The 56,719-nt window shown below is 47.2% G+C and overlaps 2 protein-coding genes across 2 annotated transcripts in view; both read left to right on the top strand.

The window, feature by feature from the left end:
* The first annotated feature begins 21,871 nt into the window (after nucleotides 1-21,871).
* LOC146356469 (vomeronasal type-2 receptor 26-like) lies at nucleotides 21,872-37,722 on the top strand. Its single transcript, XM_084830134.1, has 7 exons — nucleotides 21,872-21,946; nucleotides 22,413-22,467; nucleotides 28,014-28,185; nucleotides 28,513-28,813; nucleotides 30,720-31,532; nucleotides 35,931-36,057; nucleotides 36,695-37,722. Exons 1-7 carry the CDS (start codon nucleotides 21,872-21,874, stop codon nucleotides 37,603-37,605), a joined length of 2,454 nt encoding a protein of 817 aa, XP_084686260.1. The 3' UTR covers nucleotides 37,606-37,722.
* Nucleotides 37,723-55,550: 17,828 nt separating this feature from the next.
* Nucleotides 55,551-56,719, top strand: part of LOC146356468 (vomeronasal type-2 receptor 26-like) — a 4,952-nt gene continuing 3,783 nt past the window's right edge. The window contains exon 1 of the mRNA XM_084841203.1: nucleotides 55,551-56,618. Within this exon, the coding sequence (XP_084697329.1) occupies nucleotides 56,433-56,618 (186 nt within the window). The 5' untranslated portion in view covers nucleotides 55,551-56,432. The remainder of the gene's footprint in view (nucleotides 56,619-56,719) is intronic.

The following is a 56,719-nucleotide window of genomic DNA, read 5'->3' as shown; positions in this document are numbered from 1 at the left end:
GTCCTGTGCTTTGATGGGGGGAGGAGTTGCGCGGGGGGGACCTGATGTAAAAATTCAGAGGATCCATTTGAATTGGGTGCCTTATCCATGGCTTCATAACATGAAGCCCCAATCTATGTTTCTGTCACTCAGTCCATGGGCATAGATGTGTCCTGAGATATGACGGTGATTTGGGGAATCTTTCTTGTAAAAATCATGAGGATCCCTAAGGATCCCTGCCTCAAGTCCACGTTTTTTCACCATGGCCGCACCCACGAGGGCAGATCCATGGTTTTCCTGGTTCAGTCCATGGAGGAAGATGTGTTCTGTGATATGATGGTGCTTGGGGGTATGTTTGTTGTAAACATCATTTGGATCCCTGCCTCGGATCTCTATTTTTGTGCAATGGCTGCACCCATGAGTTGCGGATCCATGATTTTTCTTCCTCAGTCCATGGAGGCAGATGTGCTCTGTGAGTGTGACTGGATGGAAGCTTTGGGGGTCTCCTCTTTCAAAAGCATATGAAAGCATGAGGCTCCCTTTTTGATTTCATGGATCCTTGTTTTACTTTCTTCCTGTGCAATGACACCTATGTTAGTATCCCCACCCGTCTGTAATAGGTTTACCAATCATTCTTGTGTTTGCTCATTTAAAAATCCAGGGAATTTCAATGTACTTGCTAATCTCCCCCCGCCCCACCCACACCTTTTCGATTCTTTCTCAACTATTACTTTGCCCTTACTTTCTGTGTGTGTATATACACATACATATATGTACATATACATATATGTAAGATCAATGAATCAAGGTAAGCTGGAGGTGGTCAAATATGAGATGGCAAGATTGAACATTGACATCTTGTGAATCAGTGAACTAAAATGGACAAGCATGGGCGAATTTAATTCAGGTGACCATCATATCTACTACTGTGGGCAAGAATCCCTTAGAAGAAATGGAGTAGCACTCATAGTCAACAAAAGGGTGGGAAAAGCAGTACTGGGGTACAATCTCAAAAACGATAGAATGATCTCAGTACAAATCCAAGGCAAACCATTCAACATGACAGTAATTCAGGTCTATGCCCCAACCACTGAAGCCGAAGAAGCTGAGGCTGATCGGTTCTATGAAGACCTACAACACCTTCGAGAACTAACACCAAAAAAAGATGTCCTCTTCATCATAGGAGATTGGAATGCTAAAGTAGGAAGTCAAGAAATCACTGGGATAACAGGCAAGCATGGCCTTGGTGTACAAAATGAAGCAGGACAAAGACTAATAGAGTTTTGCCAAGAGAACATGCTGATCATAGCAGACACTCTTTTCCAACAGCACAAGAGGCGACTCTACACATGGATATCAGCAGATGGTCAATATCGAAACCAGATTGATTATGTCCTTTGCAGCCAAAGATGGAGAAGCTCTATACAGTCAGTAAAAACAAGGCCTGGAGCTGACTGTGGCTCAGATCATGAGCTTCTTGTTGCAACATATTGGCTTAAATTGAAGAACAGAGGGAAAACCACTAAACCATTCAGGTATGACCTAAATCATATCCCTTATGAATATACAGTGGAGGTGAGGAATAGATTTCAGGGATTAGACCTGATAGACAGAGTCCCTGAGCAACTATGGATGGAGGTCCGTAACATTGTTCAGGAGGCAGGAACCCAATCCATCCCAAAGAAAAGGAAATGCAAGAAAGCAAAGTGGCTGTCCGATGAGGCTCTACAAGTAGCTGAAGAAAGAAGGGAAGCAAAAAGCAAGGGAGAAAGGGGAAGATGTATCCAACTGAATGCAGAGTTCCAGATAATAGCAAGGAGAGACAAGAAGGCCTTCTTAAATGAACAATGCAAAGAAATCGAGGAAAACAACAGAATGGGAAAGACTAGAGATCTCTTCAAGAAAATCGGAGATCTCAAGGGAAAGTTTTGTGCAGATGGGCATGATAAAGGACAAAGAAGGCAGGGACCTAACAGAAGCAGATGAGATTAAGAAGAGGTGGCAAGAATGCACAGAAGAACTATACAGGAAAGGTCTGAATGTCCCTGATAGCCATGACAGTGCGGTCACTGAACTTGAGCTGGACGTCCTAGAGAGTGAAGTCAAGTGGGCCTTAGGAAGCATTAGTAAGAACAAAGCTAGCGGAGATGACAGTATTCCAGCTGAGCTATTTAAGATCCTAAAAGGTGATGCTGTTAAAGTGCTGCACTCAATATGCCAACAAATTTGGAACACTCAACAGTGGCCACAAGACTGGAAAGGGTCAGTTTGCAGTCCAGTTCCAAAGAAGGGCAATGCCAAAGAGTGTTCAAACTACCGCACAATTGCGTTCATTTCACATGCCAGCAAGGTGATGCTCAAAATCCTACAAGCTAGGCTTCAGCAGTATGCGAACCGAGAACTCCCGGAAGTACAAGCGGGGTTTTGAAGAGGCAGAGGAACTAGAGATCAAATTGCCAACTTTCGCTGGATCATGGAGAAAGCAAGGTAATTCCAGAAAAAATGTCTATTTCTGCTTCATTGACTATGCTAAAGCCTTTGATTGTGTGGATGACAACAAACTGTGGCAAATTCTGAAAGAGATGGGAGTACCAGACCAGCTTATCTGTCTCCTGAGAAACCTGTACGAGGGTCAGGAAGCAACAGTAAGAACCGGACATGGACCAACCGATCGGTTCAAAATTGAGAAAGGAGTACGACAAGGCTGCATATTGTCGCCCTGCTTATTTAATGTATATGCAGAGTACATCATGAGAAACGCCAGGTTGGATGAATCAAAGGTTGGAATTAAGATTGCTGGGAGAATTATCAACAACCTCCGATATGTAGATGATACCACCCTAATGGCAGAAAGCGAAGAGGATCTCAAGAGCCTCTTGTTGAGGGTGAAAGAGGAGAGTGGAAAAGCTGGTTTGAAGCTCAACATTAAGAAAACTAAGATCATGGCATCTGGCCCCATCACCTCCTGGCATATAGAAGAGGAAGAAATGGAAGCAGTGACTGATTTTATTTTCTTGGGCTCCGAGATCACGGAGACTGTGGCTGTAGCCATGAAATTAAAAGACGCTTGCTCCTTGGGAGGAAAGCTATGGCCAACCTAGACAGCATAGTAAGAAGCAGAGACATCACCTTGCTGAAAAAGGTCCGTCTAATCAAAGCTATGGTTTTCCCAGTAGTAATGTATAGCTGTGAGAGTTGGACTATAAGGAAGGCTGAGCACTGAAGAATCGATGCTTTCAAACTGTGGTTCTGGAGAAGACTCTTATGAGTCCCCTGGACTGCAAGGAGATCAAATCAGTCCATCCTAAAGGAAATCAACCCTGACTGCTCATTGGAAGGACTGATATTGAAGCTGAAGCTCAAATATTTTGTCCACCTAATGCGAAGAGAAAACTCTCTGGAAAAGACCCTGATGCTGGGAAAGATTGAAGGCAAAAGGAGAAGGGGACAGCAGAGGATGAGATGGCTAGATAGCATCATGGATGCAATGAATATGAACTTGAGCACACTCCGGGAGAGAGCGCAGCACAGGAAGGCCTGGCGTGCTATGGTCCATGGGATCGTTAAGAGTCGGACACGACTGAATGACTGAACAATACCTATACCTATACCTATACCTATACCTATACCTATACCTATACCTATACATATACATATACATACATAAAAAGGTAAAGGTGTCCCCAACCAGTCGTGTCCGAGTGCAGGACAGGAAGGCCTGGCATGCTAAGGCCCATGGGATCGCGAAGAGTCGGACACGACTGAATGACTGAACAATACATATACATATACATACATAAAAAGTTAAAGGTGTCCCCAACCAGTCGTGTCCGACTCTAGGGTGTGATGCTCATCTCCATTTCTAAGCTGAAGAGCCATTGCTGTCCGAAGATGCTTCCGTGGTCATATAGCCGGCATGACTGAACACCGAGGTGCACGGAACGCTGTTACCTTCCCCGCCGAGGTGGTACCTATTTATCTACTTGCAATTTTCTTGCTTTCGAACTGCTAGGTTGGCAGAAATACATACATACATATGTATTACATATATGCATATGTATTACATGTATACATACACACACACACACACACGTACTTTATTTTGTTCTTGACTTCCCTCCACCTCCCCTTCTCAATTCCTGTTTCCTTTGCTTCCCATTTTTGATCTCTTTTCTCTAAAACAAACAATAAAAGCAACAAAACACTAAGTCCTTTCTCTTCTGTTAGGATTATATGCCAGAGACGAGTGTTCTGGATGTCCGAATCTTGCTTTGTATTTGGATCTGAGTCAAAGCAGAGGGGGTCCGAATTGGTCCGAAACAGAGCAAGGCCACTTTGGAAGATCCAAAGTGGCATCCAAAGTAGAGCAGAGGGTCCGTGCACAGTCCTGCTACAAAGTATCTGAAGGGCTAAGTTACCTAAGGGGGTTGGACTTGATGGTCTTATAGGTCCCTTCCACCCCTACTATTCTATGATTCTATGAACATGGATCTGACCACCTGCAGAATGCACATCCCCTCTGAGCAGAAGCAGGAAAAAGGACATCACCGGTCTCTTCATGTTGGGAGATTATTACTGCACCAAAATCCTTGTTAAGTTGTTCTTCCTCTCTTTTAATTGCACTGACACTTCCAAACCTTTTAATCAGAAATCAAGAATCATAAATATTAACATACAAATCCACCCCCACCTCCAACAGCAAGTAAAGAAACAGGATTTGAAATAAAAATAAGACTTCCAAGCTGAAATAAAAATAAAACAAATACAATTCTTTTATCTAACAACATAGTAATTAAACAAATGACAGGATTGATGCAGGTTCATTAGAATTCAAAAATAATAGAAAGCAAAATAGAGTTAGAAGAAACATCTGTCTCAAAACCCGGGATCCTTGCCAGGGGTATGAGAAAGCAAACCAAAGTTAGAGTAGATATTCTTTGCTCATGCTGCATGGAAATATCCCTGATAGGAGTGCACAAAAGCCACTTATCTGGTCTCGCAGCTTGCTTCGCGGTGGGTGGGAGGCGCTTCGCTGCTCCCCCCGAAGTTCAGGCTGGGGGGGAGGCTTCCCGCCTCGCCCGGCCGAAATTCAGGCCGGGGGGGAGGCTTCCTGCCTCGCCCGGCCGAAATTCAGGCCGGGGGGGAGGCTTCCCGCCTCGCCCGGCCGAAATTCAGGCCGGGGAGGAGGCGCCTCGCCTCGCCCAGCCGTGAAATTAAAAGGTTTTTTTTTTTAAAAAAATGCCCCTTGATAGGCTATGTGACGATTAATGGAGCCTATCATGGCTAGATCTGCAAAGTCAGCCGTGATAGGCTATGTTAATCGTCACGTAGCCTATCACGGGTGACTTAAAAAAAAAAAAAAAGCACGTGCGCAAATGGCGGCCCCCATAGGGAGCCGCCATTCGCGTTCCTTATTTGGTCGCTGTAGTCTACGTAAATGTTTACGTAGACTACGGCGAAAATAAGGGCAACGCAAATAGCGTTGCCCTTATTTTCGCCATAGTCTACGTAATCTTTAATCGTCACGTAGTCTAATCGTAGTGTATGTAATCTTTAATCGTCACGTTAATCATCACGTAGCCTATCACGGGGGATTTTTTTTTTTTTTACTTTCATTGGAATGGCGGCGGCGGCAGCCGGTCAAAAGACCGGCTGCCACCTCTGCCCCTGTCGAAGACCTGACGAACCGGGAGGGACAACCGGGACCCGCCGCCGGGAGGGACATTCGGGAAAGGTAAGTCCCGTCCCGGGGGGGGTGGGGGGCGGGAGGGGTGCGGAGAATTTCTCCCCGAAACTACTTTGGGGGGCCGAACACGTTGGGACTCGCCCCCCCAAAGTTTCGGGGAGAAATTCTCCCCCATCCCTAATCCCTGACAGCTTTTTCCTTTGGATCATGGCTGTGATCATTTGGCAAGGAAGATTGTGCTCTGAGGAAGTTTGCTGCATATGGTGCATATCTCTGAGGGCCTCCTCACATGGAGCTTTTAACTTGTGATCGAGATTGCTCACGCATGGAAGTCTGAAGGCCCTTTAGATGACGTTGTGTACCTCCAAGGCATCTCCTGCATTAAACAACCTTTATTGCATTTAGGAAGAGGGGAAAGAAGAATCAAGAATGTGTTGATTGTAACTTTGAGACCAGTAGATTAACTGAGCAGAAAAAAATAGGACAAGAGGAGAGAATTGAGAAAGGCTGTTGTAGAGGAAATGCAGTGGAAGACCACTGTATCCTGAGGACATGGGACAAACTGTTTCTTCCATGCCTGAATCTCCCAGAGAACCTAAAGTACCAGCCCCCCTTAAGGGTCCTCAAGCCTCTTGGCTTGACTCTTTGTTTGTCAAGCTGATTTGTCCATTAGGGATGGTACTGTTGCTGAAAGCAGAGTCAGAAAGACCACGGAGTGAAGGAAAAAGAGTTCTTCTTTATTAACCCACGGGCTTTATGGCAGGAATCACTTCCAAAGAGCCAAAAGCCTCGAATTACATCAGCGAATTGTTTTTATACATATTGTGACACATAGGAAATGACTCCTCCTCCCCCTCCCAGATGTGATTGCAGTCCTCAACATTTCTTCTCCATTGTGACACATAGGAAATGACTCCCCCTCCCCCTCCCAGATGTGGTTGCAGCCCTCAACATTTCTTCTCCTAGCACAATTTGTTTATAATACAGGAAGTGGGTTATAGGGCATGATAAGCAAAGAACATGATATCCTGTTCTGACCTCAGTCGTATTGACAAGATATGAAATTCCTGCGTCTGCATCTAGTCAGCCGTAGTCTATGTAAATCTTTACGTAGACTACAGGGACCAAATAAGGAATGTGAATGGTGGCTCCCTATGGGGGCCGCCATTTGCGTACGCGCTTTTTTTTTTTAGTCACCCGTGATAGGCTACGTGATGATTAACGTAGCCTATCACGGCTGACTTTGCAGATCTAGCCATGATAAGCTACGTAAATTGTTACGTAGCCTATCACGGGGCTTTTTTTTTTTTTCTTTTGAACTTCGCGGCCGGGGAGATGGGGTGCTTCTCCCCGGCCTGAATTTCGGCCGGGCGAGGCGGGAAGCCTCCCCCCCGGCCTGAATTTCGGCCGGGCGAGGCAGGAAGCCTCCCCCCCTAGCCTGAACTTCGGGGGGAGAAGCGAAGTGCCTCCCCCCCACCGCGAAGCAAGCTGCGAGACCAGGTAAGTGACTTTTGTACATCCCTAATTGTTACTGTTGCTTGGTTGACCAGCCTCAGGTCTTGCACCGGACGATATTCATCAGTGCCAGGTTTTTTAACGGTAGGAGGGGGGTGTTCCATGGTGACTGGCATTCTCGGAGAATACCATATTTTAGCAGATGGTCTAGGTGCTTCTGAATTCCTAGTATCGCTCGTCGCGGCAGTGGATACTGTCGTATGTGCACTGGCACCGCCCCTGGTTTTAATTCAACTACAACAGGTGGCACACATCTTGCCATTCCTGGTGGGTTATCTTCTGCTTACACCCCAGGCACATCAAATGCCTGCCATGGCTCTTCATCTAATACTGGCATAGTCCAATGTAATCTCACTCCTCTTCTTGTGGATAGGTGAGAGATGAAAGCTTTATGCCTCTCCTGGTTCTTCGGAAAGTAATGGCGGCTGTTCCATCTTCTTCAAAAGATATTTGGGCCCTCAGTTTTGACAACAAATCGCGCCCCAATAATGGCACCGGACACTCGGTTAGGTATAAGAACTGATGTTCCACCATATGGGATCCAAGCTGACAGGTCCTTTGTTCTAACAAGGGCCTTTCCTCTACTACTCCGGTCGCCCCTACCAGCCGTACTTTTTGATGGGTGAGGGGAGCAACCGGGTAGGTTATTACAGATGAAGCTGCTCTAGTGTCAATCATAAAGTCAATGTCACGGCCCCCACGAGATTGAGGGGGCCTGGTCTGTCCTATTCAAGACTTTCCATCGCAGCCATTCCCATAAAGGGGGCTACGTCAGACATTCCTGCAGATCCCTGCATTTGCCAGTTCGGTTGCCAGCTAAGCTGTCCCCTCCCTTGCCCATTATGGCCTCCTCGATTTTCTTCTCTGTGTGTCTGATTTATTCCATTTGGGCACTCATGCCACCAATGTCCATCTTGTCCACACTGGGCACACTGATTCTTCCCTAAGCCTCTTCTTCCTCTGCCAGATCCTCTCTCATTCCCTCGTCCACGTCCTCTTTGCCCTCTGCCCCTTCCTCATCCTCCGCCTCACTGCTCCACCAACGCTGCAGCGAGCAATTCTGCCTTTTTAACTATCCTCTTCTCTTTTTTCTTTTCTTCTTCTTGATCCCTATTCTAGGGATGGACGAAAGTCACTTACTTGTCCTCGAAGCTTGTTTGCGGTGGGGGGGGAGGCGCTTCGCTGCTCCACCCGCGAAGTTCAGGCCGCGGAGGAGGCTTCCCGCCTCGCCCGGCCAAAATTCAGGCCGGGGAGGAGGCACCTCGCCTCTCCCGGCCGCGAACTAAAAAGTTAAAAAACAAACAAACACGCCCCCGTGATAGGCTACATGACGATTAACGTAGCCTATCATGGCTAGATCTGCAAAGTCAGCCATGATAGGCTACGTTAATCGTCACGTAGCCTATCACGGGTGACTTTAAAAAAAAAGCGCGTACGCTAATGGCGGCCCCCATGGGGAGCCGCCATTCGCGTTCCTTATTTGGTCGCTGTAGTCTACGTAAATGTTTACGTAGACTACAGGGACCAAATAAGGAACGTGAATGGCGGCTCCCTATGGGGGCCGCCATTATCCGTACGCGCTTTTTTTTTTTTTAAATCACCCGTGATAGGCTACGTGACCACTTATGTAGCCTATCATGGCTGACTTTGCAAATCTAGCCGTGATAGGCTACGTTAATCGTCACGTAGCCTATCACGGGGGCATTTTTTTTCCTTTTATTGCAATGGCGGCGGCGGCAGCCGGTCGAAAGACCGGCTGCCGCTCCCGCCCCGGGCGAACACCCGCCGAACCGCCGGCCGGACCCGCCGGCGGGAGGGACATTAGCCAAAGGTAAGTCCCGTCCTGGGGGGGATGCGGGGTGCAGGGGGGTGCGGAGAATTTCTCCCTGAAACTTGTTCAGGGGGCCAAACATGTTGGCACTCGGCCCCCCGAAGTTTCAGGGAGAAATTCTCCGCCAACCCTACCCTATTCACATATACCTTCTGAGCTACTTCCAATAGTTCCGTTAAATTCTTTCCTGCAAAATCATCTAACTTCTGTAGCTTCTTCTGGATGTATGAGTAACTTTGAGCTACAAAGGTCATGTTGACCATCTTCATATTATCTGGGGCCTCTGGGTTGAGGGGGGTATACTGGCGATAGGCATTTAAAAGATGCTCCAAGTACTCTCCAGGGGTCTCGGTGGCACCTTGCAGCACTTCAGACACTTTGGTCATGTTAATTGACTTCATCATACCTGCCCTCATGGCTTCTAACAGCAGGGTTTGATACTGGGTGAGGCGCTCCAATCCTGCTGGTGTATTTGGATCCCAATGTGGATTTTCTAGGGGCGCTCTCTCTCTCATCCATCCTTGTGCATTCACATGATTCTCAGGAGGTCTTCCCAAGGCAATTCGCTCTGCCTGCTGACGGATCCAGTGCCTCTCTTCAGTGGTGAACAATGTTAATAACAACTGTTGGCAGTCTTGCCAATTGGGCATATGCGAAGCCATAATACTGGAGCACAGCTCTACTAACTCATGAGGCTTTTCAGTGTATGAGGCATAATGGGTTTTCCAATTTAATAAATCAGAGGTGGTAAAGGGGGCATATGTATATGCCTGTACAGGTACATAGTGTTCCTCTGTAGTTAAATCTGGATTGGCTACCATCTGGGTTACTTGTCTCAAAGGAAACAAAGGTTGAACTCCGCTATCCGGACTTCTTAACTGGTGGGCAGTAGATGGGCCTGCATCCTTCTCTCTTTGAGAAGGATGTGTCTTAAGGAGGGCCGGTGTTTTTGCCAGTCTCTCAGCCCAGTGTCGTAATTCTTCTATATCTTTTTCAAGCACCGATTCAGGCATTGGGGGGAACCCGTTGAGGTAGAAGTCTCAGCAGGTAAGATCTGGGAATTGAGGACTGTAGCCGAAATTGGCGAGGCACTATCGGTGGGAGTTGAAACGGGCAGTGACGGCGGAGTCTTAGCCATATCGGACCGATTGGTGATGCCTGCAGAGGGTGATATAAGTTCAGAGGCCGCCGGGGCCGATGGGGCTGATTCATGATGATGCGGCTGCCGAACAGTAACGTGAAGGTCACGTGGCACATAAGGGGGCGGAATTGTCGTTAGCTCTGTCAGATCTTCACTCGGGGATTCTAACGCTGGCTGCAATTACTTAGTTAACTTTTCTTTTCTAAGCACCAGAACTTTAGCCTGGGTCTCTAGGCATTTCAACCATGGGGGAGAAGTTCGGACTACAGAATCCCATGAGTCTATATAGGGAAATTGATCAGGATGTCCAGGCTCCCCAACCACAAATGCATATACACGGCTGATTTTGCTGGGCTCCAAAGAGCCCTCACTGGGCCATCCTACACCAAAAGAAGGCCACTCTACTTCACACAATGTTCGCAGCCGTTGGGGATTCATGGGGGGGTCACCATAATCTCCGCTGAAGCCTTTTTTGAAATTGTTTAACATACATCCCAAAGGGGTGCAAGTCTTGCTTCCCCCACCTCCCATAGCCTCCCTCCTAAGATAAAGACGGACACAATGAGGGAAAGGGGATTGGTCAGTGAGTAAGGGGTCTCACTGGCCGACACAAAAGGAATTTCACACCATGCACTTTGCTACTGGCCTGGGCACCCGGACGGTTGACGGTATGCAACAGAAACCGCAGTAGCCACTCACACAATCATCAATTTCACCACTTCATTCATATGTCCCTGCCACCCAGTTTCCCACTTTTCCACTAGAGCGAAGCAGTTTCCTCAGCGCCTTGCTGAGTATTAGTGCCTGCTCGGGGGAGTGATCAAGTCCCCCCTCCACCCCCAATCGGGTGGGTCACCTTTTGTATACGTATACTAACACTGACCTTCTTCATAAGGCGGGACCCTCTTTTTTTCTGCCCAGTGGCCTTTCTCCTAAAGGCGGGGCCCTCTTTTTACTCCATATACTTGCCTTTCTCCTGAAGACTTCCAATGTGGGTTTCAACTCAATTGCAGCTGCAGTACGGGCAGGGCTCAAGTTCCTTCCTCTGCTTCCCGAGGTTCTCTTGACGCACAGAGCCGTTCGGGTGGTCCTGGCGCAGGCTGTCTCCCATTCACCCAACAAAAGGGTCTGTGGCGCCAAGAAAGGGAGGCATGCGCTGAGCTCTCCCTCCCGGTGAGGCAATTAAGAGCAGGCAACTGCCACCTCTCTGTCTCAGTGCCTGCCAGGATCCGAGTCACGGCACCATTTATGTTGCAGAAAGCAGAGTCAGAGAGACCACAGAGTGAAGGAAAAAGAGTTTTTCTTTATTAACGCGTGGGCTTTATGGCTGGAATCACTTCCAAAGAGCCAAAAGCCCCGAATTACATCAGCAAATTGTTTTTATAGATATTGTGACACATAGGAAATGACTCCTCCTCCCCCTCCCAGATGTGGTTGCAGCCCTCAACATTTCTTCTCCTAGCACAATTTGTTTAAAATACAGGAAGTGGGTTATAAGGCATGATAAGCAAAGAACATGATATCCCATTCTGACCTCAGTCGTATTGACAAGATATGAAATTCCTGCATCTGCGGCTGGTCAGCTTACAAACATATATTCAAGAGAGAAAAGGCTCAGCAAGGACATGAAGCACGAGGCTATTTAGTCTGACCCCCGATATGGCTGCTACAGTACAACCTTGGAATGCAGGAGGATCTCTAAATGTATTACGTTGGTTACTGTCCACTTGCTTTTAGCTTATCTTGTGAGTGGTACAGGACTGTAGAAACATCACGAGACCTGAGACCATCACAACAGGTGTGATTAATGAGGGTGCTGTCCCAAACTGCATGTAGCCGAAGGAGATTTTAGGTATAAATTTCCCAAAGGGGTTGTCCCCCAGGGTGAACGTTGATGCAGACCTGGACTGTGGAGATGTTACCTGCCCGCCATTTGCCTGTGGTCTCCCTGTTGCTGTTCACCTGGGGGCAAACAAGCAAGAAGTAAGCTTTCTTGCTCAGTATCGGTCTTGTATGTTTCTCTGTATCATTTTGCCTGCTCTTTAATAGGAGCCTTGACTTCGATCAACTTGTGTATTCATTGCTTCTGAATCCTAAAAGAACCTTTGCCCCTTGGCAAACAGCTGCATTGAGAATAATAGGATAACAATAGCATAAGAACATGAAAGCCATCCTGCTGGATCAGACCTAAAGTTGGGAGTCTTGGTGGGAGACAAGAGGAGGCTGGGGGATGTTGACCTGGTGTTGAATGGGGTACAGCTACCCTTGAAAGACCAGGTCCACAGCCTGGGGGTCATTTTGGACTCCCAGCTGTCCATGGAGGCTCAGGTGGCAGCTGTGAGCCGGACAGCGCTGTATCAACTCCATCTGATATGGAGGCTGCGCCCCTTCCTTCCCGACCATCTGCTCCCATCGGTAGTACATGCCCTGGTCTCCTCTCGTTTAGACTACTGTAATGCGCTCTACGTGGGGTTACCCTTGAAGACGGTTCGGAAGCTGCAGCTGGTACAGAATGCGGCGGCTCGCCTGATTAAAGGCAGCCGCCGGCGAGATCACATCACTCCAGTGCTGAAGGAGTTGCGCTGGTTACCAGTTGTTTTCCAGGCCAAATTCAAGGTGTTGGTTTTGACCTTTAAAACCCTATATGGTTCCGGCCCAGCCTATCTTAAGGAGCGCCTCCAGCAGCACCAGACAGGCCGCTTAACAAGATCAGCCTCGGATGGCCTTCTATCTGTCCCATCAGCCAGGACAGCTAGACTGGTGGGGACGAGGGAGAGGGCCTTTTCTGTGGTGGCCCCCACTCTGTGAAACTCCCTCCCTAGGGAACTCCATCATGCCCCCTCTTTAATGAGCTTCCGTCGTGCATTAAAAACGTGGCTGTTCAGGCAGGCATTTGGGGTGGGTTAGGGTATTTTAGAAAATGTTTTTATTGGAGAATTTTATTGTTTTATTGTATGTTGTACATCGCCCAGAGTGGCTGGGTGACCAGCCAGATGGGCGATTAATAAATTAAATAATAATAAATAAATAAAGTCTAGTACAGCACCCTCTTTCTCACCATGGACAACCAGGTGCCCACAAGCAGGGCATGAGGGAAATAACCCTCTCCCATAGTGAAAATTTCAAGAAAACATGACTATTCAAGTAACTCTGGGCACATTCGATTTGGTGAGCAGCAGGATTTAGGATTCGGGAAGAGATCTGAGAAATGGGGCAGCGAGACTGTGTACTAGTATGAGGGAGAGAATTCAAAGCTCATAGCTGCTATAATATGGCAGATCCAGGCAACCAAGATCTGTATTACAAGTTGTGGATGTATTCTTCAAAGTGGTTTTCAATCATTCCTGACTTTCTGATACCTTATGCCAGATTTCTGATATGGAGTCCTATGCATACTTAGCTCGGTGTCAAACCGAACTGAAAAGAAGTGAGATTTGATTGCTAATATAAATGCCTAATTGTGTCTTCCAGTGTTTTGCATTTACTGTTTATGCAGCAGTTAAGTTCTAGAGGAGAGGTTCTTACATAAGTGTAGTAGGGACATATTTAACAAAACTATTAAGGCATAATAAAGGACCTGGATTCAGCTGCAGCAGAATATTTCATTAACAACTTCTATCACTTTCCCATCTTTTTAATTATTAATGTGTCTAATCTGTCATTCTTCATGTATTCACGTGATGAATTCTATTCAGATTTAAACCATGTGTCAACAAGAGTCTTGTGCTGTCTGGAAGACTAACACATTTGAAAGGGTATACATTTCTCTGACCTGGAAACATAAAATAGTAGGGTTGGAAGGGGCCTATAAGACCATCGAATCCAACCCCCTGCTCAGTGCAGGAATCCAAGTCAGAGCATCTCTGACAAATGGCTGTCCAGCCTTGTCTTGAAAGCCTCCAGTGTGGGAGAACCCACCACCTCCCTGGGTCACTGGTTCCATTGTCATATTGCTCTAACAGTCAGGAGGTTTCTCCTGACGTTCAGCCAGAATCTGGCTTCCTGTCACCTGAGCCCATTATTCTGTGTCCTTCACTCTGGGATGATTGAGAAGAGATCGTGGCCTTCCTCTCTGTGACAACCCTTCAAGTACTTGAATAGTGCTAGCATATCACCCCTCAGTTTTCTCTTCTCAAGGCTAAACATGCCCAGTTCTTTCAGTCTCCCTTCATAGGGTTTTCTATCCAGTCCCCTGATCATCTTCATTGCCCTCCTCTGAACCCTCTCCAGTTTGTCTGCATCCTTCTTAAAATGTGGCACCAAGAACTGGACACAGTACTCCAGATGAGGCCTAACCAGTGCTGAGTAGAGGGGAACTAGTACTTCCCGGGATGTGGAAGCTACGCTTCTATTAATCCACTTCACCTGATGCGTGATGTGCTATCCTCAATAGGCAGGTATCTACATACATGTGAGTGTAGTGCAGCCTTGGGGAAACTCCGGCCTGAAGTTCAATCTGGGCTGACACGTCCTTCAGTTCAGCCAAGCAGCTCAATTGTCATAACATGACCTCTTCCACCCCTAAACACATTGGTGATCTTCAGAATTGGCGTACTAAGGCATGGGCCCCGAATCTTCTGACCTGTGCCTTGGATCTTGAGAACTGTGCCAATTGCCATCATCTGCCTGAATTAGAGATGTCTGGCAGGCAGAAATCAAGCCCTTTGGGGGCTCCCCAGATTTTCCTTGAGCCCCTCGCTCAGCTTTGTTTGCAGGGAGAAGGAGAAACTTGCATACAGCTGTCAGCGATAGGCAATTGTTCCACCAGTCACTCTGAGCAAGTCTCTCCTTCTCCCTGCTGGAGCCTGGCAGGGAGCAGGTTATGCACAGTGCTCAGTGGTGGCAGAAAGGACAGCGCCATGGCTCCTTCCCTCCCTGCCACTGCCACGATCCCCATTGCCAGCTGCTCTGCACACCTCTTTCGAGTGAGAGAGTCGTGCAGATCAGCCGGCAATGGCAACGGTGGCGGCGGAAGTGTGCCAGCTGGTCCGAGTCGACACAGGTCGAGTCAGGCCAGCTTGCAGACTAGTGAGACAAAATCTGGTTGGACAAGCTGCCAAACTCTCAGCAGACTTGACCACCCGGATGGAATCTTCTGACATCCCTAGACGGAAAGCAAACCTGCTTCTTCCCTCTGAACTGGCCATGAATACAGCTACTCCAATGACTAGAAATGTCTAAAGATGGAACTTAAAAAGTTGCAGTTTCCAAAACAAGATTAGGCACAGTTTAGCAAGCCCACTGGTAGAACCAGTAGGACAGAAACACCCTCTGTCAACAGCCCACATTTATACTTGGCTGGAAAAACTGACCTATCCTGCCACAGAAATGCAATTGCAAGGGTAGGCAACCCCTTTGGACTGCTGGCAAATTTGGCAATTTGAGGAACTGTATTGGGTGTAATCGCAAAATGGCTGCCATTGGAGGCACTGGACAAGTGACCTACAGAAAACACTGAGTACCCGGCAGAGGAAGGATCTCAGCTGCTGGTAAGAAACTCATGACCACTCAACGTTGTGCATAAATTGAAATACATGCTAAAAGATTATCTTAATCCTGGCTCTTCTGAAGGTCATTTGTCAGTCAATGGCAGGCCAAGCTCACCTTCACCCTTCACTGAACCCGTAATAGACATGACACTAACTTAGATGAGTTGTTGCGAAGATGTTTTTCTCCTGCTCTCCACCTGTGCCTCCAGTCATGCAGAGAGTCCACAAAGGTGCAGAGTTGATGCTCCTTATAATTGTCTATAACATAGTGATTTTTTTTTCATTCTTGCCAAATCTCAAAAGATTATTACTACAACTACGATTTTACTGGAGATTGCCTTTGAGACCAATGCACTGAACAGCAGAATGAAGGGCAAGATGTGGTAACGTCTTCTATGGTGCCTGAAAGGTCTGGTGCATAAAATAGCTCCTGGGCTAAGATTTAAGGCAGGGAGGGAGGCAGTTGGCCAGGCAGGCAGGGAGGGAGTGGGACTATCCCTGTGTGACATTCAACAGGACCCGTATTGGGCTCTGAGCTCATTGCATTTGCAAAGGCACAGCAGCCTGTCTTGCAAGAGTTGTCCGGCTTCTTCGGATTAGATGGGAGAGCAGGAGTCACAAGGGAGGTGTAGCAAGCAGGAAGGCCCAGAATGACATTGCCGCTGCTTGTTATGCTTATAGCCACCACGATGTGTGTACACTATTTTTTGTTGTTGTTGTTGCCGTGATAGGCTACGGAGGTATTTACGTAGCCTATCACGGCAAAGGCAGCTACGCAAATGGCATGGCGGCTGCCATTTCCATGGCTGCCCCACTAAAGGAATGCCCCCCCCCCCTGCTGTGGCTGTGATGTTATTCCGTTCCCAGGTGAAGATGTCTTTTCTTTGCCCAGTCATTCCAGCACATCCGAGTGAATCTGGTTTCAATCCTGGTGTTATCCATTCTGCTGAATCTTGATGCTCTTGTGTTTTAATTCTGGTTTTCATATGGATATGTTATTATTCCAGTTTTCATGTCACCCCAGTGTCTTTAATGAAGGGCAGGCTAAACATCCTATCAACAAATTAATGAAATATTCAGTCAAACATTTTCTGTGAAGATTTGGAAGAGATTTTTGAACTCCGATCTTTTCTTGGCATCGGTACTCTGAATCTCAGTCATTAATTCCATAAAGTGGGTTGAAAGAAATGACCTTGGAAGGCAATTTCTGGGATTCAGAGCAGGGTGGGGGGACTCAATGCATCCTTCTCTGGCTATTGGGATGGACCTCTTAGCTCCCATCACAAGGACTCCTCCTCTTCAGCCCAGCACACAGCTTTCGGTGTATTGAAACACCAAGGATGTTTCAGGTTACTTCTCTATATAAGGGTAACAGTGCATGTCAGCCCCCCTTTTGCTGTGGCTTGAATATTCAGAGCGGGCGGCTGACATCCACTTCAGCGCACCATGGCATCAATACAGACGTAAACTGAAGCATCCTTACTGTGACAATACACATGGAGCTGTGAGCAGGGCTTAAGAGGAAGGCCCTTGTGAGTGATCATGCAAGCCCGGTCAGTGAGTCAGGAGACCCTGCTGAATGAGGTGAGCTGGGGGGGATTTTCCTCAAAAATCGGGTGGAGCCACTTCCGGAAGCAGAGCCCTTCCTCTCATAGAAGGTCCCTTCTTTCATGGACATGAGGTCCTGGATCCAAACCATGATTGTTTCCTGACCTCTTCCACATCCCCATGTTTTCTCCCAAAATGAAACATTTGACATGTTCAAGTGAAATGTCAAATACATGTCAGTGAAGCTGAAGTCACTCTCCTTCTTTTCAGATACGGATCATTGCAAGAAGTGTCCAGGACATCAGCAGCCAAACAGAGACCGGGATCAATGTGTCCCCAAGAATATATCCTTTCTGTCCTTTAAAGAACCTTTGGGGATCGCCTTGGTTTCCTTTGCCCTATTCTTGTCATTAACCACAGGCTTTGTGTTAGGAATCTTCATTAAATTTGTAGACACTCCAATAGTCAAAGCCAACAACCGGGACCTCTCCTACATTCTCCTAGTCTCCCTCCTGCTTTCCTTTTTGTCCTCCTTCCTCTTCATTGGCCGGTCAAGGAAAGCGGATTGTCTTCTGCGCCAAACAGCCTTCAGTATAATCTTCCCGGTCGCTGTCTCATCTGTGCTGGCCAAAACGATCACTGTGGTGCTGGCCTTTCTGGCCATAAAGCCAGGGAACAGAGTAAGAATATGGCTAGGGAAGAGGTTGACCAACTCCATTGTCATTTCTTGTTCCAGTGTCCAACTTGTCATCTGCTCCATCTAGCTGGGTGTCTCTCCACCCTTCCCTGACTCTGACATGCACTCCCAGCCTGGACAGATCACCCTGCAATGCAATGAAGGCTCTGTTCTCATGTTTTATGTTTCCCTTGGCTACATGGGCTTCCTGGCTGCCATCTGCTTCACAGTGGCTTTCCTAGCCAGGAAGCTGCCTGGGGCCTTCAACGAAGCCACGCTGATCACCTTCAGCATGCTGGTCTTTTGCAGTGTGTGTGTGTCATTTGTGCCCACCTACCTGAGCACCAAGGGGAAATACGCGGTTGCCATGCAGGTCTTCTCTATCTTGGCCTCCAGTGTTGGGTTGCTGGGCTGCATCTTTATTCCCAGGTGCTACATTATTCTATTGAGGCCTGATCTGAATACAAAGAAGCATCTAATAATGAAAACAGAAGATGGCATCTGATCCTAAGTGCTAGCGATTCATTGTATTACATTATAGGCTATTACGAACTTGTAGATCCCTGGAGAATCTCTATCACCTGAAAGGTGCTAGGTCTACAAAATAAAAATCTTGATGGCACACTTGGATTTGGTTTCTCCTCCTTTGTGATCATCCAGACAAGCATCTGCTTGCATTGCACACCTGGCTTTTCTCATGAAAGGCAGACTAATCTGGTAATCAAACTGGCAATGATAATCTTAACTGGTTAACTCAAGGGTGTTTCTGTGTACTGAAGAGACAAGGTTCCCACATCCATAAGATACAAATTTTCCTTCTCTGGCTGTCCATCCATCCGTTCAGTTTGCTAGCTAGCCAAAGATGCCATGGGGACTACAAAAGATCCATGGGGACTCCAGCCTAAATGTCCTAGCAGATGGGTTGCTGGGAAGGGTGAAGGCTGATATCTAATTTTATGCTCACAACAATCCTGTGAGGTTGGTGAGGCTGAGTGGTAGTGAATGGTCCAAGGAAGTCGGCTCTGAGCAGCGATTTGGCTATTATGAGGGACTGCATGGATGATCTAGTTTCATTCCAGAATTGACACATCACATAGTTTAAGTCTAGAATATGGCACCACAGGATGTAGTGATGGCCACTGACTGGATTGGCATTCAAGGGGATTAGACAAATTCAAGGCAGCCAAGGCTAACAGTCATGATGGCTATATGCTCCCTGCAGGATCAGAGGCATTCTGCCTCTCCATACCACCTCCTTGGGAACATGAGATGGGGCAGAGGGGATGGGTGCTATTGTGTTCACATCCTGTTTGTGGCTTATTTATTTATCTGTTTATTTATTTACAATATTGATATACCACCCCACAACAAAAGATTTCAGAGTGGTGAACAAGAAAGATAAAAAATAAAGCACCATATTAAAACTATTAATCATTTTAAACGAAAGAAATTCTGAAATTAATAAAGCCCGGTTGGTCTCTCGAGGAAGGCCTCTCGAAATAACAATGGGCTTCCCATGGGCATCTGATTGGCCAGTGTGGGAAACAGGATGCTGGACTGGATAGACCCTTGGTCTGATCCAGCAGGGATCTTCCTATGTTTGTATGTCTAAGTATGTGTGGTAGACATTTTCTTCGAGAAAAACAGCACCTTTCTAAAAAGTTGGGCTGTGCGCCGCTTCGGTCCAAAGCCCCCCAAAACAAAGCCAAGCAGGTGCCTCATCTTGCTATGAAGTGGATCAGAACAGCACCGAGGCACCCTGAAGCAAAGTGGGTCACTTACGAGGCACCTCGGTCCGCCTTGTATATTTGCAGCTCTTCTTATGCCTTCGGAGCAGCCCAGACAGGCTGTGTCCAAAATGTATCACCTTCCGGGATATCGTGCGGAGGAGGAGGAGGGAGGGGGGAAGGCCAGCAGATGTGGAGGCATGAAATGTATCAATTTGAGAGAGATCTGGCCACCAGGGAGGGGCTGGGTAAGGGCAGAGGAGGAGGAGGAGGAGGAGGAGGAGGAGGAGGGAGTGTGCTTTGTTGTGAGTCCACCTCCGTTTGCTCCTTGTGAGAGAGGTGGTGTTTCTGGGCAGGAGGGACTGCCTGAACATTATTTGGCCAGAGCTGTGGTCTCCAAAGTGGGTAGACGCACAAGGTGCAGGATGATCCGTTGGGGTGCACAACCCTCCTGATAATTGAGCAGCCTCCTGCTGCCCTGATGTGCTATTGTTGTGTGCAATGATGGTGGAGGCGGCAGCGGTGGTGGCAGGATGGGGTAGGAGCTGAGAGGGAAGCGCCATGGCTTTTCTCCCTCGGCTCTAGTCCAGTACTGCCTCTGCCGAGCAGCCACCAAGAGCAACTGCACCAGCCTCTGCCAGGCACGGCAGAGGAAGCCTTAACCCTTCCCACTCTTCTTTGGCCGAACGAAGCTGAGAAGAAAGCCTATGCTATGGGGACTGGTGAGAATCCATAAAATCATAGAATCATAGAATAGTAGGGATGGAAGGGGCCTACAAGGCCATCGAGTCCAACCCCCTGCTCAGTGCAGGAATCCCAGTCAGAGCATCCCTGCCAGATGGCTGTCCAGCCTCGTCTTGAAGGCCTCCAGTGTGGGAGAGCCAACCACCTCCCTAGGTAGTTGGTTCCATTGTCGTATTGCTCTAACAGTCAGGAAGTTTTTCCTGATGTTCAGCCGGAATCTGCCTTCCTGTAACTTGAGCCCATTCTTCCGTGTCTTGATAGCAACTTGAAGAGTGCTATCATATCTCCCCTCAGTCTTCTCTTCTCAAGGCTAAACATGCCCTGTTCTTTCAGTCTCTCCTCATAGGGCTTTGTTTCCAGTCCCCTGATCATCTTTGTTGCCGTCCTCTGAACCCTCTCCAGTTTGTCTGCATCCTTCTTCAAGTGTGGTGCCCAGAACTGGACACAGTATTCCAGATGAGGCCTAACCAGTGCTGAGTAGCTGGGAACTATTACTTCCTGGGATTTGGAAGCTATGCTACTATTAATGCAGCCCAAAATAGCATTGTCCTTTTTTGCAGCCACATCACATTGTTGGCTCATATTCAGCTTGTGATCGACAACAATTCCAAGAACTTTCTCGCTTGTAGTGTTGTTGAGCCACGTATCCCCCATCTTGTAACTGTGCATTTGGTTTCTTTTTCCTAGGTGCAGAACTTGGCATTTATCCCTATTAAATGTCATTCTGTTGTTTTCTGCCCAGCACTCCAGTCTATCCAGATCACTTTGAATGTTGTTTCTGTCTTCCAAAGGATTAGCTATCCCACCCAATTTTGTGTCATCTGCACAACATGTGCAGATTCCCTGCACCTCCTCCTCCAAGTCATTCATCAAAATGTTGAAGAGCACTGGGCCCAGGACTGAGCCCTGCAGTACCCCACTCGTTACCTCTCCCCAGTTGGAGAAGGTCCCGTTGATAAGCACTCTTTGATAAGGTCCCATTGATAAGCATGGCCTGAAGTTCAGTCTGGGCTCACAGGTCATTCAGTTCAGCCAAACAGCTCAGTTGTCAAACCATGACCTCTTCCAGCCCTAAGCACGTGGGTGATGTTCAGAATGGCCTACCAAGGCATGGGCCCCGGATCATCTGACCTGTGCCCTGGATCTTGAGAACTGTGCCAATTGCCATCATCTGCCTGAATTAGAGATGTCTGGCGGGGGGATATCCAGCCCTTTGGGAGCTCACCAGATTTTCCTTGATCCCCTGGCTCAGCTTGTGTTTGCTGGGAGAAGAAGAAACTTGCATACAACTGCCAGTGATAGGCAATTGTTCCACCAGTCACTGTGTGCAAGTCTCTCCTTCTCTCCCCTGGGTCCCGGCAGGGAGAAGGAGAGAGTTCGGCACAGTGCCCAGTGGTGGCAGAAAGGACAATGCCATGGCTCCTTCCCTATCTGTCACTGCCACTATCCTCACTTTTTAAGTTCCAACTTTAGACATTTCAAGTCATTGGAGTAGCAATGAGTAGTAGTGAGAGAGTCATACAGATCAGCCGGCAATGGCAATGGTGGTGGCGGAAGTGTGCCAGCTGGTCCGAGTTGACACAGGTCGAGTCGGGCCAGCTTGTAGACAAGTGAGACAGAATCTGGGGGGACAAGCTTCCAAAAGCTCAGCAAACTTGGCCCTCCAGATGGAATCCTCTGACATCCCTAGACGGAATGCAAGCCTGCTTCTTCCCTCTGAAGTGGCCATGAATACAGCTACTCCAATGGCTAGAAATGTCTAAAGATGGAACTTAAAAAGTTCCAAAACAAGATTTAACAGCCCACTGGAAGAACCAGTAGGAGAGAAGCACCCTCTGTCGACAACCCACATTTATAATTGGCTGTAAAAACTGACCTATCCTGCCGGAAAGGTGCAATTGCAAGAGTAGGCAACCCCTTTGGACTGATGACAAATTTGGCAATAGAAGAAATTGTATTGGGCATGATCACAAAATGGCTGCCAGTGGAGGCACAGGACAAGTAACCTACAGAAAACACTGAGTACCAGGCAGAGGAAGGGTCTCAGAACCAACACATTGATCAACCCCTTTTCAGCACCAGCAGGCTTCAGCACCAGCAGAAACCTATTTTGCACCAATGCCAGCTGCTGGTAAGAAACTCATGACCACTCAGTATTGTGCATAAACTAACATACATGCTAAAAGATTATTTTAATGCTGGCTGTTGTGAAGGTGTTTTGTCAGTCAATGTCAGGCCAAGCTCACCGTCACCCTTCACTGAACCCATAATAGAGATGACACTAACTTTGTTGAGTTGTTGTGAAGATCTTTTTCTCCTGTGCTCCACCTCTGCCTCTAGCCATGCAGAGAGTCCACGAAGGTGCAGACGGGATGCTCCTTCCCCTTATAATTATCTATATCATAGTAATTTATTTTTCATTCTTGCCAAATCTCAAAAGATTATTACTACTATTACTATTATTTTACTGGAGATTGCCTTTGAGACCAATACACTAAACAGCAGAATGAAGGGCAACATGTGGTAACTTCTTTCACGGTGTCTGAAAGGTTTAGTGCATGTGGTAACTATTTCTGGTGCATGAAATATCTCCTGTGCTAAGATTTAAGGCAGGGAGGCAGGCAGGCAGCCAGGCAGGCAGGGAGGGAGTGGGACTATCCCTGTGTGACATTCAACAGGACCCGTCTTGGGCTCTGAACTCATTGTATTTGCAAAGGCACAGCAGCCTCTGTCTTGCAAGAGTTGTCCGGCGTCTTCTGGTTGGATGGGAGATCAGGAGTCACAAGGGAGGTGTAGCAAGCAGGAAGGCCCAGAATGATATTGCCGCTGCTACATTTGCTTCTGTTGCTGCCCTGTGCAGCCTGTGAGATGCAGAAGGCAAAATGCCCCTTGAATCTGATCCAGGATCAATCGAGAGCAAACAATTATTACAGGCCAGGAGACCTCCTCATTAGCGGAGTCATTTCCACAAAACATGTTTCCCATCAAGACCCATACGTCTTTTCTGAGCCCCCACTAACCAGCATTGTTAGGTAAGCAATTCTTTCTTGGCAATTTTAATGCTCTCCCAACTGCCCTCCAACTGCCCCCCTTTGCTAGAGAGAGCTCCGATTTTCTGGTGTCCCTGGTCACCCTTGGTAAAGCCCTATCCCCACTTGGCTATACCATAGGGTGCTTCCAGATGAGGATTTTAGAGGCAAATGACTTGGGACCTGGCTACTTGCAGGACCATCTCCTCCCATGTGAACAAGCCATTGGAAGTCTGGAAAGGGTTTTCGATTAATAAAAGAAAGAATGTGACTTGTAGTTTAGTGTTTGCTTTTATTTTGCTCGTGTGCGTGTGTGTGTGTGCTTGTGCAGTGTGGTTAAGCAAAGAGTGTGTGTCAAATGATGACAAACAGTCCACATTTCCAAAAACAGTGGGCAAAGCACTCCACGCATTCAGAGCTATTATTTATATAATGTAATACTACACTGTGTGTGGCAAAGCAAGCAAGCCCAATAGGAAGCATCTTTGGGGTCTTGGTAGGGGCATAGGTGGGCGAGGTGCTGCTGTGCCCGCCTGGCAGGGTTGCTCTCCTGCTTCCTTCCTCTGTCCGTCCAGCACACAACTGACTTTGCTCTTCGTTCAAGTCAATGTGCCCGCCTGGCAGGGTTGCTGTTATTGTTTGCTTCCTGCCTTCCAGTCAGGTTTTTCCCAGGCAATTCAGCCAAAGGGACTCTGAGTTTAGGTTATTGACTGTGAATAGGAATGTAGGAATATTGGCAATTCAAAGAAACCTACAGCCACGTTTACGCATAGTGAGCTCCTCACCGCTTCAACACCTCACTAGATTATCCCTTTATGAATGTTGGTTTGAGTTTCCGAGAACAGTACATTTTACCTGTGCCTTGCACAAAAACTACTTTGCCAGACTGTCTAAGATTTGGCAGGTGAGATGCTCTCCAGGGCTGCTGTGCATTTCCCAACTTTCATGCACTTCTGTGCAAGCAGTGAAAGGTTATAGCTCTTTGGTTTGAGAGATTTCCTTGAAAAAATTAAATTTCTCCTGCACCTAGCAGAAAAACTACTGGGCCAAACTGCCTGAAATTTGCTAGGTGGACACCCCTCGTGGGGCGGCGGGGGGGGGGGGAGATTTTCCCAGATTTCATGTATGTATCATCAAATGTGAAAATGTTCTGGCCATTTGTGTTTTGCCATGCAAAGCAATGGGAAAACACCAAAGACGAGTGGTCTGGATGTCCGAATCCTGCTTCGTATTTGGATCAGAGACAACACAGAGAGTGGGTATGAATCAGTCCGAAACAGAGCAGAGCCACTTCAAAAGATCCAAAGTGGCATCCAAAGTAGAGCAGGCAGTCCATGCACAGTCCTTCTAAAAGGTATCCTAAGGGCGTAGTTACCTAAGGGGGTGGACTCAGTGGTTTTATAGGCCCTTCCAACCCTACTGTTCTATGATTCTATGAATTTGGTTCTGACCACCTGCAGAATGCACATCCCCTCTAAGCAGAAGCAGGATAAAAAAAGACATCACTGTTCTCTTCATGATGGGAGGTTATTGTTGTTCAGTCGTTTAGTCGTGTCAGACTCTTCGTGACCCCACGGACCATAGCACGCCTGGCCTTCCTGTCCTCCGCTCTCTCCTGGAGTGTGCTCAAATTCATATTCATTGCATCGGTGATGCTATCTAGCCATCTCATCCTCTGCCATCCCCTTCTCCTTTTGCCTGCAATCTTTCCCAGAATCAGGGTCTTTTCCCAGGACTTTTCTCTTCACATCAGGTGGCCAAAATATTGGAGCTTCAGCTTCAGGATCTGTCCTTCCAATGAGCACTCAGGGTTGATTTCCTTTAGGATGGACTGATTTGACCTCCTTGCAGTCCAGGGGACTCGTAAGAGTCTTCTCCAGCACCACAGTTCGAAAGCATTGATTCTTCGGCGCTCAGCCTTCCTTATAGTCCAGCACTCACAGCCATACGTTGCTACTGGGAACACCATAGCTTTGATTATATGAATCTTTGTCAGCAAGGTGATGTCCCTGCTTCTTGCTATGCTGTCTAGGTTTGCCATAGCTTTCCTCCCAAGGAGCAAGCGACTTTTAATTTCATGGCTACAGTCACCATCTGCAGTAATCTTGGAGCCCAAGAAAATACCAAACTTCTTGTTAAGTTGTTCTTTCTCTCTTTTAATTGCAGCGACACTTCCAAACTTTTTAATCAGAAATCAGGAATCATAAATATTAACACACAAATCCACCCCCACTCCCCACAGCAAGTAAAGAACAGGATTTGAAATCAAAATAAGACTTCCAAACCGAAATAAAAATAAAACAAAAATATTTTTTTAATGTAACAACATAGTAATGAAACAAATGACAGGATCGATGCTGGTTCATTAGTATTCAAAAATAAAAGAAAAGACAATGGAGTTAGAAGAAACATCTATCTCAAAACCTGGGATCCTTGCCAGGGGTATGAGAAAGCAGACAAAAGGTAGAGTAGGTATCCTTCACTCATGCTGCATGGAAATATCCTTGTCAGCTTTTTCCTTTGGATCATGGCTGTGATCATGTGGCAGGGAAGATCGTGCTCTGAGGAAGTTTGCTGATCATCTTTGTCGCCCGTCACTGAACCCCCTCCAGTTTGTCTGCATCCTTCTGAAAGTGTGGTGCCCAACACTGGACGCAGTACTCCAGATGAGGCCTAACCAGTGCTGAGTAGAGGGGAACTAATACTTCCCAGGATGTGGAAGCGATGCTTCTATTAATCCACTTCACCTGATGCGTGATGTGCTATCCTCAATAGGCAGGTATCTACATACATGTGAGTGTAGTGCAGCCTTGGGGAAACTCTGGCCTGAAGTTCAATCTGGGCTGACACGTCCTTCAGTTCAGCCAAACAGCTCAATTGTCATAACATGACCTCTTCCACCCCTAAGCACATAGGCAATGTTCAGAATTGGCCTACTAAGGCATGGGCCCCGGATCTTCTGGCCTGTGCCCTGAATCTTAAGAGCTGTGCCAATTGCCATCATCTGCCTGAATTAGAGATGTCTGGCGGGCGGAAATCCAGCCCTTTGGGGGCTTGCCAGATTTTTCTTGAGCCCCTGGCTCAGCTTGTGTTTGCAGAGAGAAGGAGAAACTTGCATACAGCTGCCAGCGATAGGCAATTGTTCCACCAGTCACTCTGAGCAAGTCTCTCCTTCTCCCTGCTGGAGCCTGGCAGGGAGCAGGTTATGCACTGTGCCCAGTGATGGCAGAAAGGACAGCACCATGGCTCCTTCCCTCCCTGCCACTGCCACTATCCTCATTGCCAGCTACTCTGCACACCTCTCTCGAGTGAGAGTGTCGTGTAGATCAGCCGGCAATGGCAACGGTGGCGGCGGAAGTGTGCCAGCTGGTCCGAGTCAACACAGGTCGAGTCGGGCCAACTTGGAGACTAGTGAGACAAAATCTGGATGGACAAGCCGCCAAACTCTCAGCAGACTTGACCGCTTGGATGGAATCTTCTGACTTCCCTAGACGGAATGCAAGCCTGCTTCTTCCCTCTAAACTGGCCCTGAATACAGCTACTCCAATGACTAGTAATATCTAAAGATGGAATTTAAAAAGTTCCACTTTCCAAAACAAGATTAGGCACAGTTTAGCAAGCCCACTGGTAGAACCAGTAGGAGAGAAACGCCTGCTGTCGACAGCCCACATTTATAATTGGCTGGAAAAACTGACCTATCCTGCCACAGAAATGCAATTGCAAGGGTAGGCAACCCCTTTGGACTGCTGGCAAATTTGGCAATTTGAGAAACTGTATTGGGCATCATCACAAAATGGCTGCCATTGTAGGCACAGGACAAGTGATTTACAGAAAACGCTGAGTACCCAGCAGAGGAAGGATCTCAGCACCAGCACACTGATCAACTCCTTTTCAGCACCAACAGGTTTCAGCACGAACAGAAACCTATTTTGCAACCATCTCAGCTGCTGGTAAGAAACGCATGACCACTCAACGTTGTGCATAAATTGAAATACATGCTATAAGATTATCTTAATTCTGGCTCTTCTGAAGGTGTTTTGTCAGTCAATGTCAGGCCAAGCTCACCTTCACCCTTCACTGAACCCATAATAGACATGACACTAACTTTGATGAGTTGTTGCAAAGATGTTTTTCTCCTGCTCTCCACCTGTGCCTCTAGTCATGCAGAGAGTCCACAAAGGTGCAGAGTTGATGCTCCTTATAATTATCTATAACATAGTGATTTATTTTTCATTCTTGCCAAATCTCAAAAGATTATTACTACAACTACGATTTTACTGGAGATTGCCTTTGAGACCAATACACTGAACAGCAAAATTAAGGGCAACATGTGGTAACGTCTTCTATGGTGCCTGAAAGGTCTGGTGCATAAAATAGCTCCTGGGCTAAGATTTAAGGCAGGGAGGGAGGCAGTTGGCCAGGCAGGCAGGGAGGGAGTGGGACTATCCCTGTGTGACATTCAACAGGACCCGTATTGGGCTTTGAACTCATTGTGTTTGCAAAGGCACAGCAGCCTCTGTCTTGCAAGAGTTGTCCGGCTTCTTCTGATTGGATGGAAGAGCAGGAGTCACAAGGGAGGTGTAGCAAGCAGGAAGGCCCAGAATGATATTGCTGCTGCTATTTTTGCTTCTGTTGCTGCCCTGTGCAGCCTGTGAGATGCAGAAGGCAAAATGCCCCTTGAATCTGATCCAGGATCAATCGAGAGCAAACAATTATTACAGGCCAGGAGACCTCCTCATTAGCGGAGTCATTTCTACAAAATATGTGTCCCATCAAGACCCATATGTCTTTTCTGAGCCCCCACTAACCAGCATTGATAGGTAAACAATTCTTTCTTGGCAATTTTTATGCTCTCCCAACTGCCCTCTCATTACCCCCCTTTGCTAGAGAGAGCTCCAATTTTCTGGTGTCCTTGGTCACCCTTGGTAAAGCCCTATCCCCACTTGGCTATACCATAGGGGGCTTCCAGATGAGGATTTTAGAGGCAAAAGACTTTGGACCTGGCTACTTGCAGGACCATCTCCTCCCATGTGAACAAGTCATTGGAAGTCTGGGAAGGTTTTTTGATTAATAAAAAAAAGAATGTGACTTTGTTCATTGACTAGAGGATTACAGTGTGTCACCATCTGTTCTTTTTCCTTCTGCAGCATGCCAAAACAGATACATGTCAGATACTGGCACATCTTGTCTTTCCTTCTTGCCATTTCTGAGATCAATCAGAATTCAAAACTCTTACCCAACATCACTCTGGGCTACAACATCTATGAGACCCATTTCCATGGGAGAATAACGTCCGATGCCATGATAGACCTGCTTGCTGGTGGAGCAAACAACATTCCCAACTACAGCTGCGGAGGACGGAATAACCTGGTGGCCATTGTGGAAGGGGCTGAGTCTGACATGGCCATCCATGTTTCAGCCATGTCCAGCATCTACAAAATCCCACAGGTAGGAATTGGGAGAGGGGAGGAGATCAGCTCCATGTAATTCCACACTGTACTTCTTGGCAGTGTGGGGCACAGAAGGGGGCACAGGGCATCAAAATGTGAGGCTAAAGGAAGACCACAGTCCTTACAAATGGTTTCAAAGACAGTTTGTTTCCCCTGTTATACATTTAGATTTCTTTTGACCCTCTGTTTAATCCTTGCCTTCACCTTGGAGAGAGCTTGTTCTTCTATCTCTCCATGAATCCCTCTGTTCAGTCCTTTTTTGGTCATTTTCTTTTTCCTCTTACTTTCCTCTGCAAACCTTAGAGTTAGTCTCTTTCCTTTCAGCATTGTTTTCTTCATTTTGTTTCTGAAGGAGCTTTTTCTCTCCTTCTCTTTACCTTTTCCTCTTTTGCTCCAAGGTGTTTCTGAGAAGCAAGAAAAGCTCCAAATTTATAAAGGACAAAGCCATCAGTAACCCTAGTTATCATCATCTTTTATACAGCGCTAAATATACTAAAACCTCATATACAAAACAAATTCACTGAACTTTTGGAGGGGGTGGAATACCTTGGGAATGAACCATCTTATATGGTGGGGATCTAGACAAATCCAAAGCTATTGGAGGCAATGACACCATCTGTGAAGGAGAAGCAAATTCCATTGTATTCCTATAGTCATGATGGTGTTCTGATTTAAGTGAGTTTAAAATGCAAACGTGCACTTATTTATATATTTATTTTCAATATTTATATACTGCTCCATATCTAGAACAGATTTTGGAGAAGCGAACACATGAAATTAAACAGTGAAAGGATAAAAAGATTAAAACTCCAGATGAAAATTAAGCTACGCGCGGGCGCGCATATGTCTGTCTGTCTGTCTGTCTGTCTATCTATCTGTGTGTGTGTGTGTGTCTCTCTCTATATATATATACAGAATACCAGTAAAAAACCTTGAGTGGTCAATTAAGGAATGCATCCTGGGATAGAGCTGTTTTCAGAAAGTGCTGGAAACAGCACAATGCTGGGGAGTGCCTGACCTCCAAGGGCAGGGAATTCCACAGGAAGGGGGCCACCACACTGAAGGCTCTTTTCCTAGTGGACTCCAGCCGGGCCATAGGTCCTTGCGGTACCACAAGGAGCGTGCCCTCTCATGCCCTCAGGGATGGGTCTGGTTGAGAAGGGAGAAGGCGCTCTCTCAGGTATCCTGGTCCCAAGTTGTCTAGGGCTTTGTACACTAGTACTAAAGCCTGAAACCTGGCCTGGTAGCGAATGGGCAGCCAATGCAGCTCCCTCAGCAGAGGAGGTACATGCTGAAAAGGGGCAGCCCCTGACAGCAGCCAAGCTGCTGCATTCTGCACAGGGGTTGGCAAACAGATATGTTGTTGCTAGTGTTCTACCATGTTATGAATGTAGAAGCAATGTAGAGGCAACGGTACAGTGTAGAATGGGGACACGAAGAGAAATCTCACTCCTGCACCTCATCCAGTAGTGTCCTCAAATGTATCACTTTACACTCCTTTGACTAAGTGGATGGGTGCAATTCGCTACTGGTGGGGTACAGATTTATTCATGTTTGCAAGCTGCCTTAGTGCCATTTTTCTTGGTAGAAAGGTGGGGGTACCAATCAAAGGTTTAAAAATAAATCACTGTCTTTGGGATGCTGCTGTTTGGGCACTGGGTTGTCTCGGAAGGCCTTGCCCCACCGACAAGGATGCCCCAGGGTTGCCAAGTCCTTCTTCCAGCAGCACACAGAGAGGGGTTGCACCACAAGGTGTCCTTGAGGGCTTTTAGCATTTCCCCACTCCCCGTAGACCCCTCAGCCCTCATGCGACAGGCACTGTGCTGGATATCACTAATTCGAGATTACAATCATCTGATTTTCAACCTAAGAACAATGCACCTTTCTCTTCCTCGCCTTGCTAGGTGAGTTACGGCTCTGTGGCTCATGTTCTTCATGATAAACATCAGTTCCCTTTCATCTACCGCACGGTCCCAAAGGAAGAAACCCAGGTTGCAGGAATGGTCAAACTGCTCCTGCATTTTGGGTGGACGTGGATCGGTCTCCTTGCTCCAAGCAATGACAACGGAGAAAGGTTCTTGAGAACCTTGACCCCTCTGATGATCAGCAGTGGAATCTGTGTTGCCTTCTCAAAGAGACTATTAGTACGGATGAGTCATCTTCGCTTGTTCCAGAGTGAGCCACTTGTCATGTGGAGACGAGTCAATGTATATGTTTACGTGTGGGACTCTAGCTATGGATTTAATCCATTCATCTTAATACAAAACAGGCTTGAAGAGGAACAGATTGGGATGAAAGTCTGGATCACAACATCTTTTCAGGACATCTTCTTGAATGTGCTTACTCAGCCCCAATCCTTCTACTACTTCCACGGTTCTTTTTCCTTTGTGGTGAAGACCAAGAGAGGGACAAAATTTGACAACTACGGTCCAATGTCACCGGATACGACACAGTTTTGGCTGACAGCATTTCACTGTTTCTATTCGAAGCATGTCTTGTCTATGAAAGGCTGGACGAGATGCACAGAGAACGAGAAACTGGAGATGCTGCCCCAGGAGGAGACTGAGAGAACCCTGTCTCAAGACAGCTACAGTATTTACAACAGTGTTCAAGCCGTGGCCCATGCCTTGGAGGCTGCATATCCCTCCCAATCAAAGAGAACGCTGCTGGTGGGTAGAGGAGCCAGGCTGGAACCTCAAAGCCTGCAGCCATGGCAGGTATTTCCTTTCCCTATTCCAACATCACTGCAAATTGCAATCCATTGTCCAGCTCTGGAAACGCGATCCTATATCTCAAATATAGGTGCGAGGTTAAATAAGAAGAAAGAAGACAAAGAAAATAACAATTCTGAGACAGGCAACTCCAGTTTGTGAAGCTTCCTGGGGGCCAACTATCCTTTTTTTCCAGAGTATCATCCTTTATCTGAAGGGCTACAAGAGGCCTGTCCTCTGTTGTGGAGACGTCCTGTATTTGAAGGGCTGATCTGCAATATGGTGTCTCCTTTTATCCTGGTTTTTGGTTATGTATTTCCTCTCCGTTGATGATTCAGAATTAGCCACCCTAGAGGTTTCTGATAGAGATAAATCGTTTCCCTGCTATTTTGACATTAAAATCCTCTCCTTCACCTAGTGGTTGTTCTCTGGTGCCCTGAGTGTGTCATCCCATGCCCCCTTGAGGAGTCTTCCTCTGAGGAGAAATTTCACCTCCCTGAGCTTGAGGATTCATCTTTCCCTGAGAACGATCCAGACGTTCCCTGAGAACGTCTGAGTAGGGAGTTGGATGTGCAGCTGAGGAGGAAGCAGGCCGCTCTGGAATGTCCAGTGAGGACTTCCCTCCTCTGCCTCCCCCTTCCCTGTCGGACCAAACTCCACCGTACCAATTTATGGTTTGAACTCTTTACTTTGGCAAAGTAGCAAAGTGGAGCATGATCTGCCTGAAGCTGGATTTTCTGCCCCACCAGTAGGGCCCACACAATGGCCAAGCACTCTTTTTCAATCGTAGCCAGGCTTTTTTCACAGTTAACATTTTTTTCCCCAGATAGGCAATAGGGTGGTCAGGCCCTCTGCTGTAACACAGCTCCAAGTCCCAAATCAGAAGCATTTGTCTCTAAGACAAAAAGGAAAATCCAAGTGTGGGGCCCACAGAATAGGCTAGTCCATCCCCTGGGTTTTCAAAGCATCAAAGGCCCACTGACACCTCTCTGACCATTTGCTGATCAGGAAGTTGTCGCTTTTTACAGAAATCAGTCAGGGGCATTACCAGATTGCTGAAAGGAGGGACAAAACTATGGCAGTAACCCACTAGGTCCAAGAATGACTGGACTTCTTTCTTGGTCATCAGGACTAGCCAGTCCTGGATGGAATCAATCTTAGCATCCAGGGGCTTCATACTGCCCCCTCTGACCTAGTACCCTAGATATGTCCCTTCCGCCAGGCCAAACTGGCACTTCTGGTCCTTCCAGTAAGCTCCACATTATGAATCTGTTGAAGCACTCGTCGTAATGATCAAGATGGGTGTCCCAGGTCTGACTAAAAATAGCCACAGCATCCAAATTCACACAGGCAAATTCCTCTGGCTCATTTAGCAGTCCATTAATGAGTGTCTGGAAGATCTCAGACTCATTCCTCAACCCCAGAGGAAGGACTGTAAATTGAAACAATGCCAAATGAGCAACAAAAGCAGAGCAGCATCTTCTTCCAAGGGCACTTGCCAATCCCCTTGGTCAGGTCGATAGGAGTGGTATATTTAGCCCTGCCCAATTGTTCTATGGAATGGTCCATTCAGGGCATTGGAGGAGCAGCCGTCTGAATTAGGGATGTACGGATTCCCCACCGTCCGTTCCAGTGGGGAATCCACGGGTGGGGGGAGTCAATCCGTTCCATCCCTGCAGAATCCGCGCAGAGCAGTTCTGGTATGCAAGGATTCCACAGTGCCGAGGGCTGCCTTGTTCCACTGTCTGCATGCTCCAGATTCCCCTGAATTTTTTTCAGCTCTCCAACTTACGTAAATAATTCTGCAAGTAGGGCTGAAAAATACCCAGTGACACCAATCTGATTGATTTTTATCAATGCACAGAACTGCAATTGGATCGACTGGATCTTCCCCACCTGCAACAGTCTCACAGCAGCAGAAGGAACTACACCCACCCGATGGGTTAAAAAAAGAAATCTCACAAAAGAAGAATAGCAGCAACCCATCTCTTTGTTCCTAAATTTTTGGAATGGGGGAGGGGGAGCAGACACACTGGTGCCCAATCCAGGCTGCATAGAAACTTTGGATTTCTCCCTTGATTTCTGTGGACAGCTCTCATTACTGCCTCTGGGGACATTTAAAAACAACTTTTCAGTGTGAACCAGGAAATGACCTATCCACATAATGAGATGGTTCTCTCTGCCCCTCCTTAATCTCCATGTGTCTCCTCCCCCATTTCCAGCCACCCTGTTCTACTCACCACTCCAACGCAGTTGTCAGATTGCTCCAAAGTCACTCAGTGAATCCCCCTTAAACTGAGGTATTATGGGGCCTTCTAAGAACTTCCCACCCTTTAGGGTATTTTTCTGCAGGTGTACTGATACCTCCCCCTTGTGTTTACGTGCTGCTGTCTTGGCTACCTAAGCACAAGCATGAGGAAACTCATGTTCGTATTAGAAGGAATGATGACCCTGCATCTGGTCTTTCCGAAAAGCTGGAGCAGAAACAGGGGACTCCAGAATGCATCTCAGTTGTGACAGCAAACACACACACACACACACACAATAGTCATCCACTGAGTCCAGGTGTGCAACAGACTCAATTCATGGGAGATTCAAGTGTGAAGTGAGCTGGGCTGAGATATCCATCGTGCTTTCATGTATTCCCAATGCCGGTTGTTTTCTCTGTCATTCTAGCTTCACTCTTTCCTAAGAGAAGTCCAGTTTTCTAACACTTCCATGGGCGGACTGTATCTGTCTGAGGATGGGGAGCGGGCAGTCAACTATGATATCAGGAATTGGATATTTTTCCCCAATACGTCTTATCATAGAGTGACAATTGGGAGTGTAGAGGGACAGGCAACGCAGGACATAAAGCTCACCATTATCCCAGAAGCCATTGTGTGGCCCACACAGTTTAATGAGGTAGAGGAAAGACTTCTTTCACTATATTGCCTGTTACATCTGTTAAGTGTTCCCTCTATTAATTTGTTGAATAATTCATGGATCCATAGAATCATCAAAGAATAGTAAGGTTGGAAGGGGACTATAAGTCCATCGAGTTTAAATTGGAGTTTAGGGATGTACGAAAGTCACTTACCTTTTTGACGGGGTGATTCTCGGTGGGGGGGAGATGATCCACACCTCCCCCCCAAATCCTAATCTCGCTGGCTCCACTCCAAGGAGATTCCGTGCAGGTGCCAGCTGGGGCCGCCCGCAGCCAGACATACGGCTGCTGGGCAGCCTTCTGAAAAAAAAAAAAGCGTATGCAAATGGCGGCAGCTACGGCCATTTGCGTACTCTGTTTTTTGTTGTTGTTGCCGTGATAGGCTACATAATTATTTACGTAGGCTATCACAACAAAGACAGCTATGCAAAATGCATGGTGGCCGCCATTTGCGTAGCTGCCTTTGCCCTGATAGAATACGTAAATAGTTAGGTAGCCTATCCCAGCAGCCTGGCTGGACGCAAATGGCGGCCGTTACGGCGGCTGCCATTTGAGTCAGCAGCAGCCGGCCGACAGGCCAGCTGCCGCTGCCGCCAGAACCGCCACCGGAGCTGCTGCCACCGGAACATCCGCCCCAGGTAAGCTTAGTCGCTGGGGGGATTCCGTGGGGGGGGCAGGTGCGGGAGGCCATTCTGCCACAGGTTTCATGTGGCCGAATGCCAGTGCATTCGGCCTCACTGAAATCCGTGGCAGAATTCTCCGCCATCTCTAGTCAAGTTCAAGAAGTTTGCTCAGGAAGCAAGGGGACTATAAAGTTCAACAGAATTTTTGGCAGCAATCACAGTGGCGAATGGATATTGAAAGGCCCACAGAAATGGCCATGTGAGTGGCAGCTTGATCACCCCTATTATATTGACCTTTTTCTTGAGTAAAACCTAAACTTGGTCATGGGAAATGTTCTGGCCTCTTTTTCGGGGAGCGGGGTTACCAACCCAACATCACATAGCCAAACTCCACACTACCTAAAGCAGATACCTGAGACCCAGAGAGGTTCAAGGCTGGTTTGGGGGAGACAGCCAGAGCTATAACAATTCCCACTTGGTGGCAGCATCCAAGGCTACAGGAAGGGAAAAGCAGAGCAGGAGTGCAAGCAGACTGTTTTGCTTGTTTGCCCTTCCATTCATGGGACAGGGGGTTGCTGGTCCAAGAGGAAAAGGGAGAGTGATCCCTGTTGTGGCTCGTAGATTCCAGAGTGGCCTGCCAAGAAAAGCTCATTCTCCCTCCCCTTCTTGGCCGGCTTTTCAGCCTGAACACAACGTCTTTTAATGTTATTTCAGGGGGCATCAGGAGTGCTGCCCTGAAACAAGGGCCTGGAGTCACTGGGATTGGATCCCACTGGTACCTTCCCAAACACCGTGTCCATAGAAACAAATATATTTCACAAGTTTGCCTTGATTCTCCTTTCTTTTTGTTGCCAGACCGTGCCTCGTTCCAGGTGCGTCGAGAGCTGTCCCCCTGGATACGCCAAGGAGATTCAGGAAGGAAAGCCACCTTGCTGCTATGCTTGCGCTCCATGTGCAGAAGGGACAATCTCCACGCAGGAAGGTGGGTGACTTAAGAGGAAAGGGCCAATATTGGAAGTCAAATATTTATATTTGCATCTGCCTGAACCCTTTGTTTTTAATTGGAGGCTCTCTTCTGGGTGCCCACACCATCAGAAATTAGGTTTGCAGTGACTGGAAAGAGGGCCTTTTTGATTGTGGCCCCCCACTAAAGGAATGCCCCCCCTGCTGTGGCTGTGATGTTATTGCGGCCCCAGGTGAAGATGTCTCTTCTTTGCCCAGTCATTCCAGCACATCCGAGCGAATCTGGTTTCAATCCTGGTGTTATCCATTCTGCTGAATCTTGATGCTCTTGTGTTTTAATTCTGGTTTTCATATGGATATGTTATTATTCCAGTTTTCATGTCACCCCAGTGTCTTCAATGAAGGGCAGGCTAATGAATGAGGTGAGCTGGGGGGGATTTTCCTCAAAAATTGGGTGGAGTCACTTCCGGAAGCAGAGCCCTTCCTCTCATAGAAGGTCCCTTCATTCATGGACATGAGGTCCTGGATCCAAACCATGATTGTTTCCTGACCTCTTCCACATCCCCATCCTTTCTCCCAAAATGAAACATTTGACATGTTTCAGTGAAATGTCAAATACATGTCAGTGAAGCTGAAGTCACTCTCCTTCTTTTCAGATGCGGATCATTGCAAGAAGTGTCCAGGACATCAGCAGCCAAACGTAGACCGGGATCAATGTGTCCCCAAGAATATAATCTTTCTGTCCTTTACAGAACCTTTGGGGATCGCCTTGGTTTCCTTTGCCCTATTCCTGACATTAACCACAGGCTTTGTGTTAGGACTCTTCATTAAATTTCTAGACACTCCAATAGTCAAAGCCAACAACCGGGACCTCTCCTACATTCTCCTGGTCTCCCTCCTGCTTTCCTTTTTGTCCTCCTTCCTGTTCATTGGCCGGCCAAGGAAAGCGGATTGTCTTCTGCGCCAAACAGCCTTCAGTATAATCTTCTCGGTCGCTGTCTCATCTGTGCTGGCCAAAACGATCACTGTGGTGCTGGCCTTTCTGGCCATAAAGCCAGGGAACAGAGTAAGAATATGGCTAGGGAAGAGGTTGACCAACTCCATTGTCATTTCTTGTTCCAGTGTCCAACTTGTCATCTGCTCCATCTGGCTGGGTGTCTCTCCACCCTTCCCTGACTCTGACATGCACTCCCAGCCTGGACAGATCACCCTGCAATGCAACGAAGGCTCTGTTCTCATGTTTTATGTTTCCCTTGGCTACATGGGCTTCCTGGCTGCCATCTGCTTCATGGTGGCTTTCCTAGCCAGGAAGCTGCCTGGGGCCTTCAATGAAGCCAAGCTCATCACCTTCAGCATGCTGGTCTTTTGCAGTGTGTGGGTGTCCTTTGTGCCCACCTACCTGAGCACCAAGGGGAAATACGCGGTTGCTGTGCAGGTCTTCTCTATCTTGGCCTCCAGTGCTGGCTTGCTGGGCTGCATCTTTATTCCCAGGTGCTACATTATTCTATTGAGGCCTGATCTGAATACAAAGAAGCATCTAATAATGAAAACAGAAGATGGCATCTGATCCTAAGTGCTAGCGATTCATTGTATTACATGATAGGCCATTAAGATCTTGCAGATCCCTGGAGAGCCTCTATCACCTGAAATGTGCTAGGTCTACAAAATAAAATTCTTGATGGCACACTTGAATTTGGTTTCTCCTCCTTTGTGATCATCCAGACAAGCATCTGCTTGCATTGCACACCTGACTTTTCTCATGAAAGGCAGACTAATCCTGTAATCAAACTGGCGATGATAATCTTAACTGGTTAACTCAAGGGTGTTTCTGTGTACTGAAGAGACAAGTTTCCCACATCCATAAGATACAAATTTTCCTTCTCTGGCTGTCCATCCTTCCATTCAGGTTGCTAGCTAGCCAAAGAAGCCATGGGGACTACAAAGGATCCATGGCGACTCCAGCCTAAATGTCCTAGCAGATGGGTTGCTGGGAAGGGTGAAGGCTGATATCTAATTTGATGCTCACAACAATCCTGCGAGGTTGGTGAGGCTGAGTGGTAGTGAATAGTCCAAGGAAGTCGGCTCTGAGCAGGGATTTGGCTATTATGAGGGACCGCATGGATGATCTAGTTTCATTCCAGAATTGACACATCATGTAGTTTAACTCTAGAATATGGCAACACAGCATGTAGTGATGGCCACTGACTGGGTTGGCATTCAAGGGGATTAGACAAATTCAAGGCAGCCAGTGCTAATAGTCATGATGGCTGAATGCTCCCTGCAGGATCAGAGGCATTCTGCCTCTCCATACCACCTCCTTGGGAACATGAGATGGGGCAGAGGGGATGGGTGCTATTGTGTTCACATCCTGTTTGTGGCTTATTTATGTATCTGTTTATTTATTTACAATATTGATATACCACCCCACAACAAACGATTTCAGAGTGGTGAAAAAGAAAGATGAAAAATAAAGCACCATATTAAAACTATTAATCATTTTAAATGAAAGAAATTCTGAAATTAATAAAGCCCGGCTGGTCTCTCAAGGAAGGCCTCTCGAAATAACAGTGCGCTTCCCATGGGCATCTGATTGGCCAGTGTGGGAAACAGGATGCTGGACTGGATAGACCCTTGGTCTGATCCAGCAGGGATCTTCCTATGTTCATATGTCTATGTATGTGTGGTAGACATTTTCTTCGAGAAAAACAGCACCTTTCTAAAAAGTTGGGCTGTGTGCCGCTTTGGTCCAAAGCCCCCCAAAACAAAGCCAAGCAGGTGCCTCATCTTGCTATGAAGTGGATCAGAACAGCACCAAGGCGCCCTGAAGCAAAGTGGGTCACTTACGAGGCACCTCGGTCTGCCTTGTGTATTTGCAGCTCTTCTTATGCCTTCGGAGCAGCCCAGACAGGCTGTGTCCAAAATGTATCAACTTCTGAGATATCGTGCGGAGGAGGAGGAAGAGGGAGGGGGAAGGCCAGCAGATGCAGAGGCACCAACTGTATCGATTTGAGAGAGATCTGGCCACCAGGGAGGGGCTGGGTAAGGGCAGAGGAGGAGGAGGAGGAGGAGAAGGAGGAGGAGGACGAGGAGGAGGGAGTGTGCTTTGCTGTGAGTCCACCTCCGTTTGCTCCTTGTGAGAGAGGTGGTGTTTCTGGGCAGGAGGGACTGTCTGAACATTATTTGGCCAGAGCAGTGGTCTCCAAAGTGGGGTAGATGCACAAGGTGCAGGATGATCCGTTGGGGTGCACAACCCTCCTGATAATTGAGCAGCCTCCTGCTGCCCAGATGCGCTATCATTGTGTGCAATGATGGTGGTGGCGGCAGCGGTGGCAGCAGGATGGGGTTGAAGCCGAGAGGGAAGCGCCATGGCTTTTCTCCCTCAGCTCCAGTCCTGTCCTCCCTGTGCTGAGCAGCCACCAAGAGCAACTGCGTCAGCCTCTGCCAGGCACGGCAGAGGAAGCCTTAACCCTTCCCACTCTTCTTTGGCAGAACGAAGCCGAGAAGAAAGCGTATGCTATGGGGACTGGGTAAAATGAGAATCCATAAAATCATAGAATCATAGAATAGTAGGGTTGGAAGGAGCCTACAAGGCCATTGAGTCCAACCCCCTGCTCAGTGCAGGAATCCCAGTCAGAGCATCCCTGACATTTGGCTGTCCAGCCTCGCCTTGAATGCCTCCAGTGTGGAGGGATGGCGGAGAATTTCTCCCTGAAACTTCGGGGGGCCGAGCGCCAACGTGTTCGGCCCCCCGAACAAGTTTCGGGGAGAAATCCTCCGCCCCCCCGCACCCCGCACCCCCCCTGGGACGGGACTTTCTTCACTGAATGTCCCTCCCGGTGGCTGGTCCGGCCGGCGGTTCGGCGCGTGTTCGAGCGAGGCGGGAGCAGCAGCCCGTCTTTCGACCGGCTGCCGCCGCCGCCATTGCCATGAAAGAAAAAAAAAAAACAACGTCCCCTGATAGGCTACGTGACGATTCACGTAGCCTATCACGGCTGACTTTGCAGATCTAGCCGTGATAGGCTACGTGAATCGTCACGTAGCCTATCAGGGGGCGTTTTTATTTTCCTTTACTTTCGCGTTCGCGGCCAGGCAAGGCGAGGCGCCTCCTCCCCGGCCTGAATTTCGGCTGGGCGAGGCGGGAAGCCTCCCCCGCGGCCTGAATTTCGGCCGGGAGAGGCGGGAAGCCTCCCCCCCTGGCCTGAACTTCACGGGGGGAGCAGCGAAGCACCTCCCCCCCACCGCGAACGGCCTTCGACGACAGGTAAGTGACTTTTGTCCACCCCTACCAGTGTGGGAAAGCCCACCACCTCCCTAGGTAGTTTGTTCCATTGTCGTATTGCTCTAACAGTCAGGTGGTTTTTCCTGATGTTCAGCCAGAATCTGGCTTCATGTCACTTGAGCCCATTATTCCGTGTCCTGCACTCTGGGATGATCAAGAAGAGATCCTGGCCTTCTTCTCTGTGACAACCTTTCAAGTACTTGAAGAGTGCTATCCTATCTCCACTCAGTCTTCTCTTCTCAAGGCTAAACATGCCCAGTTCTTTCAGTCTCTCTTCATAGGGCTTTGTTTCCAGTCCCCTGATCATCTTTGTTGCCCTCCTCTGCACCCTCTCCAGTTTGTCTGCATCCTTCTTAAAGTGTTTGTGCCCAGAACTGGACACAGTATTCCAGATGAGGCCTAACCAGTGCTGAGTAGCTGGGAACTATTACTTCCTGGGATTTGGAAGCTATGCTACTATTAATGCAGCCCAAAATAGCATTGTCCTTTTTTGCAGCCACATCACATTGTTGGCTCATATTCAGCTTGTGATCGACAACAATTCCAAGATCCTTCTCGCTTGTAGTGTTGTTGAGCCATGTATCCCCCATCTTGTAACTGTGCATTTGGTTTCTTTTTGCTAGGTGCAGAACTTGGCATTTATCCCTACTGAATGTCATTCTGTTGTTTTCTGCCCAGCACTCCAGTCTATCCAGATCACTTTGAATTTTGTTTCTGTCTTCCAAAGTATTAGTTGTCCCACCCAATTTTGTGTCATCTGCAAATGTGATCAGCATTCCCTGCACCTCCTCCTCCAAGACATTGATACAAATGTTGAAGAGCACTGGGCCCAGGACTGAGCCCTGCGGTACCCCACTCGTTACCTCTCCCCAGCTTGAGAAGGTCCCATTGATAAGCACTCTTTGAGTCCGATTCTGTAGCCAACTGTGGATCCACCGGATCATTGTTTCATCTAGCCCACTTTGAGCTAGTTTGCTCATCAGGATATCATGGGGCACTTTGTTGAAAGCTTTGCTGAAGTTGAGGTATATGATGTATACAGCGTTCCCACGGTCTACAAGGGAGGTTACTTGATCAAAAAATGAGATCAGATTTGTCTGGCAGGACTTGTTTTTGACAAATCCATGTTGGCTTCAAGTAATCACGGCATTGTTGTCACGGTGCTTCCAGATGGATTGCTTGATCATCTGCTCCAGAATTTTCCCAAGGATTGATGTCAGACTGACTGGTCTGTAGTTCCCAGGTTCCTCCTTTTGACCCTTTTTGAAGATAGGGACAACGTTAGCCCTCCTCCAGTCATCTGGCACTTCCCCCGTCCTCCATGATTTCTCAAAGAGAATAGACAGTGGTTCTGAGAGTTCTTCTGCCAGTTCCTTTATGACTCTAGGATGCAGTTCATCTGGCCCTGGAGATTTGAACTCATTCAAAGTAATGAGGTGTTCCTTGACCATATGCCTATTGATCTCAAGCTGCAATCCTGCCCCTTCAGCCTGTACTTTGCCTTTGCCAGTACTTTGCCAGTACAAAACCTGTACTTTGTCATAGACTCTCTTTTGGGAGAAGACTGAGCCAAAATAGGAGTTGAGCACCTCTGCCTTTTCTTTGTCATCTGTTATCGTTTTGCCGTCCTTATTTAATAGCTGAACAACCATTTCTTTCCTCTGTCTTTTACTATGCACGTAGCTGAAGAAAGCCTTTTGGTTGCTTTTAGCATCCCTCGCTAACCTCAGCTTGTTCTCAGCCTTCCTGACGCCATCCCTGCAATTCTGTGCTTCCTGCCTGTACTCTTCCTTTGTTACTTGGCCTTCTTTTCACTTCCTATATGTCTCCTTTTTTGTTTTCAGGTCATCCCTAAGCTTTTTGTGAAGCCACATTGGCTTCTTCTGTTGTCTTCCACCTTTTCTTCTTGTTGGAATGGTTTGTGATTGTGCCTTGAGAATTTCCTTTTTTAAAAGCGCCCACCCATCTTGGACTCTTTTTCTCATTAGCGTTGCTTGCCATGGGACCTTACTGATCATTGTTCTGAGTTTAATACAATCAGCTTTCCTAAAATCCAGGGTACGCGTTTGACTACACTTGGCTTTTGCTTCCCTTAGAACCAAGAACTCAAGTACAACATGGTCACTTTCCCTCAGAGTTCCTGTAACTGCTACTTTATCCACTAAGTCACCTCTGTTGGTTAGGATCAAGTCAAGGATAGCCAGTCCTCTAGTTCCTTCCTCTACTTTCTGTAGGAGGAAGTTATCCGCCACACAAGTCAGGAATTTCCTGGAGGGGCCATGTTTTGTAGAATTTGTCTCCCAACATATCTTGGGGAAATTGAAGTCCCCCATTACTACTACATCATGCTTCCTTAAAACATTGGCTATTTGCTTTTCAAAACTTTCATCCTTGTCTTCTCCTTGGTTGGGTGGCCAGTAGTAGATTCTGACCACCAGGCTCCTTTTATTCTTTGCTTCATTTATTTTGATCCAGATGCTCTTTATGGGGCTACCAAGCTCATCCTCCTTAAGGAAGGCGGAGAATTTCTCCACGAAACTTCGGGAGGCCGAATGCCAACGCATTCGGCACCCCGAAATTGGTGGGGAAATTCTCCACCAGCCCCCCGCCCCCCCCGGGATGGGACTTACCGTGGCCGAATGTCCCTCTCTGCGGCGGGTCCCGGCGGCGGTTCAGCAGCGGTTCGTCGGGGCGGGGGCGGCGGCCGGTCCCCTGACCGGCTGCCACCGCCGCCATTGCAAAAAAAAAAGTAAAGTAAAAAAAAAAATCACACCCGTGATAGGCTACGTAACGATTTACGTAGCCTATCACGGCTAGATTTCCAAAGTCAGCCGTAATAGGCTACGTAAATCATCACGTAGCCTATCATGGGTGACTTTGGAAAAAAAAATAAACGTGTAGGCAAATGGTGGCGGCCTATGGGCGCTGCCATTTGCGTTCCTTACTTTGGCACGTCTAGTCTATGTAAACATTTATGTAGACTATGGCGAAAATAAGGGCACGCTATTTGCATTGCCCTTTTTTTCGCCGTAGTCTACGTAAATCGTTACATAGACGAGACGTGTCAAAATAAGGAACGCAAATGGCGGTCCCCATGGGAGCCGCCATTTGCGTACGCACTTTTCCCCCCCCCCCCCAAAGTCACCTGTGATAGCCTACGTGACGATTTACATAGCCTATCACGGCTGACTTTGGAAATCTAGCCGTGATAGGCTACGTAAATCGTTACGTAGCCTATCACGGGTCTGTGTGTTTTTGTTTTTACTTTTTTTTTCGCGGCCGGGTAGACGGGGCGCTCCTACCCGGCCTGAATTTCGGCCGGGCGGGGCAGGGTGCCTCCCCCCCCTTGCCTGAACTTCAGGGGGAGAACCGAATCGCCTCCCCCCCACGGTGAAGCAAGCTTCGAGAACAGGTAAGGGACTTTCGTCCATCCCTACCTGTATTTCTGTGCAGAGAGATGTATTTTTCACATACAGTGCAACCCCACCTCCCTTTCTGTTCCTCCTGTTGTTTTTGAACAAGTTATATCCTTCCATTGCTGTATTCCAGTCATGAGACTCATCCCACCAAGTCTCAGTTATACCTATCAAGTCATAATTTCCCTCCAGTATTAAGAGTTCAAGTTCATTCTGTTTGTTTCCCATACTCTGGGCATTAGTATATAGACATCGAAGACCATGTGCTTCATAGTCTGGCTTTCTTCCTACATGTGTCTGAAGCCTATTATTGGGCACTATCAGAGCTGTTCTCTCCATTGCAGTGCATGCGCCCACGTCCATTGTTACCCCCAACATTACATCTCCCTTCCCCGTATCAAAAAGCGATTCTATTGATGTCACATGATTTTTGCAGAGCATATCTCCCCAAACACCATCCAATCACAAAGCACATCTGCCTCCATGAATTGAGGCAGAAAAATCATGGATCCGCCCCTTGTGGGTGCAGCCATGGTGCAAAAATGAGATCCGAGGTAGAGATCCTCTTGATTTCAAATGGTTTTCACCCATTTGACGTGAAGCAGAAGAACTGGTTTTCTTTGTGCGCATATTTGGACAAAGATGAGTCCTGTGCTTTGATGGGGGAGGGGTTGGGCAGAGGGGACCCGATGTAAAAATTCAGAGGATCCATATTGAATTGGGTGCCTTATCCATGGCTTGATAACATGAAGCCCCAAATCTATGTTTCTGTCACTCAGTCCATGGGCGTAGGTGTGTCCTGTGATATGATAGTGTTTTGGGGAATCTTTCTCATAAAAATCATGAGGATCCCTAAGCATCCCTGCCTCGAGTCCATGTTTTTTCGACATGGCTGCACCCATGAGTGGCAGATCCATGATTTTTCTTCCTCAGTCCATGGAGGCAGATGTGCTCTGTGACTGGATGGAAGCTTTGGCAGTCTCCTCTTTAAAACGCTTTTGAAAGCATGAGGATCCCTTTTCAATTTCAATGATCCTTGTTTTACTTTCTTCCTGTGCTATGACACCTATGTTAGTATCCCCACCCTTCTGTAAGAGGTTTACCGATCATTCTTGTGTTTGTTCATTTAAAAATCCAGGAAACTTCACTGTACTTGCTTATCTCCCGCTGCCCCCTCCCCACACTTTTCAGTTCTTTCTCAACTATTACTTTGCCCTTACTTTCTCGGTGTGTATATACATATACATATACATATACATATACATACATACATATGCATACGCACACACACACACACACACGTGCTTTCCTTTGTTCTTGGCTCCCCTCCACCTCCCCTTCTCAATTCCTGTTTCCTTCGCTTCCCATTTTTGATCTCTTTCCCCTAAAACAAACAAACAAAGCCACAAAAACACTAAGTCCTTTCTCTTCTGTTAGGATTCTACTTAGTCCCCCACCCCCACCCCTTGCTTGTAGTTTAGTGTTTGCTTTTCTTTTCCTCGTGTGTGTGTGTGTGTGTGTGTGTGGGCTTGTGCTGTGTGGTCAAGCAAACAGTGTGTGTCAAATGGCGACAAATAGTCCACATTTCCAAAAACAGTGGGCAAAGCACTCCACGCATTCAGAGCGATTATTTAAATAATGTAATACTACGCTGTGTGTGGCCAAGCAAGCAAGCCCAATAGGAGGCATCTTCAGGGTCTTAGCAGGGGCAGAGTTGGGCGAGGTGCTGCTGTGCCCGTCTGGCAGGGTTGCTGTCCTTGTTTGCTTCCTGCCTTTCAGCCAGTGTTTTCCCAGGCAATTCAGCCAAAGGGACACTGAGGTTATTGACTGTGAATAGGAACATAGGACTATTTGCACTTCAAAGAAACTGACAGCCATGTTCAGGCATAGTGAGCTCCTCACCGCTTCAACACCTACTGTGCCAAACTGTCTGAGATTTGGCAGGTGAGATGCTCTTCAGGGCTGCTGTGCATTTCCGAACATTCATGCACTTCTGTGCAAGCAGTGAAAGGTTATAGCTCTTTGCTTTGAGAGATTTCCCTGAAAAAAATGAAATTTCGCCTGCACCTAGCACAAAAACTACTGGGCCAAATTGCCTGAAATTTGGTAGGTGGATACCCCTTGGGGGTGGGGGAGAGTCCCAGATTTCATGTATGTATCATAAAATGTGAAAATGTTATGGCCATTTGTGTTCTGCCATGCAAATCAATGGGAAAACACCAAAGACGAGTGTTCTGGATGTCCGAATCTTGCTTGTTATTCCGACCTGAGTCAGAGCAGAGGGGGTCCGAATGAGTCTGAAACAGAGCAGAGCCACTTTGGAAGATCCAAAGTGGCATCCAAAGTAGAGCAGAGGGTCCGTGCACAGTCCTGCTACAAAGTATCCAAAGGGCTAAGTTACTTAAGGGGGTTGGACTCGATGGTCTTATCAGTCCCTTCCAACCCTACTATTCTATGATTCTATGAAAATCGCTCTGACCACCTGCAGAATGCGCATCCCCTCTGAGCAGAAGCAGGAAAAAGGACATCACCGGTCTCTTCATGTTAAGGGCTAAGTTACTAAGGTGTAGGGATGGTGGAGAATTCCACCCCTGAAACCCGTGGTGGAATGGCCTCCCACCCCCCGCCCTCCCACAGAATCCCCCTCGGGACGAGGCTTACCTGGGGCGGATGTTCCGGTGGCGGCGGCAGCTCTGGCAGTGGTTCCGGCAGTGGCGGCGGCAGCTGGCCTCTCGGCCGGCTGCTGCAGACTCAAATGGCGGCCACCAGGCCATTTGCATAGCTGCCTTTGCCATGATAGGCTATGTAAATACTTACGTAGCTTATCACGGCAAGCAAAAAAAAAAACCGCGTAAGCAAATGGTGGCGGCTATGGCCACCGCCATTTGTGTTCCCTTTCTTTCACTGGTTTAGCCTACGTAAATATTTATGTAAGCTATTACGGCAAAAAAAAAGGGAACGCAAATAGCGTAGTGGGCGCTATTTGCGTCCTCCCCCATAATAGCTTACATAAATATTTACGTAGGCTAAAACGGCGGGAAAAAAAGGAACACAAATGATGTCCACTACGCTATTTGCGTTCCCCTTTTTTCGCCCTAATAGCTTACATAAATATTTATGTAGGCTAAAACAGCAAAAAAAAGGAAAAGCAAATGGCGGCCGCCGTAGCCGCCACCATTTGCGTACACGGTTTTTCTTTTTTCCAGAAGGCTGTCCAGTGGCCGGATGTCCGGCTGCGCGAGGCCCTGGCCGGCAGGTCCCCATAATCTCTGCAGAGTGGAGCTGGATGGATTAGGATTTTGGGAGGAGGTGCAGAGCAGCTCCCCCCCACCGCGAATCACCCTGTCAAAAAGGTAAGTGACTTTTGTACATCCCTATTAAGGGGGTTGGACTCGATGGTCTTATAGGCCCCTTCCAACCCTACTATTCTATGATTCTATGATCTTGGCTCTGACCACCTGCAGAATGCACATCCCCTCTCAGCAGAAGCAGGAAAAAAGACATCACCGGTCTCTTCATGTTGGGAAATTATTATTGCACCAAAAAAAAAAAAATCCTTGTTAAGTTGTTCTTTCTCTCTTTTAATTGCAATGACACTTCTAAACCTTTTAATTGGAAATCAGGAATCATAGATATTAACCCACAAAATCACCCCAACCCTGCACAGCAAGTGAAGAAACAAGATTTGAAATGACAATAAGACTTCCAAACTGAAATAAAAATAAAACAAAAACAATTTTTTAATGTAACAACATAGTAATGAAACAAATGACAGGATCGATGCTGGTTCATTAGTATTCAAAAAAAAAAAGAAAGCAAAATGGAGTTAGAAGAAACATCTGTCTCAAAACCTGGGATCTTTGCCAGGGTATGAGAAAGCAAACCAAAGGTAGAGTAGGTATCCTTCACTCATGCTGCATGGAAATATCCCTGACAGCTTTTTCTTTTGGATCATGGCTGTGATCGTGTGGCAAGGAAGTTTGTCCTCTGAGGAAGTTTGCTGATCATCTTTGTTGCCCGTCACTGAACCCTCTCCAGTTTGTCTGCATCCTTCTTAAAGTGAGGTGCCCAGAACTGGACACAGTACTCCAGATGAGGCCTAACCAGCGCTGAGTAGAGGGGAACTAGTAATTCCCAGGATGTGGAAGCTATGCTTCTATTAATCCACTGCACCTGATGTGTGATGTGCTGTCCTCAATAGGCAGGTATCTACATACATGTGAGTGTAGTGCAGCATTGGGGAAACTCTGGTCTGAAGTTCAGACTGGGCTGACAGGTCCTTCAGTTCAGCCAAACAGCTCAATTGTCATAGCATGACCTCTTCCACCCCTAAGCACATAGGCGATGTTCAGAATTGGCCTACTAAGGCATGGGCCCCGGATCTTCTGACCTGTGCATTGAATCTTGAGAGCTGTGCCAATTGCCATTGTCTGCCTGAATTAGAGATGTCTGGTGGGGGGAACTCCAGCCCTTTGGGGGCTCCCCAGATTTTCCTTCAGCCTCTGGCTCAGCTTGTGTTTGCAGGGAGAAGGAGAAACTTTCATACAGCTGCCAGCGATAGGCAATTGTTCCACCAGTCATGCTGAGCAAGTCTCTCCTTCTCCCTGCTGGAGCCTGGCAGGGAGCAGGTTATGCACAGTGCCCAGTGATGGCAGAAAGGACAGCATCATGGCTCCTTCCCTCCCTGCCACTGCCACTATCCTCATTGACAGCTGCTCTGCACACCTCTCTCCAGTGAGAGTGTCGTGCAGATCAGCCGACAATGGCAACGGTGGCAGCGGAAGTGTTCCAGCTGGTCCGAGTCGACACAGGTCGAGTCGGGCCAACTTGGAGACTAGTGAGACAAAATCTGGATGGACAAGCCGCCAAACTCTCAGCAGACTTGACCGCTTGAATGGAATCTTCTGACATCCCTAGACGGAATGCAAGCCTGCTTCTTCCCTCTAAACTGGCCATGAATACAGCTACTCCAATGACTAGTAATGTCTAAAGATGGAATTTAAAAAGTTCCACTTTCCAAAACAAGATTAGGCACAGTTTAGCAAGCCCACTGGTAGAACCAGTAGGACAGAAACACCCTCTGTCAACAGCCCACATTTATACTTGGCTGGAAAAACTGACCTATCCTGCCACAGAAATGCAATTGCAAGGGTAGGCAAACCCATCGGACAGCTAGCAAATTTGGCAATTTGAGAAACTGTATTGGGCATCATCACAAAATGGCTGCCATTGCAGGCACAGGACAAGTGACCTACAGAAAATGCTGAGTACCCGGCAGAGGAAGGATCTCAGCACCAGCACACTGATCAACTCCTTTTCAGCACCAACAGGTTTCAGCACGAACAGAAACCTATTTTGCAACCATCTCAGCTGCTGGTAAGAAACTCATGACCACTCAACGTTGTGCATAAATTGAAATACATGCTAAAAGATTATCTTAATCCTGGCTCTTCTGACGGTGTTTTGCCAGTCAATGTCAGGCCAAGCTCACCTTCACCCTTCACTGAACCCATAATAGACATGACACTAACTTTGATGAGTTGTTGCAAAGATGTTTTTCTCCTGCTCTCCACCTGTGCCTCTAGTCATGCAGAGAGTCCACAAAGGTGCAGAGTTGATGCTCCTTATAATTATCTATAACATAGTGATTTATTTTTCATTCTTGCCGAATCTCAAAAGATTATTACTACAACTACGATTTTACTGGAGATTGCCTTTGAGACCAATACACTGAACAGCAAAATTAAGGGCAACATGTGGTAACGTCTTCTATGGTGCCTGAAAGGTCTGGTGCATAAAATAGCTCCTGGGCTAAGATTTAAGGCAGGGAGGGAGGCAGTTGGCCAGGCAGGCAGGGAGGGAGTGGGACTATCCCTGTGTGACATTCAACAGGACCCGTATTGGGCTTTGAACTCATTGTGTTTGCAAAGGCACAGCAGCCTCTGTCTTGCAAGAGTTGTCCGGCTTCTTCTGATTGGATGGAAGAGCAGGAGTCACAAGGGAGGTGTAGCAAGCAGGAAGGCCCAGAATGATATTGCTGCTGCTACTTTTGCTTCTGTTGCTGCCCTGTGCAGCCTGTGAGATGCAGAAGGCAAAATGCCCCTTGAATCTGATCCAGGATCAATCGAGAGCAAACAATTATTACAGGCCAGGAGACCTCCTCATTAGCGGAGTCATTTCTACAAAATATGTGTCCCATCAAGACCCATATGTCTTTTCTGAGCCCCCACTAACCAGCATTGTTAGGTAAGCAATTCTTTCTTGGCAATTTTTATGCTTTCCCATCTGCCCTCTGATTACCCCCCTTTGCTAGAGAGAGCTCCAATTTTCTGGTGTCCCTGGTCACCCTTGGTAAAGCACTATCCCCACTTGGCTATACCATAGGGTGCTTCCAGATGAGGATTTTAGAGGCAAAAGTCTTGGGACCTGGCTACGTGCAGGACCGTCTCCTCCCATGTGAACAAGTCATTGGAAGTCTGGGAAGGTTTTTTGATTAATAAAAAAAAGAATGTGTTCATTGACTAGAGGATTACAGCGTGTCACCGTCTGTTCTTTTTCCTTCTGCAGCATCCCAAAACAGATACATGTCAGATACTGGCACATCTTGTCTTTCCTTCTTGCCATTTCTGAGATCAATCAGAATTCAAAACTCTTACCCAACATCACTCTGGGCTACAACATCTATGAGACCCATTTCCATGGGAGAATAACTTCCGATGCCATGATAGACCTGCTTGCTGGTGGAGCAAACAACATTCCCAACTACCGCTGCGGAGGACGGAACAACTTGGTGGCCATTGTGGAAGGGGCTGAGTCTGACATGGCCATTCATGTTTCAGCCATGTCCAGCATCTACAAAATCCCACAGGTAGGAATTGGGAGTGGGGAGGAGATCAGCTCCATGTAATTCCACACTGTACTTCTTGGCAGTGGGGGGCACAGAAGGGGGCACAGGGCATCAAAATGTGAGGCTAAAGGAAGACCACAGTCCTTACAAATGGTTTCAAAGACAGTTTGTTTCCCCTGTTATACATTTAGATTTCTTTTGACCCTCTGTTTAATCCTTGCCTTCACCTTGGAGAGAGCTTGTTCTTCTATCTCTCCATGAATCCCTCTGTTCAGTCCTTTTTTGGTCATTTTCTTTTTCCTGTTACTTCCCTCTGCAAACCTTAGAGTTAGTCTCTTTCCTTTTAGCATTGTTTTCTTCATTTTGTTTCTGAAGGAGCTTTTTCTCTCCTTCTCTTTACCTTTTCCTCTTTTGCTCCAAGGTGTTTCTGAGAAGCAAGAAAAGCTCCAAATTTATAAAGGACATAGCCATCAGTAACCCTAGTTATCATCATCTTTTATAAAGCGCTAAATATACTAAAACCTCATATACAGAACAAAATCACTGAACTTTTGGAGGGGGTGGAATACCTTGGGAATGAACCTTCGTATGTGGTGGGGATCTAGACAAATCCATAGCTTTTGGAGGCAATGACACCATCGGGGAAGGAGAAGCAAATTCCATTTTATTCCTGTAGTCATGATGGTGCTGTGATTTAAGTGAGTTTAAAATGCAAATGTGCACTTATTTATATATTTATTTACAATATTTATATACTGCTCCATATCTAGAACAGATTTTGGAGAAGTGAACACATGAAATTAAACAGTGAAAGGATAAAAAAATTAAAAATCCAGATGAAAATTAAGCTACACACGTGCGCACTCGCATATATGTATGTATGTATGTATGTATTTTCATATATATATCAGAATACCAGTAAAAACAGTGACTGGTCAATGAAGGAATGCATCCCGGGACAGTGCTGTTTTCAGGAAGTGCTGGAAACAGCACAGTGTTGGTGCGTGCCTGACCTCCAAGGGCAGGGAATTCCACAGGAAGGGGGCCACCACTCTGAAGGCCGTTTTCCTGGTGGACTCCAACTGGGTCATAGGTCCATGCAGAACCACCAGGAGCATGCCCTCTGATGACCTCAGTGATGGGGCAGGTTCAGAAGGGAAAAGGCGCTCTCTCAAGTTGTCGAGGGCTTTGTACACTAGTACTAAAGCCTGAAACCTGGCCCGGTAGCGAAAGGGTAGCCAATGCAGCTCCCTCAGCAGAGGAGGTACATGCTGAAAAGGGGCAGCCCCTGACAGCAGCCAAGCTGCTGCATTTTGCACAGGGGTTGGCAAACCGATATTTTGTTGCTAGTGTTCTACCATGTTACGAATGTAGAAGCAATGTAGAAGCAACGGTACAGCGTAGAATGGGGACATGAAGAGAAATCTCAGTCCTGCACCTCATCCAGTAGTGTCCTCAAATGTATCACATTACACGCCTTTGACTAAGTGGATGGGTGCAATTCGCTACTGGTGGGGTACTTATTCATCATTGTGAGCCGCCTTAGTGCCATTTGTCTGGTAGAAAGGTGGGGGTACCAATCAAAGTTTAAAAATAAATCACTGTCTTTGGGATGCTGCTGTTTGGGTACTGGGTTGTCTTGGAAGGCCTTGCCCCACCGACAAGGATGCCCCAGGGTTGCCAAGTCCTTCTTCCAGCAGCACACAGAGAGGGGTTGCACCACAAGGTGTCCTTGAGGGGTTTTAGCATTTCCCCACTCCCCGTAGACCCCTCAGCCCTCATGCGACAGGCACTGTGCTGGATATCAATAATTCGAGATTACATTCATCTGATTTTCATCCTAAGAACAATGCACCTTTCTCTTCCTCGCCTTGCTAGGTGAGTTACGGCTCTGTGGCTCATGTTCTTCATGATAAACATCAGTTTCCTTTCATCTACCGCCTGGTCCCAAAGGAAGAAACCCAGGTTGCAGGAATGGTCAAACTGCTCCTGCATTTTGGGTGGACGTGGATCGGTCTTCTTGCTCCAAGCAATGACAACGGAGAAAGGTTCTTGAGAACCTTGACCCCCCTGATGATCAGCAGTGGAATCTGTGTTGCCTTCTCAAAGAGACTATTAGTACGGATGAGTCATCTTCGCTTGTTCCAGAGTGAGCCACTTGTCATGTGGAGACGAGTCAATGTATATGTTTATGCCTGGGACTCTAGCTATGGATTTAATCCATTCATCTTAATACAAAACAGGCTTGAAGAGGAACAGATTGGGATGAAAGTCTGGATCACAACATCTTTTCAGGACATCTTCTTGAATGTGTTTACTCAACCCAAATCCTTCTACTACTTCCATGGTTCTTTTTCCTTTGTGGTGAAGACCAAGAGAGGAACAAAATATGACAACTACGGTCCAATGTCACCGGAGACGACACAGTTTTGGCTGACAGCATTTCATTGTTTCTATTTGAAGCATGTCTTGTCTATGAAAGGCTGGACGAGATGCACGGAGAACGAGAAACTGGAGATGCTGCCCCAGGAGGAGACTGAGAGAACCCTGTCTCAAGACAGCTACAGTATTTACAACAGTGTTCAAGCCGTGGCCCATGCCTTGGAGGCTGCATATCCGTCCCAGTCAAAGAGAACGCTGCTGGTGGGTGGAGGAGCCAGGCTGGAACCTCAAAGGCTGCAGCCCTGGCAGGTATTTCTTTCCCTATTCCAACATCACTGCAAATTGCCATCCATTGTCCAACTCTGGAAACGTGATCCTATATCACAAATATAGGAGCCAGGTTAAATAAGAAGAAAGAAGACAAAGATAGTAACAATTCTGAGACAGGCAACTCCAGTTTGTGAAGCTTCCTGGGTGGCCAACTATCCTTTTTTACAGAGTATCATCCTTTATCTGAAGGGCTGCAAGAGGCCTGTCCTCTGTTGTGGAGAAGTCCTGTATTTGAAGGGCTGACTTGCAATATGGTGTCTCCTTTTATCCTGGTTTTTGGTTATGTATTTCCTCTCCTTTGGTGATTCAGAATTAGCCACCCTAGAGGTTTCTGATAGAGATAAATCGTTTCCCTGCTATTTTGACATTAAAATCCTCTCTTTCATCTAGTGGTTGTTCTCGGGTGCCCTGAGTGTGTCATCCCGTGCCCCCTTGAGAAGTCTTCGACCCAGCCCTTATGAGCAACGATGTTTGAAGTGCAGAGATCTGTCCCAGCCCCTGAGGAGGACCAGTCAAGGAATTTGGCTTGGCGAGGTCTTCCTTGTAAAGCCGGCTTTGCCAGAAAGCTTCTTTAATGAGTTGCAACTGGAAATTGGGCAGGTCCAGGTTGTGCTTGCATAAAAAGCTGCCAGACAGGCAGAGCAGGCATTGGAAACAATGTCCCTATTTGCTCCTGGTATCCGTGCATGTGCCTTGATCCTGAATTGCTGGCCTGAATTGGACTTTGCATGCAACTTGATTGACCTTGACTTTGCCTTCGCGTCACTGTACTTGGAACTGCCTGGGGATGAATTTTGGACCATCTGACAAACTGCTTTTGGTCTTCTGCCTTATCAGCATCTGTGAGTATGAGTGGCCTTGAAGTGGCTACTTAATTAGCTACTCTGCTGGCAGGGTTCCCCATAGAGTAAGCTTCTTGTTGGAAAAAAAGCAGCTCAGACTTGTTGGATTTTCCCAACTTTTTGCACTCCCCCCCCCACAGCTTCTGCAATTTGCACAAAGTTCTGAGCAATCTCCACAAATGGCAGGAACATCTGCACAAATTTGGCCTTAATTTACTCCAAACGGTCAGGAATTTGCATGAATTATGGAACATGCCCGCCCCCAGCACAAAAACAGCTCTTAGAGTTTAAGGGAAAGCCCACAGCTTGGGTTGCAAATGCAAATCGAGTCGGAACTACACTGAATGAAAAAAGAACCAGATTTCTCAGCAACAGGTACCCCTAATCTAAATTTTCATCTCTACCTGTAAGTAAAGCCATGGTAAGACTGTCAGATACTTATAGCCAGGAAAAAAAGTACTTCAATATATAAATAAAGGCTCTTACTCTAGCTACTACATCATGATGTATAAAAGAATTGAAAGTACAAAAAGTTAAACATCCTTACTCCCAGCATCTTACTTCTTTTGAACTATCTATAAAAGTAATTACTAATCTCATGCAGATTATAAGAATTACAAGCAGCATTTCAGTACCATAGTGCAGTTAGTTGATTGCAACACTAAAAACAAAATTATATAGCTGCATTGGCACAATTCTGGACAGATCTTCAATAAGGACATTCACAAGTGATGCTGCTGTTTACCCCATACCCGCATCTGCGGCTTACACTCTAGATAGGACATCCACTAATACATTGTCTTTGCCGGTAATATGCACTACTAAAAAGTCATAGTCCTGTCAGGCCAAACTCCACCATAGCAATGTGTGGTTAGAACTCTTAACAAATTCACACAGGCAGATTCCTCTGGCTCATTTAGCAGTCCGTTAAGGAGTGTCTGGAAGATCTCAGACTCATTCCTCAGCCCCAGAGGAAGGACTGTAAATTGAAACAACACCTAATGAGAAACAAAAGCAGAGCAGCATCTTCATCCAAGGGCACTTGCCAATCCCCTTGGTCAGATCGATAGGAGTGGTATTTTTAGCCCTGCCCAATTGTTCTATGGAATGGACCATTCAGGGCATTGGAGGAGCATCAGTCTGAACTAGGGATGTACGGATTCCCCACCGTCCATTCCAGTGGGGAATCCACCGGGGGGGGCAGGAGTCGACCCGTTCCATCCCTGCAGAATCCACGCAAAGCAGTTCTGGTATGCAAGGATTCCGCAGTGCCGAGGGCTGCCTTGTTCTACTGTCTGCATGCCCCAGATTCCGCTGAATTTTTTTCAGCTCCCCGAACTTATGTAAATAATTCTGCAAGTAGGGCTGAAAAATACCCAGTGACACCAATCTGATTGATCTTTATCAATTTCACAGAACTGCAATTGGATCTATTGGATCTTCCCCACCTGCAACAGTCTCACAGCAGCAGAAGGAACTACACCCACCCGATGGGTTAAAAAAAGAAATCTCACAAAAGAAGAATAGCAGCAACCCATCTCTTTGTTCCTAAATTTTTGGATTGGGGGAGGTGGAGTGGACACACTGGTTCCCAATCCAGGCTGCATAGAAACCTTGGATTTCTCCCTTGATTTCTGTGGACAGCTCTCACCACTGCCTCTGGGGACATTTAAAAACAACTTTTCAGTGTGAACCAGGAAATGACCTATCCACATAATGAGATGGTTCTCTCTGCCCCTCCTTAATCTCCATGTGTCTCCTCCTCCCTTTCCAGCCACCCTGTTCTACTCACCCCTCCAACGCAGTTGTCAGATTGCTCCAAAGTCACTCACTGAATCCCCCTTAAACTGAGGTATTATGGGGCCTTCTAAGCACTTCCCACCCTTTAGGGTATTTTTCTGCAGGTGTATTGACAATACCTTGGGAGAGTAGGAATGTACTGATACCTCCCCCTTGTGTGTACGTGCTGCTGTCTTGGCTACCTCAGCACAAGCATGAGGAAACTCATGTTTGTATTAGAAGGAATGATGACTCTGCATCTGGTCATTCTGAAATGCTGGAGCAGAAACAGAGGACTCCAGAATGTATCTCAGTTGTGACAGCAAACACACACATACACACACAATAGTCACCCACTGACCCCAGATGTGCAACAGACTCAATTCATGGGAGATTCAAGTGTGAAGTGAGCTGGGCTGAGATATCCATCGTGCTTTCATGTATTCCCAATGCCGGTTGTTTTCTCTGTCATTCTAGCTTCACTCTTTCCTAAGAGAAGTCCAGTTTTCTAACTCTTCGATGGGCGGACTGTATCTGTCTGAGGATGGGGAGCGGACAGTCAACTATGATATCAGGAATTGGATATTTTTCCCCAATACATCTTATCGTAGAGTGACAATTGGGAGTACAGAGGGACAGGCAACACAGGACATAAAGCTCACCATTAGCCCAGAAGCCATTGTGTGGCCCACACAGTTTAATGAGGTAGAGGAAATGATTTCTTTCACTATATTGCCTGTGACATCTGTTAAGTGTTCCCTCTATTAATTTGTTGAATAATTCATGGATCCATAGAATCATCATAG

The sequence above is a fragment of the Heloderma suspectum genome, chromosome 2 (assembly GCF_057233095.1).
Source record: "Heloderma suspectum isolate Gila_16-S chromosome 2, 16-S_ref, whole genome shotgun sequence".
In the NCBI taxonomy this organism is placed as follows: domain Eukaryota; kingdom Metazoa; phylum Chordata; class Lepidosauria; order Squamata; family Helodermatidae; genus Heloderma; species Heloderma suspectum.
Note: the sequence above shows the minus strand (reverse complement) of the source record. Positions and strands in the feature narration are given on the sequence as shown.

Coding starts and splice junctions, on each gene's coding strand:
- LOC146356469 (XM_084830134.1), top strand. CDS start 21,872: ATGGCAATGGTGGTGGCGGAAGTGTGCCAGCTGGTCCGAGTTGACACA. Junction 21,947..22,412: donor TCGGGCCAGCTTGTAGACAA/GTGAGACAGAAT, acceptor ACCCCTTTTCAG/CACCAGCAGGCTTCAGCACC. Junction 22,468..28,013: donor TGCACCAATGCCAGCTGCTG/GTAAGAAACTCA, acceptor TGCCCTGTGCAG/CCTGTGAGATGCAGAAGGCA.